Source organism: Podarcis muralis, chromosome 8 (genome assembly GCF_964188315.1).
Source record: "Podarcis muralis chromosome 8, rPodMur119.hap1.1, whole genome shotgun sequence".
Lineage (NCBI taxonomy): Eukaryota > Metazoa > Chordata > Lepidosauria > Squamata > Lacertidae > Podarcis > Podarcis muralis.
In genome coordinates this window covers 27,247,583-27,319,671 of record NC_135662.1, presented here as the reverse complement: position 1 = coordinate 27,319,671, position 72,089 = coordinate 27,247,583, and the positions used below count along the sequence as shown (strand labels likewise).

The 72,089-nt window shown below is 43.8% G+C and overlaps 1 protein-coding gene across 2 annotated transcripts; it reads left to right on the top strand.

The window, feature by feature from the left end:
- Positions 1-39,554: 39,554 nt before the first annotated feature.
- On the top strand, positions 39,555-70,759 carry RIPK2 (receptor interacting serine/threonine kinase 2). Of its 2 annotated transcripts, none has more exons than XM_028736574.2 (11): positions 39,555-41,249; positions 56,191-56,344; positions 57,325-57,480; positions 58,799-58,956; positions 60,101-60,150; positions 60,645-60,806; positions 63,837-63,922; positions 64,092-64,187; positions 65,387-65,468; positions 67,722-67,898; positions 69,308-70,759. In XM_028736574.2, exons 1-11 carry the CDS (start codon positions 41,029-41,031, stop codon positions 69,661-69,663), a joined length of 1,698 nt encoding a protein of 565 aa, XP_028592407.2. In that variant the 5' UTR covers positions 39,555-41,028; the 3' UTR covers positions 69,664-70,759. The 2 variants fall into 2 exon arrangements, with proteins under 2 accessions (XP_028592407.2, XP_077788996.1); XM_077932870.1 differs by having other exon boundaries at positions 39,560-40,633.
- The last annotated feature ends 1,330 nt before the right edge of the window (positions 70,760-72,089 follow it).

Genomic DNA, 72,089 nt, shown 5'->3' with positions numbered 1-72,089 from the left:
TTTAATACTACATCCAGTTAAGCTGGAAGGATTGCAGATTACTTCCGAGTAGACAGGTCTACAGGGTTGCCAGCCCCCTAGGGCTGACCTGAAACCTCCAGATATGCCTGCTTTTCCTCAAGTGGGTGGCAAGGAGAGGGCTTGAATCCCCAGGTGGGCAAAAGCAGCTTAAAATGATGATGGTGATGATGATGATGATGAATGTGCATGCAGCTTGCAAGCTTTCATCCTCTCACAATTAACCACCATCTCTGCAAATTATTGCATAGACTCTCAGGGGCCGCCCCCCCCCCCCAGGAGACCAGCCCTAGTTCTCAAATTAGGGCCCTGAAAACTCAGTGTCTGGGATACACGTGTAGATTGCACATTGGCTCAAACCAATGGGGATTAAAAAAAAAAAAAACCAACAGCCCTGGGAATGGGGAATACTGGGTAAGTCTGCTCACCTCCCACCTTGGCTGGAGCAGCAGAACTTGGGAACTGGCAGTAAGAGTCATACCTCATGTTACGTTTGCTTCATGCTACGTTTTTTCAGGTTGCGTCCCGTGGTGACCCGGAAGTACTGGAAAGGGTTACTTCCGGGTTACTTCCGGGTTTCACTAATTGCCCATGCGCAGAAGCCCTAAACCACGTTTCGCACATGGGCAAAAGCGCCAAATCTCGCCACACACCTGCACAGATATGGTGCTTCAGGTTGTGGGCTTTTCATGTTGACAGCGGTCCTCCAGAACTGATCCTGTTCACAACCAGAGGTACCATTGTATATCTGCCAGTTCACCACACTCTACCCCCAGCCAGTCCTATTCACCTAAACTCATATAACGATTATGTAGTTCTATATAGTTCAGATGAGTGAGACACTCCCTCTTTGTTCCCCACCCTGGTCTCTACTTATTTTGGTCTCCAGCCATGATTTGCCATTGTTACTTTTGCTGATAGGTTTCAAAATGAAATGGGTATCGACAAGCCTTGCATCTCCAAGTGCTCTTACGTCAGCAAAATCTACGCAATATATCTCTACTTCCATTCTGTATATATAGAAAGAGAAGTGTGATAGATGCTTACTCCGTGACATTTATCTTCACACCCATTAAAAAGATAACTCTCGCCACTGTTGTAAAGGAGCTGGGAAGATAAATGCTTCAACAGAGCCATTTTGTTATTAGGTTTTGGGGAAGAATTCTCCCCTCCTGAGAAGCTCCAAGCGGCCTGATGCATTTACTGGGAAAGACATGTCTTGGGAAACATCAGAGGAGTCAACCCCTAGTCAACTCCCCAATAAAATATTTGAGAGGACTGCCCCCCAAAAGTTGATGGGCATTGCTTTTCAAATGGGGGCTTACCTGGCCCCCATATTTTATTCAAGTTGGCACCTCTAGGAAACACTGAAATTGTTTGTGCACAAAGATTGATACAGTACTAATTTTTTAAAAAATGCAAGACAAGCCCACTTAGCTCCTTCATGAAACTATACAGAGGTATGCTGAGGTTATTGTTTATGATGGTGATGAGATAGACACTGTACCCATAATCCCTGTCCACCATTGGTAACATCTCCCAAGCATATTCTTACCAATCTTCCCCATGCAAACCTCACTTTCAAGCATCCCCACCAACTGCACCAACAACACAGCTAATCCTCAGCCAACTGTATGTTGCAAAGGAAGTTCTGGTCTTCAAAGAAAAAAGAGGAAGCAGTATTAAGCATAATTTAAGGTAAAGGTAAAGGTACCCCTGCCCGTCTTGCCAGACTTTAGGGTTGTGCGCCCATCTCACTCAAGAGGCCGGGGGCCAGCGCTGTCCGGAGACACTTCCGGGTCACGTGGCCAGCATGACATCGCTGCTCTGGCGAGCCAGAGCCACACACGGAAATGCCGTTTACCTTCCCGCTTGTAAGCGGTCCCTATTTATCTACTTGCACCCAGGGGTGCTTTCGAACTGCTAGGTTGGCAGGCGCTGGGACCGAACGACGGGAGCGCACCCCGCCGCAGGGATTCGAACCGCCGACCTTTCGATCGGCAAGCCCTAGGCACTGAGGCTTTTACCCACAGCGCCACCTGCGTCCCCAAGCATAATTTACAGGCAGCTCATTCAACCATCTCCATAGGGCAACACAGTACCATACAAACAACAGCGCTGTCAGTCGCCTTCTGTCTTTCAACATGTAATAACCAGAGATGATGGGAACTGCATGGCACCTGGCTGGGAAAGGCTGCTTTAGGTGGACTGCTATAGTCAGTCAACAACAATTAACCAAGAGCACTCCTAATCTCTATTTTGGAAAAATTGCAATGGACAAACACCAGTTGACAAGCAACCATTAGATATTTTGGTAAGGACACAAGACATGGCTGTATACCAGGCTTCCCCAACCTCAGCCCTCCAGATGTTTTGGACCTGTCATCCCTGACCATTGGTTCTTCTAGCTAGGGATCATGGGAGTTGTAGGCCAAAAACATCTGGAGGGGCCGAGGTTGAGGAAGCCTGCTTTATACAGATGTGGAAGTGCGGGATCTGGACTAAGAGTCAAAGGTAAAGGAATGACCAGCAAATGTTTTCTGATATTCTCCAGGTTAGCTTGTCATCCCCCCCACCCCCTTAAGTTTAAAACATTGTACAGATTCTCATCACCCAAGCAACTGTGTCTGATAGATTGCTTGGCATTCAGTACTACATTCCATGATTAAAGTTAACCAGCATCCTGGTGAAAGGCAGAGCTGGAGATTCATTATGCTAATAGAGCAACTGAGAATTTGTTAGCTTTTTCAGTAGGTCTGATATAGGAATAATTATGGGGGCAGCACTGGCAAAACTTGTCGCCTTCATTCTAAGAAAATAGGCGGATTCAATATATCTGAAAGCACAGCCAGTGTTTACCTTGTTAGCTTCACTGAGACTACATATCAGATAGATCTTTTGTATTATTCATACTATAAAAGGACCACAAGAAAAGCCATTCCTTTCTTTCCATCACCTTGTGCAGATGCTAAATGCAGAAAACGTGCAAGGGATTCAAAGATAAAACTACAGTGCAATCCATGTCTACTCATAAGCAAGTCCCATGGAGTTTTGTGAGGCTTGCTCCCAGGTAATTGGGTACCTGATTGCAATCTCAGGGAAATTTTATTTTCTACATCAAAAAATTATGTTAATCTAGGAAAAATATTAGATATATCACAATTTAAATGACAACAAATCAATGATTGTGAAACTGTCAAGTTTGAAGCAAGGAGCCTCCCTGTGCAAATTTCTGAGCCCTTGAAAGTCAAGTTCTAAAATCAGAGGTTCCCCCATGAGTGGAGGAGATTTATTGCTTCATACAGTCACCCCAAAACTCATGCAGAGTGATGAGAACAATGTGAGCAAAGTTAGCACACTTGGAACTAATCTGCACTGGTCAGTTAATATGTTTAAAATGTGTTATAAAAATGTGACACCAGAGGGCGCTGTAGAGCAGCAATCGGTCATCAATGGGAAATTTCATTGAGAGCTATATTATGTGGGTTTTTAAGCGGGGTTTTTTTTCAGATCAGTGTAGATCCAGCCTTGGTCTCACAATGTCTCCCCTCTTGCATGATGGCCTTGCAGTATATGGTCTCAGAATACCTGAAGACATCTTGAATCAGCCACAGGAAATAACATAATGCAACAGAATTAAAAGTTATTCAAGGACCAGAGACAGTTCAAAACCAGTTCAATAAAAGCAAATAAGCAATTTTTTTCAATAAAAGGCTTAGCAATGAATTGTTCCTGCTAATCGTAATCAAGGACTTCTGGTGAGTCACAACAAACCACACAACCTCTCATCAGATATATAGAAAGCCAGACTTCCTGTATCTATCATTTAATTACTGTTGAATGATTTCCCTGCTAGTGACCCAAACCAAATGTAAAGATTTGGAATCTCCAGGGGAGGAGGTGGAATGTAACTTTACAGTAAACACTTTATTAGTCTGCTAATCATAAATGGCTTTTTAGAAATTCTTCAGTGAAGTATGGATGGATAGCTGTAGCGTAAGTGTAAAAATGTGGTCTTTTTTTAAAAAAAAAAGTGCTGACTAGTATAAAACAAGAACATTTATAATGAACAGCATGTTTAATTCCCGATGTTGAATTCTGAGCTGTCGCACAGAAGATGGATTAGATTTGCTCCAGGGTGCAGGATTGGAACCAAAGTATGGAAACTGTAGAGAAACAGATTTCTGCTAAACATTCAGAGAAATGTCCTAACGATACAAGTTGTTTGCCAGTGGAACAATCCGGAGGTGGCAGCAGGCCTGGCACACCCGAGGCAAGGAGAGATGACTGCCTCAGGTGGAAGGATTCGCCAGGGCAGCAGAAACCTGATGTCAATCTTTCTTGTTCCTGGTGTAGATCTTCCCTCACCACTTCTTCCCTGGCACAGATCCGCCTTAGGTGCCAAAATGTCTTGGGGTGCCCCTGGGTAGTGGACTGCCAGTGGCTAGAGGTATTTAAGCAAAGAGCAGATTATTTCAGAGGTCCATTCCAACTCTGTGATTCTCTCTATGTGTTGGCTTTGGCCTTGTTAAACACATACCGTACTTTTCCGTGTATAACACGCCCCCTATTTGAGGGGACTGAAAATTTAGAAAATAGGGGGGACCTTTTTTGGGGAGAGGATTGCCCACAGTTGTTGAGTTGGGGGGAGGCAATAGTTAAGTTTTTTTTAGGGGAAAATGCTCACCCACCAGACCGACACTGCCACTCACGCACGTCGACAAAGCAACCTATCCTCTGTCCCATTGCCGAAAAAAGCAGCAAATCACCCGCCCAATTGCCACAGCGACAGCCAATCAACAACAGCCCTTGCAGCAGCCACTAATAACAGTCTCCAACTCGCACCAACAACCAATCTCATGGTCCCACAGTGCACTACCAATGTATAAGACGACCCCTAATTTTGAACATTATTTTGGAATTAAAAAAACCATAGTCTTATAGATGGAAAAGTACGGTATATGCACAAAGTGTGTAAAAAATCCTTTTGCAGAAGTGATTGCAACATGGTCCCATCTTCACCATACATCAGGTAAGCTGAAAAAGTGTATTTTCCTCCACTGCCAGCAAGGGCATTAAGACTGGCAAACGGAACTTGGTTGTTTTTGCCATGGCCTGATGATTAGCAGTTTGTGTTAACACAGAGGTGGGCTTTTTCAATGGTGGCAGCAGTGCTGTGGAATGCCCCTCACTTCTGAAATATGAGAGGTCCCATCAGTACTAGCATTGGAAAAATGTTTGTTTCTCCTGCAACCAAAGGACTGTGAGAGCTCAAAGGGAGTAGCACCCAGACCAACCCAATCTATCATTATTTTGGTTAGAGAAGCTGACGCCAAGCCTGCCATCTTAGCAGAAGACGAGTACATCTCTCCCCCCCCCCCCCCCAACATGCTGGTATTTTCTAAATTTAAACTCACTCCGTGATTGAAGTGAGTATAGTTTTCCTGAAGGTTGATGGGCACCTAGCAACCAGATAGAGTAATTTATCACTGTTAGGATATAGCAGCTTCCAACCACAGAAACAGTTGTTAGCAAAAGTGTGTTTGTGTATATGTGTTCTCATCATTTGAATTTACTCTAATTTTTTCTTTGAAAACCTCATGTCTTTGAAAACCTCATTTTGAGCATCACTACAAACAGCAGGGGAAAATCTTACAATAATTCAAAAACAGAGTTCAGAACATTGGGTTCTCTGCTTCCTAAAGCATAGTAAATGGCAACATGTACAATTAAACACACCCTTCCTGCTCTGAGCTCATACTAACACCCCATGTATACATCATTCGAAGGCATCTGAGTAAGATTTCCAGTGATCAAATATTTATCCAAATTACAAAAAAGGAAAGGCAGCCTTGTTGACCCATCAGAATAATAGTAAAATCCATATTATGGCCAACTAAAGTATCACAAAAGATCAAACACATACACACATATAATGAATTGCAGGTGTTCCGGATGAATTATGTTAATAGTATAATGTATTCATGTTTATGTTTTTAAATATGTTGCAAGTCGCTTGGAGACCTCTGAGTAACAACTGACTAACAAGTCTAATAAATAGTGTGTAAATGTTTGAGCTCCCCAGAACTCTTCATCAGGCCAGATCATAAACTGAGCAGGGAGGACTTGGCTAATGTTGAAGCCATGGAGTCTGAATGTGGTCACAGACCATCTTGACTGAGATTATGACCAGATGAAGAATCGGTGACTTTTTTTTTTAACGATTCTTGGCCTAATCCACTATTCAAAAAACTCATGTTCAGACTGTGGCCACATTCACACTATACATTAAAAGAACTATGATACCAGTTTAAGCAGTCATGGCTTCCCCAAACAAATTCTGGGAGCTGTAGAGCTACAGAGTTCCCTGTGAAGAGGAATTTATTTTTAAACCACTTTGAGAATTGTAGCTGTCTGGGAGGGAAACAGTGGTCTCCTAACAGCTCTCAGCACCCTTAACAAACTGAAGCTCCCAGAATTCTTGGGGAGAAGCCATTGCTAAAGTGGTATCATAGTGCTTTGAATGCCAAGTGTGGATATGGCTTATGTGCCACTTTTTGAGCACCAACTTCCCCAAGCCCCAATCTCGTGCCCATATCTGCTGAATCGCATGTGTACAGACTGAGGCATAATATGTTGGACCTTGTTGTTGTTTAGTCATTTAGTCGTGCCCGACTCTTCGTGACCTCATGGACCAGAGCACACCAGGCACTCCTGTCTTCCACTGCCTCCCACAGTTTGGTCAAACTCATGTTCATAGCTTCGAGAACACTGTCCAACCATCTTGTCCTCTGTCATCCTCTTCTCCTTGTGCCCGCAATCTTTCCCAACATCAGGGTCTTTTCCAGGGAGTCTTCTCTTCTCATGAGGCGACCAAAGTATTGGAGCCTCAGCTTCAGGATCTGTCCTTCCAGTGAGCACTCAGGGGTGATTTCCCTAAGAATGGATAGGTTTGATCTTCTTGCAGTCCATGGGACCTTATAGTGCAGGAATAACTGTGCTGCAGTTTGTCCTATAAAAAGAAGAACACAGAGAGAGATGCAGGCCAGCCCAGCAGGAGAGGAGGAGTACACAGCCTCCAGCAAACATCCTCACAAGAGGTTCAAAAAGGGCACATCAATGAAGGGGCAAGAGCAAGTAAGGGCAAGTTGGTCTTTGCCAGCTAGACGACCACGACAGCACTGCTTTTCCCAGCAGTAGGGAGAAATAATACATTTAAATGTAATTAAAACACTAGACCTTAACAAAATAAAAGGAGACAGTTGAGCAGCTTAGAAAGAAGATACCAGATGAAGTATCCAGTATGCTATCTATAACCCTTGAACAACCACAATCCACACCGGAATCACAAAAGGAACAAGTTGCTTAAAAATATGCAGGGTGGTAGACACACACACACTTCCCAAACTATGAAATACTGTACTTGGAATTGTGGGTAATAAAAGCAATATCTCAGTGACAATAGCATCCTGGAAAATGGTGCAATCTGGAGCAAACACCACATACAACAAATGTGCATTTATTGTGGGACACACATGCCATGCGCCAACTATGTGAAAATCCTAAGAAGTGTCCATAAATTCCTCATCGTATAGTTTGCATCTTCTGCTTGCAGAACGTGGGGCTTTCAGCACAGCGTCAGTCAGCATTTTACGATGGCAAGAAACCTGGCCAGGCTTGGTGCCCTTGTTAATGTTACAGATGACACAATGGATAGGATCAATATTGTAATGAAAATAATATTAAATCAGAGCTGGGGGAAAGAACATATTTGGGAGGGGGGACAGGGTTTTGCAGTTACCTTTTGCTCATGGAATTGAACCAAGACTTTTTCAATCTATTGAAGCCTGGCTTTCAAGGAGGCTGCAAAAAGAAAATCTGAAGAACACAATAGAAAACTGCTACACTAGCAAGAATAATACAAAAGGGTGAATCAAACTGCATCAACCTTGTATCAATACAAGAGGAGCAAAGCAATAGGGCATTCCATTGAAGAGCTAGCTGAGATAACTGCAGGAGATAGTTCAGCAGATACAGTTGACCTTTGGTGATAATGATAACATTATGGGAGATATTTATTTGTATTTACGAATTTATGGCCTCACCTACACCGCCCTAAGCAGCTCAGCTCAGGACTAGGGAAGCTTATAAAATTATGTCCATCTGAAGTTCTCTCAAGATTTGGATATTCCAAATTATTACTGAGGTTTGCAGAGCTCAGGTTTTCCATGCTTCAGTTCTGATGTACGAACACAGATCAGAGTGTGCTGTTTGTTGCAGTTTTCTCTTCACATCTTTCTCTCTTTCATCCTTACAGATTACAGGTTACAGAAGTGCGCATACACATGGATGAAAACACCATGCGAAGGGAAATTTTGAAATGTCATTTCCTGGGACTTTACCATGTGTGCTGATGAAAACACAGCACCAAAAGGAATCCTGGTATTATTCCTTTTTGAGTAGTGTGTTTAAAATCAGTTGTGCCCATGGCATGCTACAGTAACCTATTGAGTGGGGAGGGAAGACATGTATGGCACACTAAACACACTGTGCCAAATTGTGAAGTTAATTTTAGAAATTCTCTAAACTAAAGTGGAAGACAGGCAAAAACAATAATAGACCGCAGGAGAACACACCTAAAGCATGCCTAACATGCATATATATGAGTGAAAATAACATACAAAAATTAATTACATATGGGGAAATTGTTCGCTAAACATGTGTATTAGGCAAAAAAAAAATGCATACAAACATGTGTATAAGAAGAATTCTCACTAAAATGCTGATGGGTTTCTCATGGGCACCTGTGTAGAATTATAACAATACCAAAGGAATCCATCCCTTACTTGGGTCAACATTTTCAACTGCATATTATTTCATAATCCATATTTTAAGTCTGTCCATATTGTCCATAGTGCTTGTTACATTACAAGTGTTATTAAAACCCTGCTAATGTTTTCATCTGCTTACAGTGGTCTCCTAAATAAATTATGATTCCCCCCCCCCATTCTTTCTTAAAGTTTTTGTCTTCTTGGTTCCTGAGCTTTCTGGTCAGTTTTGCCATTTCAGCATAGTCCATCAGCTTGGTTTGCCATTCCTCTCTGGACGGACTTTATCTTCTTTCCATCTCTGGGCTAGTAACATCCGCGCAGCTGTTGTTGCATACATAAAAAGTCTTTTCTGATCCTTTGGAATATTGGTACCTACAAATCCTAATAAAAAAAGCTTCTGGTTTTTAAATAAAAGTTATTTTAAACATTTATTTTTTCATTTCATTATATATCTTTTCACAGAATGTTTTTGCTACTTTACACGACCACCACATGTGATGAAAGGTGTCTTCATTTCAGGCATTCATTCCCAATCACCACGCAGTCATTGCTGCTCAATGTGCAAAGGTCAGGGGTGGGGTGGGCAGGGCTGGCATGCACCAGGACATTGCGGGGAGACCAGTGTGTTTTCCCCCATGCCCTAATCTCCCTGGTCATGATGGGAATTCTCTGTTCAGGTGAGGTGCTCTTGTTGCCCACCAATCACTAAGGATGCTTCCACAACAGAAAAAGAACAGCTGCACTGAAAGGACTCTCGACAATTTACTAAATGTTCATCTATCAAGGTGATCTGCTTTACACATCCGGAATCAAATACTAAACTTCTTCTGCCCCCCACCCCACCATAAATGCCAGAGTTTTTTACTAGCTCTCTCCTATTTCCTATGAAACAACTGCTACTTAGATAGATGTTCCTTGTTTCAGAAGAGGCCTCTTTCCTGTGGTCTTGTTACATTAGACTACAGAAAGTGAAAGAGTGCTATCGGGTGAACCAATTTACACAGAGGAATTGTTTCTCAACAAGCACAGAAGCAGCTTAACAAGTTGTCAATTTGAAATGTTTCAACAGGAGACAGAATGGAAAATACTCAACTCCACTGCAGTGCTACCGCAGCTGCTGAGATCACTTAGGTTGGGGAAATGGAAGGCTCTTGACAGTAAGAAAAGGAGTACGTGGAACAAGCTCTCATTCCTGAAACCACCACTTCTACAGGAGTAGCACTGGGGGCAGGGAATGAGCAAGGTGGAAAAGAAAGGGTTAAGGAGGTTTTCAAGAGACCAGTTCTCCTGCAAACATGAGCTGTTCGGAGAAGGATGTTCAGGAAACGCATGTACTTGTTCACAGGAACATAGGAATCTGCCTTATATTGAGTCAGACTCAGAGCACTGGTCAATCTAGCTCAATATTGTCCACAAGCAGCCCTCTAGGATGTCAGACAGGGGTCTCTCTCAGCCTTGCTTGGCTCTGCCAAGAATTGAGCCTAGGAACTTCTACATTCAGAGAAGATGCTCAACCATTTTGCTACTGCCCTACCCAAGTCTGTAGGGCAGACAAGTCTGTGTAACGGTTCAGGTGTATGCATGTATGCCAGCAATCTTGGGAGGAGATGAGATTGTACATCATTAGGGGGAGTTGAAGAACTGCCCACTGTTGGCCTCTCCTTGAGTTGCAAGTCTGATAACAAAACGGCCCTGAATATTGAAACACGCCCTGGAGTTGTTGAAAGTCAGGGAGGTGTTGTAGTTAGAATCTGGTTTCAAATCTCCACTCACGAATAAAGCGCAGTGGCACTGCTGCCCAACCAGAACCCCAAAGAGAGCCTCCCCTGCTTTAGGTTAAGAGAAAGTCAAGGGTGAATGAACTGAATCAAGCCAGGAAGTCCCACTCAAAGCACCTGAATTCTGCCGACAAGCACTTGAAACCCTGCTGGAATTTTTACAGCACCCCTAACTGGGTGAGGTCCACATTCACACCATACATTAGGCAAGAGGGGTTTGTTTCTAGCCAATAAGGCAAGATGACTCATCCCGGACACCCAAGAAGAGATTTCTCTCTCAGTAGGAAGATGAAACCTGAGAACTCAGGGTTTCAGGCCGTCAACCATTTCTGTCAACAACAGTAGAAGCTCAGCTCAGCAATCCTGAACAAGCAAAATGCTTGCATGGGATCTCTCTCTGGTAGCAGAGAGAGGAAAGTTGTTTAAAAAAAGACCGGACCACATTGACTGCTGTTAAAGAGCAATGTGTTACTTTATATTTTGTAGCATTTATATGTAACTATTTTAATACTGTTTCCAGTAAAAATGTAATGTTATTGTGGTGGAGAGCAAATTCATTTCTACTCTATACAAGGTTCTGGTCAGAGATCCCACTTGCATCAACAACATATTTTATATCCATTTTGTGTTTATGGAGGATTTTGGATTCATGCCAGTGATGTCATACTGTAGCTGCCACTAGTTCCTCTTGGCTGCATAACCTCCAAGTCACAATAAAACACCACAAATAAGACACAAGTTAGATACTACATAGAATTGGGGGGGGGGGCATGTTCAGCTCAGACAATGTAATCCTTCCTGACAACCCAGCTTACTGGGTGGTGTGAATATAATTGTGATGGCACAGGTAAAACCTGCATTGTAAGAAAGGAGGGAAGCAAGCAAAGCAGTCACACTAGCCCCTCCACTTTCTTAGAGTAACCACTGTCTCCAAGTGGATATTTATTTTTCTCTGACAGCACACTAAGCAGCCTTTTCACCTTTTGGACTTTGGCCCAACTTACTCCAAATACTAGGTAGGGTGGTATGACAATTAGACATAATGTGACTATAAGGCCACAGACCAGTTCTTCCCCAAAGAAATTATGCTTTTAAGAATGTAGACTGCAAACATGCCCCCACTCATGCACAAATAAAATTACTTCTGAGTAGACATGGTTAAGATTGTAGTCTTAGTAAGGTGACAAGTTAAACAGTTTGAAAAAATGAATTACCATATTTTAAAAGTTAATTTTACAGGAGGAAGCTTTTGTTTAAAAGAGACAAATGCATCCAGTTATACCTATACTAGACCATTATTATAACCCCCCCCCCTCAGTCTTTGAAAAAAGGTTGTGCATAAATTAAAAGGGGAAGTAACTATTTATAAAAATCAGACTAAATGATATGAAAACTGTTCCTCTTCACCTCTCTCCCCACCTAGATGTCATCAATCCAAAGGGACTAATTGAGGTTTCAAGGCCGTTTAATCTCAATAGTCTGATTCCAGTGGCATTCATAATCATGTCTGCCTAAGTAAAGCTTATTGCACTCTGACTTTGGACAGTGTATTGTAAAGGTTACTTACTGCAGCTTGTTTGATGGCTTTTCATCCGTAATGGCTTCAAGGCCAAACTCTTGGGCACTGGGCTTATAGCGGTGTATAGATAATTACTTGAAAGTCTGCACCTTCTGGCTCCCTGCTGTTTGAGTGCAATTGCTGTCACTTGGAAACTTAAGCTTTTTTGCATGCCACTACAAACACACACACACACACACACACACACACACACACAGCAACTTGCAGTTTCAGTGGCAGTCCAAAAGCTAAATCCTAATAATTGCAGTAGTCAGGAACGGCTGTCTGGCTTTGAACAAGGGATGCTCTGCAAGCTACCATGGACCCAACTGCCACATGAGTCAGCCTTGGATCAGGACCACTGTCTTATTCTTAGAATGAAGGCCTCCATAAATGTGTGTGTGTGTGTGTGTGTGTGTGTGTGTGTGTGTGTGTGCATACTCACAACAGCTTTACCATATCTAAATTGTGATCCTTGGTGTGTGTGTGTGTGTTTTTGAACTACAGAATTCCTTCCAAACTATACTATTAGACTTCAGGAAGATGGATGTGTTGTTAGCCTGAGCTTGAACAAGGGCAAAGTTTAATGTCAGAAGTAATTTGAAAAAGAATGAAAACCATTTCAGCTTTGGGGGATGCTTTTTTAGCGCTCTCTCTCTCTCTCTCTCTCTGCCAGACATGCCAACGATTCTTTTATGTTCCTATTAGGGAAGGTTACAGAAGGAAGCCAGCTGAGTCTGCTGAACTTCGCATGTACCTCGCGTGTCCATAGCTCCTATTCCCTCTGTCATCTGAGCATGCAATCTAGAGAGGAACAAAAGCAGAATATAATGAGCGCTGCAACCGGAGTTTCGACTTTAAAGACCTCCTTGCAGTCTGTTATTTGAAATAAGACTCCATCGTGTTAAGTGGTGCAGAAATGGATACTGGCACCCTTCAGCCACAAAGCAGATGATCAACCAGTTGCCCATATTCAAAGCTGAATGAGCAGCTGCCTGAATCTTTTTGCCACCTCGTTGGCCCGCCTTCCCCATGTGCCGCCTATGGCAGTGGTTTCCTATAGAATCGTAGAGTTGGAAGGGACCCCAAGGGTCATCTAGCCCAACCCCTTGTAGTGCAACCATGCCCAACCTGATGACCTCCAGATGTTGCTGGACTGCAACTCCCATGCTGATTGCAGCATCAAGGCTTGACAAGGCATGTGACCCTCACCTGTTCCAAGCCTGCTGCAGCTGAGGAATCACACAGCTTCTCCCAGAGCTAGCGAGCCTCACCTGGCCAGCTAGGCTGTGGGCTCTTGCCTTCCTCAACCTCCTAGAGCAGCCCTCTCTCTGCTCCCTACACCTCAGAGCCCACCATATTCGAGGGGACAGGGGCCACTCTGGTGATGGGTTCTGCTGCTTTGATTCCTGTGTATTGACTTCCACCCCTTTGCCATCCTCCATCACCCTTTAGGTACTTCCTTCTCCATCCCCAGTTTCCCCGGTGTGTCCCAGTCTCAGCTACACCCTTCACCGGGATCCTCTTTCTCCTCTCTGTCGTTCTGCCAGGATCAGGTGATGGATAAGTCCTGTTTGAGACACACCTGGAAATCTGCTGCCATTCAGAGTTGGTAGCACTGGGATAAGTTCCTGATTCGTGTTCGCCCTAAATTGACCTTGTGAGCCGAGGGGTTGTCATGCTCCTGCAAACATGATAAAAGCCACCGCAGATTGAATCCAAATGCACTCGTCTTGAAGTGGGTCATGGAACTTCCCCCCTTCCTACTCTAGGCCATCAACACTGGAAGCTGGAGCTAAGTGCTGGAAGACATTTGTCTCCGAGATGCACTGACCCTAATAGGAATGCTTGTTGTCTGCCTTCTGACTCACCCCTCTGTATTATAGACTCTAGGCCCTCTCTTTCCCAAGCATCGGTATAAATGTCACTTATTTTGTTTTGAGGCATAATACACTTTAGTCGAGGATTCGTTGCTTTGTGGGGTTGTGCCTATATGCATTGAATTAAGGAAAGCAGCCTCTAATCATAAAACTATTTGCAGCCCTAAACAATGCAGATAACAATGTCAGTATTGTAGAACAGACAATATTTGCAGCACAAAACTAACAAACATATACATTCCTCATGGCCTCTGAAAACCCTCCTGCCCTGATCTGAGGACTTCTAATGCATGGAAATGGAGGCAGTCCAGTATGTTTCACCACTGATTATTTCTAATCATTAATACCATTTTCAACTGGCTGAAGGTTTTGAATCTAATTTTAACAAGCATATTTGGATTGTTTAGGGGAAAATTCAGCCCAGTTCATTTTGATAATTATATGAGATGAGATGATTTCAGCAAAAGTTATTTGTTAGATGGTGTTCCACTTTATTACTTTCTTGCAGTTATTAAATAAATCAATATTTTTTTTTAAATAAAAAAAACAGAGTTGGAAACCAAATTAGAGACTCGGATTTGCCTTGTTTCACATGGGAAATGTGTGTGGAGGCGGGGAAATGACTAGACACCTAAACCATACAACAACAAGACATGTGCATTAGTAACATGATCCTTCTTCCCTAAATGCCACCTTTCCACAAATTGTCAATATATTTCAAAGGCATCTTGCCTGCAGTGACAGATTCTGAATCCTCAAGAGACAACTCCTTCTATCTGACTGGTGTGGAGAAAGAAAAAAATTCCATGGGTCCCTGGGCAATCATGTTAAATTGTTGGTGTGGTGCTCAGCTAAGTTTTACTCAGAACAAGCCCATTGAAATTGATGGACCTAACCTAGCTAGCTGAGTATCCCCTTTGTTTTTAACCACACTGCTCTGTTTTCTTCTCTTGCATGTTTCTTGTTGACTACAGTGACATCTACTGCTGTCAGGCAGATTTTAGGAAACAGCACAAAAAAGATACATACTATGGTGAGGACTCATGAGATTGATATTTGAACCACAGCAGCAACAGCAACCAATGCAATTTCCAGAATAGAATGGAGCCAGGATTCAGTGTATATATTCTTAGCACACTTAGGGCTAATTTGGATGTCCACTTAACACTGGCTCCTTAAGATCTGGGTCAACATGACTTTTTAATGGGTAGGTGTGTGTCAGTTCCATAATGCCAATGCATGCAACATTATCCTATTGTCATGGGCTGGTTGGGCACAGAGGAGTGGTGGAAGGTACCACCTGGGGAACCCCTAAGGGACGAAGGCTCAAAACCTGGGGATTGGTGGTGGGACAACAATGAGTGGTCAGAAGGAGAAGACAGAGAAGATTGGGAGGAGGTATTGGAAGCTGAAGAGGTAACAGGGTTTAGTGAGCAGGGGGAGTCTGTGACAGAGAGAAGCCCAGAAGCAGAAGCAGGAGAGGGAGACCAAGAGGAAGAGATAAGTCAGGTCAGTGAAGAAGCAAGAGTGTCTCCCCCTCCTGCTGTGACAAGTTTCACTCCTCCGCCTCTGGTCTCTCAGAACCAGAAGAGGTATGAAGAGGGAGGAATAGAGTCAGTCATGACGGCAGAGTCTCAGATTGCTTGGGAAGGACCCAGGGGAGGAGGAGACTTAGGCTGCTGTAGGAAGGCGGGGACCTTCAATCCTCACAACTGCCTCATAGGGGCAAGATCTACTGGGAAGAATTACTGTGCTCAATTAGGCCTAGCACTACTGAGCAGCCTTGTTTCTTCTAATAAAGAGTTAACTTCACTTACTCTGTGTGATCTATTGCTGACCCATTCCTGACACATACAACCTTTCTGAAACAACAGAAACCTCTTCTGAACAGGTGATCACAAGAGGAAAAGCTGTCTGAGGTGTGATTTGGAGTGGGGGTGGGGTGGACACGAAAGCAGTTAAATAATCATATCACTTTGTGCTTCTCAAATCCCCAATGATACTCCAGAACTGATGGATTCTGTTTAAAAGAAGCTGCCAGGGTAATGTTTCATATGCCCTTGTATAATCTCTAGTTTGACCCTGAGAGTAAACTATGGGAATAACATTACTCTAGCAATCCCTTTTTAATAGAGATGAAATAGCGAAAGATGGTCTCTGCTTCTTAACAGAGCTTGAACCAACAGTGATTTGGCATTGGCCTAGATGAGATGACAAAAATCTTACATTAGGACTCCAGTTTGTTTCCTTCTTTTTTATTCTGCACAAGAAGCAAAAGTTTTAGTCAGCTTTTAGCTTTGTACAGCTTGCTTGGCAAAATGTACAATTAGCAAGGTTTATCAAAATGAAGTCTCTGAACAGACCACTGCACAGACATTGCAGGTTAATGGTGTATGAAGCATTAGTAAAATCAGAACTGAATGTGCTGATGTCTCAAAGCCTTGGCGGCTGCTATGAGGGGAACGACAGCAAGGGATGTTTTTGGAGGTGAGCCCCAGGGCACAGGAGGAGGAGAAATCGCAGGTTGCATCTGCAGGATTAATTTCGTACCATTGTAGCAAGATGCATGGCTCCTTCTCCCTTTCCCTCATTCAACCAGGCAGAAGTACACCTAAAAATCAGCACCTGTAGCAAGGAATCCTAATGCATCCCATGAGGACACGGGTTTAGAACCTGAGGAACCTGAGTCCAACCACAAGTTCCCCATCCCCAGTGGCGTAGCGTGGGTTGTCAGCACCCGGGGCAAGGCAAGTAATTTGTGCCCCCTAACCCATGGATTTGCACCCCCTAACCTGTGGATTTGCGCCCCCTAACCCATGGATTTGCCCTAACCCCAGATGTTGCGCCCGGTGCGGCCGGCCCCCCTGCACCCCCCACGCTACGCCACTGCCCATCCCCTAATCTAAAAAGGAAAACTATTGGCAAACCAATAACAATGTACACCTGGTTGGCAGAGCAATCCTAACTATAGAAAGCTTGGGATTTATCCTAGCATAAATTACCCCTGTTCCAAACTCAATTCAGGAGAAACTTGGAGGAACTTTGATCGCCCTTTTGCCAGCCTTTTTCTTTTGGGTTGCTAGGGCATGTGATCAATGTAAAGGGGGGTTGGAATAGGTGTGAGTCTTTCTTTGCCCTGTCCTACCCCTGCAATGCCCCTTTTGGAGGATTTTCACTGGTGTAAATTATACCAATTTAAATTATGCTGGATGAGCCTTGGATGAGTCCACTGAGCCAGAGTGAGGGACTTATGCTGGCCCCAGCTCAGCCAGGAAAGCCCAGGATCTGATGAATCCAAACTCTCTCATCCTGAGGCAAGGAAGAAGGGCTACCCCTATGCTATCCATATAATCAGTTATCAGAAACCAATATATTCAATATATATCCATATATGCTTACACAAATCAAGCATTACAGTACTTTATAATCCATTTTGAATCAAAAGGGAAGCTGTGCCTTAGCTAACTGCAAACTGCTTGAAACAGCAAAGTTAGGAACCGACCTTTCCCCTAAAACATCTGTGTACCCCGGACAAAGGGGAAAGACATGAATCAGAGATTCTGGTACAAATTTCCCTCAGATACAGGCTAAATTAATCCACAGAACAGGAAGAGCAAAACCACAAAATGTCCAAGCTCCCTGTCCTGTCATAACTAGGGGAAAGGTTAGACAGAGCGTCACTGCAAGCATCGGAAAGCAGAACTAGAATCCGGTGCTTGACCAGGGTCGGATAGCGTGACAACAGCTTGCTGATTAGCTGATTCTCGCTGACAATATTGTAAGTCCCTCATGATTGTCTTATGATCTATGATTCGCTGTGATTTACTCAGGTATAAAGACCTCTGGATTTCTGTCAATTGGGGTCCCAGTTCTTTGGAAGATATTCCAACTGGGTCCTTATTGCCTGGCAATAAACCTCACCTTCTTATTCTCCAATTGCTGTCTCTGGCTGATCCTTATTTTAAACTCTTGGCGAGTACCCACTTGCTTCATTCCCACTGGATTTTGGGTTTGGATTTTGCTATGAGTTTCTCATGGCCCATAGATGCCATTGGAATGCTACCTGGAAGCGGTGTCACCAGTAGGTAGCCCATCAGAAGCAATATAGCAAACCTACACAAGCTCTGTCCTTTAGTCACCCATGCTGTAACATTATCACTAGATCATCAACCACACCGTCTAGACTTCATTTACCAGCACATCTGCTAATGTTGTGCATGTCATTCTGCTGCAATGCCCTTTGTTAGATTAAATCAGAGAACTGGTTTAACCCTTATGTAAAATAATTAATGGACACTTGTGAGATGCTAGAAATTGGTGTATGTATAATGCAGTGGTGTGGCATTTCAGTCTCCCTGTATACTATTTTTTTCAACTTGCTTAAGAGTCAGCAAAATTTTATATATATCAATATTATCTCATTAAATGCTAATAGCAAACCAAACCACCTTCTAGCAGCTGGAAGGTAAAGGGTCACAAAGATGAGGCCCCTTTAGTTGTGGGGGCAAGGTCCCATCAGTATAAGCTTTGAAATTCTATTATTTAAAATTATATCTGTCAAGCTAATCATTTGGCATGCACAATCACTTTAATGAAGTCTAAGAATGTGCCAAATTCCAAATCAAGCTAAACCAAATTTCCACAGGTAGAGCAAGTTAAAAAGTGCTGAAATTTGTTCACATTGACCCTTTTTGCATTGCACATGATCTGTTAAGTATAATAGGTTCAATTCACTCTGAAATGGGAATGGCTGTGTATTGGTGAAAAGGTTTAACATGGGAAGAGTCCACTGGAGCTAAATTAAAAGCAAGAATTGTCTCTGAGCTCCTAAATAGGTTGATAATTAACTTTTGTTGTTTTCTGCTAGCTAACGTGAGTGTTTAACCTTAGATCACATGGGAGGCTATTAAATTGCAAATTGCCATTTTGAAGGGAGTTGCCTTTAGACTTTGTTCCCAGGCTCTTTGAGAGTGAGGATGTAAATGAAGCTCTCCAGGAAAACAGCTCCAAGCAAAATGGATACTGTAAGGAGAGAGGCCTTTGCTTATAGATCTATTTGGATTATTTCATATTTTGTAAGATACTGAGTGTATTCCTTGGACTGGCATATGTCTTATGGAACTGTCTGGATGTATCATTTGATGTTTTTGTTCTGTTTCTGCAGAAAATCATGCAAGTAAAGTTTTAATTAAAATTATGGGCCTTGACAATGTTTTATTTCCAAAAAGTACTCAGTTTTCATGCAGCCAGTCACTTCAAACTGCACAATATTAATATTTGCAGAGACTGTGCCAGGCATCAGGCTCAGAGTAAGTGCATAACTTGCTGTTTGCTTTCTCTCTACTTATTAAAGGGAGCTCAGTAGTGGAGCATCGGCTTTGAATGCAGAAGATCCTAGGTTCATTCCCTGGCAACAGCATTCCCTGGATGTCCGAAATCCCAGAGATCTGCTGCCAATCAGTGTAGACAGTAATATGGTGATCTGACTCCGGATAAGGCAGTTTCCCATGACACTGATCAAACAGCATCCTCCAACCAATGAAGCAAAATTAGCCTGAACCAGAGAACAGTACTGCATAATGCACTGAACAAATTTGCTTCCTTGTGCTTACCAGTTAAAATAAGACAGCATACATTCATTAGATGACCATGTGTTCGCTTCCCAAACCTAGCAAAACTCTGCAGGGACAGATCCTGCAGTCATTTGCAGATGAATGAGGAGCCAAATGAGGCATGAGTCATAGCAATGCACAAAGAAGTGTCACAAATGTTGACATTAAATACAAAGAGAAATGAGAAATGGTTCTGAGCAAGAGCAGCTGAACAAACAACAGCCAGTAAAGTCCAACAAATACTGGGAAGGGAGATAATGAAAAAGGGGCAAATATTTGTGAGGAGGCACAAAAGAGAACAGTAAAAAACAATGCAGAAATAATAGATGAATGTCTGTAGAAAAAATAGAAGTGACATATCAGAACTTTAGGTTTTGCACAATTAAAGCGGATTATCGTGCTTTGTTGCTGTGTTTGGTTAAAAAAGCAATTTTTTAACAAAAGCAAAAAAAAACTTTTGGAATTAGGAAAGTGAAAGGAAAATGGACTGAAACATGTGGGGTGAGCAAATGATTCATGGGAAGACGTGTAAACATCCTGCAAGCGATTAGGATGAATGCAAGATGAATGCTCACTGTCGTATGACTTCCCTGTAAACAAACCAGAATTAATGTTCACTAAAGGCCAAACATAAAGACCACCTTCTCACCTTTGTGCAAATGAGGATGAGCGCTGAATAAAGGAGGAGCCTCCTGTTGGCAGAACTAGGTTTTTGTACTGTTGCAAACAGTCATGGGATGTGCAGAACGACAAGCAGGAGGAAGGTTAAGCATTTTGCACTGTGCTCTTTGACCACATCCCCAAAGCATCATCCCTCTGAAGTGGATATATTCTCCAGTTTTTTTAAAAAAAATCCAAACTTGCGTCTCCTCACACCAGGGGTACCAACTTGAATAAAATATTTGGGGGGCAGGTAAGCCCCACCCCACTTAACTGATTGCGTGACCCAGTGCATGCACACCATTTGAATGGCAACGCCCATCAACTTTGTGGGGGGCTGTCAAATATTTTATTGTGGAGGCCGAAATCCCCTCGCCCCTAGGAGTTGGCTCCTGTGCCTCACACTGGTGCAATACTGCAACTGCGAATCATACGTCTACAGTGGTACCTCGGGGAAAGTACTTAATTCGTTCCGGAGGTCCGTTCTTAACCTGAAACTGTTCTTAACCTGAAGCACCACTTTAGCTAATGGGGCCTCCTGCTGCCGCCGGGCCGCCAGAGCACGATTTCTGTTCTCATCCTGAAGCAAAGTTCTTAACCTGAAGCACTATTTCTGGGTTAGCGGAGTCTGTAACCTGAAGCATATGTAACCTGAAGCATATGTAACCCAAGGTACCACTGTACCGCCATTGGCATTAAAGTGACCACTGCCAGTGCCTAAATCCAAGGACCAAGACCCCTGCTATCATAATAAATTGAGCTTGGAAGGGGGGCTTATTTACCATTGGAGTTGAGCCTTTGATACATTCCGGAGAGCAAGAAGGATCCTGCTCCACTAGCCCCTTTTGCAAATTGGGCAATTCAGCCTCCAGAAATAGAGCTGTGGGCCTTGTCATTATTTATGAGCTAGTCCATATCTCCCTCAGGGTTAACTAGGCTTGGCCCCTTCAGAGGATTCAAGCAACCTCATCCCGGCACCTTCCCTCTCTTAGCCACATTGCTGCTTCACTTCAGATGCGAGCGAGCTGCACATACACCTGAACCGGGAGGGTCGATGCACATCGCTGGAGCTGACCCATGTCAGATGAAATGTTGTAGCTGCAAACGAAAACTGCACCTTTGACAGAATAAGGAACCAACGGATTTAAAACGCAAGCACAAAAACGTGAAAGGGGCACAGAAATTATGGAAGCGAGGGGGACTTCCTCCCATAAATTTTGCTAGACTTCCAAGAAACAATGGCAAGAGACAAGTCCAAAGTAATAAGACAAAGCTACATCCACTGGTCATAAATCAGAGGTGCTTTATAGTGCCATAATATCTTTTTTATACCTCTAATACATTGTAGCACTTCCAGAGCTGAAGTGGATCTACAAGGGCTAATGCAGCAATGGTGCAGGCCCTCTTGGCTGTGAGTCCTGAAAGACCTGCTCCCTGCCTTGAAGACCTTTTCCCACCTGGCCCGGACTGACTCCAGCTGCAAAAGCTGAGGCTGCTGAACATAATATTGGGCTGGGGTGTTATTTGGAGGGTTTTGTTGGGGGACGTAGTTGTTGCTGTTTTTTTAAAAAAAATCTTGTTGTGATTTATGTGGAAATGATTCAGTTTGGTTATGTAATTTTTTAATGTTTTATTTATTGTTTATGCTATGCTATGTTGTAGTTATGTATTTCTTTCATGTTGTAAGCCGCCTTGAGCATGGTTCAAACTGTGGAAAGTCATCATACAAATAAAATTGTGTATGTGTGTATGAAGTACAGTGGTACCTCGGGTTAAGAACTTAATTCGTTCTGGAGGTCCATTCTTAACCTGAAACTGTTCTTAACCTGAAGCACCACTTTAGCTAATGGGGCCTCCTGCTGCTGTGCCGTTGCTGCGCAATTTCTGTTCTCATCCTGAAGCAAAGTTCTTAACCCGAGGTAATATTTCTGGGTTAGCGGAGTCTGTAACCTGAAGCATATGTAACCCAAGGTACCACTGTACATATCCATACTATCCAAAGCCAGTGGCGGAGCTTCATGTTCCGGCACTGGGGGGCGGAGTGCAGGAGGGGGCGGGGGGTATGGTGCGCCACCCGTAGGGGTGTGGCACGCTGCCTGGGGGCATGGCATCCAGCACAGGTGGAGGGGCAGCCACAATGGCACCCCACCGGGATCACACTGCCAGGGGCGGAACGCTTCCCCCGCACTCCTCTTCCTCCGCACTCCTCTTCCTCCGCCACTGTCCAAAGCTCAAATTAATTACAATCCATAAAGCCAGAGGCGAAGACATTGAAAGCGGGATACAAAATACTTCATCTCAAACTCTGGAACAATATGTGCATTGCCAACCTTAGTCAATATTTTATGTCAATACAGAGGATGTTAGTATTGTAAATCACAGAGCAAGGAAATGTAATTTTTGAAAAGTACAATGAAAATCTGACAAAAGACTCAATGAGTCCTGTTTTCTCCAAACAGTCTTGTTTCTCAAAGGAATAAAGTGGCCCTAATGTAGAGATATGATCCTGTAGTACAGGCTTCCTATGTTATACAGAGACTTCCTCAGCTACAATATACATTTATATGATGAATTCACCACATTATGAATTTGGTAACAGAACCATCGTAATATATTCTAATTTCAACTCAATCCTTTGAGTGCTGCTGCATAGCTAGCCAAAACGCCAGCAGCTATACATCAGAGGGAGGGATCAGCAGGCTCAGGATAATATCCCAGCAAAAAAAGTTTTTTTTAAAAAAAAACTATAAGAAAACCTAAGTCCCTCCCCCAGCCCCCAAAAATAGTCCAGTCAAATACTGAATGTGCTTGGTGGCTATGGAAACTATGGGGAATGGAGTGGAGTGGTTGAAGAAGAAGTAAGGAAAGTAGTATAGAAAACCACCTTGTCTGTTTTATATATATTTTTACTATATTGCAAATCATAAAATCAATATCATAGAATTATAGAGTTGGAAGGGACCCTGAGGATCATCTAGTCCAACCCCCTGCAATGCAGGAATATGCAGCTGTCCCATACAGGGATTGTTACCAGGACCACACTTTAGCCAACTGGGCCATCCAGGCATTAATCACTTCAGGATGCCTCATGGAAAGTGATTAATAATAGTAATTAATATTATAATAATAGCCACAGTCAGAAAACATAGCAGCTTAGGAAATGCTGTTCTCAGATGCTTTTTTCTTTCTTTCAAACATAGCAGCTCTATTTGGTGTGATTGATTTCATTAAGAAAAGGAAACGTGCCGCCAATTATAAATTTAGAACAGTAAGAGCAAACGCAGCAATGTGTCAGAGGTTTTCCCGTTCTACTGAGAGCTTGGATAAAGAAGGGAAGTAAAATCCCACAAATCTTGACTAAAATATGGCTTCTAAGCAGAAAGATTCTGGTGCTCAGAGAGTGATCCTGTTATATAATTTAAAATGAATTTTAAAACTTACATAAAATATCTATCTCACAGTCACAAATGTAATGCTGTAATAAATCATACAGGGAATCTGACTTGCACAAAGTTGGTTGCATGAGAATTATGGCTGTAAGTAAGCTGATGCTCACCTGCCGAGAAGGTGTGGAGTTTTGTGCATGGGATTCTAAAACAGGCTTCACTAACCTGGTACTCTCCATATAGGACCCCTGGAAGGTTAAGTCCAGTCAAAGGCAACTATGGGGTCGTGGTGCTCATCTTGCTTTCAGGCCAAGGAAGCTGGCGTTTGTCCACAAATAGCTTTCCGGGTCATGTGGCCAGCATGACAAAACCACTTCTGGCACAATGGAACACCGTGACGGAAACGACAGCACACGGAAACGCCGTTTACCTTCCCGCCACAGTGGTACCTATTTATCTACTTGCACTGGTGGGCTTTCCAACTGCTAGGTTGGCAGGAGCTGGGACAGAGCAACGGGAGCTCACTCCATCACGGGGATTCAAACCACCGACCTTCTGATCAACAAGCCCAAGAGGCTCAGTGGTTTAGACCACAGTGCTGGCTACATCTCATGGTAGTCCAAGAACTTCTGGAGGTGTCAGGCTGGTGAAGACTGTACCAGAGCAACAAAAAGCCAGTGGTGAAATCCTAAGCCAGCTGCCATTTGCACTGACACTCTAATTCCCATCAGCCCAGCCAGCATGGCCAATGGTAAGCAGTGATGGAAGTTCCTCTACCCATGTGTCCACTGGAGGATTGCCTAGAAAAGGCTAGAAAAAGCTCCCCCAGCCTGAGTCTCAACATACATCTCAATATTGCAATGACTGGAGGTAGTCCATTTAATTTCATCTTCAATCTTCACATTAAGCCAATATGAAATTGATACATGCATCACCTAACCATTCCAAAGTGGCATTAACTTGGATTAGCACAAATCTTGCAGCGCTAACTGTAAAAAGAAACTTCTGAACAGCTCCAAGACTCTGAGCACTTTAAGAGCCGCCACAATAATTGCTGATTGAAAAAACAGTTAAGGAAGATCAATGAATTAAAAACAGCAACAGAGAAGTCTGAGGTTCGACAAGCACTTGAACCGTTTTCAAAAGTAAAAATGCGTTGAGCATTGCTTTAAACGGGGCCAATTTATTCTTAAAACGGTTACGAAGAGAGATAAGACCAACTGAAGATGTTGCATTCAAGTTCCTATTAATACAGTGTCATCATAAATGAGAGATAAATCTGGTTTAAAACAGGGTCAGAGAATTTGTGACTACAGTGACACCATGTGGCTAGATGGAGTGCCGACAACAGTTCTCCGTTGATCCTCAAAAGTTTGCCCAGGCACCCAGTAACACATGCATCATCTGAGCCTCTGCAGGAGTGCTCTTCAAATTATATTTCAAAGACAACAACATAACATTCATTCTACACAAAATGCAGCAACAGTGTGAGGGGGGGGGGAATCACTTTGTCGCGAGGACATAAAAAAGTAAGGATAGCCATGATGGATCAGACCAAAGACCCATCAAGTTCAGGATTCAGCCAACCAGATATCTGAGTGCAACAGCCCTCTCTTTCACTTGTGATTCTCAGCAACTGATAGCCAGAGGCAAGTGGTCCTGGAAGTATCACATAGTTGTCATGAGAAGGCGTAGCTGCTGGTAGCCTTATCCTCCATGAATTTGTCTAATCCTTTTTAACAGCCATCAAAATTGGTGACCATCAAGTTGTAGGAGCAAATTCCATGGTTTAACTGTGCAGCATGTGAAGACAGACCTCCTTTTGTCTATAGAGAATCTCCCAACATTCAGTTTCGCTGGATGGCTCTGGGTTCCAGTATTATGAGAGAAGAAAAACTTCTATCCACTTTCTGTACACCTATGCCCTACTATGTCTCTATCATACATCGACTTACTATTTCATATCTCTAAGCTCAAAAGACCTATAACCTTAGAGGGGAAGTTGCTTCATCACCCTGATAGTTCAGGTTGCCCTTTTCTGATCCTTTTCCAGCAATCTTTTTTAAGGTGAGGCACACAGAATGGTACACAGAATTCCAAGTGTGCTTGCACCAGATATTTGTATGATAGCATTATTAGTAGTCTTAAGGACACAGGTGGCACTGTGGTCTAAACCACTGAGCCTCTTGGGCTTGTTGATCAGAAGGTCGGTGGTTTGAATCCCCGTGACGGAGTGAGCTCCTGTTGCTCTGCCCCAGCTCCTGCCAACCTAGCAGTTCAAAAACATGCCAGTGCAAGTAGATAAATAGGTACCACTGCGGTGGAAAAGTAAACAGCGTTTCCATGCTCTCTGGCTTCAGTCACGGTGTCCCGTTGCACCAGAAGTGACTTAGTCATGCTGGCCACATGATCCAGAAAGCTGTCTGTGGACAAACGCTGGCTCCCTCGACCTAAAAGTGAGATGAGCGCTGCAACCCCATAGTCGCCTTTGATTGGACTTAACTGTCCAGGGGTCCTTTACCTTTACCTTTTTATTGGCAGTCTTGCTTTCAGTCTCTTTCCTCATGATCCCTGACATGGAATTTGAGTGGGGGGTGGGAGGGGGTTGAGACATATGAACACCCAGATCTTTAAAACATTAGGTGAGATGTGCAGTTATGAAAAGAAAGGCAGATCTTTTGAAAAACTAAAAGGTAAAGGTAAAGGTACCCCTGCCTGTACGGGCCAGTCGTGTCCGACTCTAGGGTTGTGCGCCCATCTCACTTAAGAGGCCGGGGGCCAGCACTGTCTGCAGACACTTCCGGGTCATGTGGCCAGCGTGACAAGCTGCATCTGGCAAGCCAGCGCAGCACACGGAAACGCCGTTTACCTTCCCGCTAGTAAGCGGTCCCTATTTATCTACTTGCACTTTGACGTGCTTTCGAACTGCTAGGTTGGCAGGCGCTGGGACTGAGCAACGGGAGCGCACCCCGCCATGGGGATTCAAACCGCCGACCTGACGATCAGCAAGTCCTAGGCGCTGAGGTTTTACCCACAGCGCCACCCACGTTAACTACCGGTAACTAAAAAGTAGGTGCCACATTCTAAAGCCCTGATTTGGACCTCATGCGGGATGGACCTCCTGAAAAGATGGGGATCTGAAGAATGCCCTTTCTTGGAGAACAAGGTGATCAACTGAGAATATAGGGGTTAAGATTATCTTTTGGGTATAGCTGTATAGGACTTTGTACACCAGAACCAGCACATCAAACATATTCTGGAATTTCCTGCTCAAACTTGTAACTTTGCATACCACAGGTGATCAAGGAGTTGGGGGGGGGTTGTCCCACTATAATTGCACTATAGTGCTTCAGACAGCAATAATGTGGTGGTACTAGGGAAGCACAGAATAACTAATAAAGCAGACTAAATCTACCACATGTGTCAGGAGCATGTTTCAGAATGCATCTGCGACAAAACACCAGTCTAAAGGGGCTCATCGCTCACTGTACCAGAGAATCATGGAATCATAAAGTTGGAAGGGACCATGAGAATAATATGCTGTAACCCCCTGCCATGCTGGAATCCTTCACTCAATGTGGAACTCAAACCCACAGCCCTGAGATTAAGAGTCTCATGATCTACTGATTGAGTTTAAGAGTTATATCAATTACTCTGTCCACCTGTGCATCTGCTCCACCTCTGGCATGCAGCTTCCGAAAGTTCCCCACGAGCAAATTTTGTCCCTAGGCTGAAATATGTTCTCTTTCTTGACTATAATGTTTCTTCAAAGTTCTCATTACTAGTTGTTATGGGAACTTTAAAAATAAATATATGCCAGCTTGTTTGTTCACCCCCCCCCCAAATCATTTTACACTCACCTCGCTTGTTGCCAGAACAGCTACTTCATCTGAACTTGGCGTAAGCTCTAACCACAGGGCTAAGCAACTTCTAATGCAACCTTTTAAAACATGCAACATGTTTAAGCATTCTCCCCCCCAAAAAAAAAAAAAAAATCCTGATTCCCATTTCTTTGGTTAGCTGGACTGGGATGGCCAACCTTACACTTTTTCAAAAGAAATGAAAGTCATGCTGGCATTTTACCACAAGGTGGCAACCAAAACATACAAAAATCTATTGCGAGGAACACAAACCTCCTCCTCATTGATATATACTTTTCTGACAACTGTGTTCCTGGGTTAAAGGCAGAATCTTGCACACAACAGAATGTTTTTTACGCTTCCTGTACACACACACAAACAAATGTACCAGTGGATTTTAAAATGGCTTTCTTCTCTCTTTCTCCTTCACTATTATCATTTGCAGATATAGGTAGAAAGGAAATTGGAAGTCTGCTGCAGGAGGCTGTTTGCCAAAGTGGGGGAGAAGCACTGATTCCCTGCAGCGAACGGCTGCCTGCCTGCCTGCCTGCTGTTCACATCCTGATTCTTTGACTAAATAATGCCACTTGTCTCCGTTCGGAAATCCTCCTGAGCCACTTCTATTTGGCTTACGAAGACACACTTCCGATTTAACCTGAACCCTTATTTAACCACTGTAGAGCTCAATATCTCTTTCTTTTTTTTTACAATAAGTTTTTATTGATTTTCCATTGAACATACATACATACATACATACATTATACAAATAAATCACATATTTATCTTAAGCTCTGCCGAGCCTCGGACTTCCCTCCATTCCTTCGGTAAGTATCATATAGTTTTTAACATCTCTTATTTTGTGTATTTTGCTTTATCTACCATACGCTGTTAGAGTTATTCTAACCCTGCCAGTGTCTTTAAAGTTTTACAGTTGTCTCTTATATACATCAAATATTTACTTCAACTTTCTTGAAACTTCTGTTCATCCTGGTCTCTTAATTTTCCTGATATTCTGGCCTGTAGAGCTCAATATCTCTGTGCATAGATGCAGTCCTTTAGCATCAAGGATGGAGAACATGGCCCTCCAATCCTCTCTACCAGGCCCTCAAGACTCTCCCCAGGCCACTCCCCACACAAGCTTTCCTCTGCTCCCTTCTCAAGTGCTTTTGCCCGGCTGAAATGTGTCTCTGGACTTGGATAATGCCATGTTCTTGTCTGGGTGGAGAATGGAGAGTGTGTGTTTTCATGTCTGTATGTGGGAATCTCTGACATGCACCCAAAATGCTGCCTACTCTTATGAAGAGTAGAGTCATGTCCACTAGTCCACCCACTTTTGACTCTGGTCTCACCCACCACCTGGCATGTGGCCTTCAGAAAGTCCCCCATGAAGGAATGTGACTCTTCAGCTGGTACAGTTTCCTCACACTGGTCTTACATCATGGAACCCTCCTTTATAAAAGATTTCCTTGTAACCAAGTGACAAAGGAGAATAGCAGATGCTCCACATGCCCCAATTTTCCAGGGACAGCCCTGGAATGTCCCATTTTTCCTTAAGACGTCCCTATTTTCATCAGAGAAATGTTGGGTGGTATGGAGCTATGAAGACATCTGAAGGCAGCCCTGCATTGGGAAGTTTTTTTTAATGTTTAATGTTTTGTTATGTTTTTATACATGTTGGAAGCAGCCCAGAGTGGCTGGGGCAACCCAATCAGATGGGCAGGGTATAAATAATAAAATTATTGGTATTATTAGTATGGAATAGGATGTCTCTATTTTCATCGAAGAAATATCAGAGGGTATGGGAAATTGGGGAATTGAAGCCCATTGTCAGGAGCCCAGGCTGTCATCTTGATAACACAGCACGCAAGTTGTAATTAGCTTGAAGATATATTGCAATACAAACAATTAGCCTCGGACATATAACCAAACGTCAGTGGCTTATGAATCAGTTGACCCTTCTGAAGAATGCTTTCTGGTTTTGCAGAATATCCTGAACCTATGACCCTTACGTTTCTGGGTTTGTTTCCTGTCTAATACCTTTCCCATACGACGACTCCTTGGGCTCAGATGATTAATTGCCTCCTCTTCCAATGAGGAAATGCTATTTTGCCTGCTTTTTAAGTCTGACTGTGCTTCTTGCATGAGTTGACTTCTCACCCTCCCATTCTCTGCCAACTCCTTATCAACATTCCATTCTGTGTCAGAGAGAGGGGGAGAAGACTGCTTACTGACTCATGCTGTGTTTATCTACTTGGGGCAGATGTGTTCATGACACCCATTTTGCCCCCTCCCCAGCACAATCTTCATTCCAGAACGTTTGCTTGAAAACATGACACAAGTTAAGGAAGTCCATTTGTATTATCAGAAGTAAAACAGTGTCTGGAGGCAGTTGGAGGATGGATGGCAGCTAACAAATTGAGGTTGAATCCTGACAAGACAGAAGTACTGTTATGGGGGGAGAGGAGGCAGGCAGGTGTAGAAGACTCCCTGGTCCTGAAGGGGGTAACTGTGCCCCTGAAGGACCAGGTGTGCAGCCTAGGAGTCATTTTGGACTTGCAGCTGTCCATGGAGGCACAGGTCAATTCTGTGTCCAGGGCAACTGTTTACCAACTCCATCTGGTATGCAGGCTGAGACCCTACCTGCCCACAGACTGTCTCACCAGAGTGGTGCATGCTCTAGTTATCTCCCGCTCGGACTACTGCAAAGCGCTCTATGTGGGGCTACCTTTGAAGGTGACCCGGAAACTACAACTAATCCAGAATGTGGCAGCTAGACTGGTGACTGGGAACGGCCGCTGAGACCACATACCAGTCTTGAAAGACCTACATTGGCTCCCAGTACGTTTCCGAGCACAATTCAAAGTGTTGGTGCTGACCTTTAAGCCCTAAATGGCCTCAGTCCAGTATACCTGAAGGAGCATCTCCACCCCCATCGTTCTGCCTGGACACTGAGGTCCAGCGAAGAGGGCCTTCTGGCGGTTCCCTCACTATGAGAAGTGAAGTTACAAGAAACCAGACAGAGGGCCTTCTCGGTCGTGGCACCCACCCTGTGGAACGCCCTCCCACCAGATGTCAAAGGAAAAAACAACTACCAGACTTTTAGAAGACATCTGAAGGCAGCCCTGTATAGGGAAGCTTTTAATATCTGAAGGACTATTGTATTTCAATATTTTGTTGGAAGCCACACAGAGTGGCTGGGGAAACCCAGCTAGATGGGTGGGGTATAAATAATATATTATTATTATTATTATTATTATTATTATTATTATTATTATTATTATTATTATTAGAAAACAAGCAACATTGGAGCTCACACTGTGGCCCTCAAGAACTAAGCAGATGACTCTTGCAATTAGCTCACATTCGTCATCCAAGGAGCAGTATTGTCAGCATCACAGATAAAAGCTTAGCAGGAAAAAGGAAACGTGCTAAAAAGCAAGATCTAATACTCGCATTAGAAACAGACTTTTGTGAAATTATGAAATCCAGTTTGGCAATGGTTCTGCTTGTCACGTTTATGACATTTTTGCTAAGGAAGTCTAATACCATGCATTCTTCCTTTATTACCCTGGGCCTCCATCTTCCCCTTTCTCAAAGACTGTAAACTCCTGTAACCTCTGCCCTGAGGCTTCTCAGATCTCACTGGGAAGGGGATTCGATAGCTGTGGTGCCACCACAGACAAGGCCCTATCTCAGGTATCCACCAAGTGAATATCCACTAAGGGCAGGCCAGAGAACATCTAGTCACAGCTTGGGACCATTTTATTTGTGAGATCACCTTACCCAATATATATACACTAGACCATTTTGATTTGGAGAACTGGCACTTTAGTTAGCCTAACCTTGGGGATCCCCCAGGAATATTGATACCCTCCCTCCTTGTGTGTGGATGGAGCTGTTTGGGTAACACATGGACCAAACTTGCAGAATCACACAGAGAATCAACTTGCTGTTGGCATATACCAACTGGGGCAGTGGTTCCCAATTAGCTAAGCACTGGGGAACTCCTGTTTTTCAAAAGCCAAGCCATGGGCCCCCCAATTTTGAAAATGTTGATATCTCTGTGGTAGATTTTGTTATGTGAATGGTGCCACGGATCCCCTGGGTGGGGGGTCTGCAGACTACCAATTGGGAACCACTGGTCTAGGGTATGTCTTCACTGGAGGACAAACAAGGTGCAGCATTGCAGAGTGTAAATCACTTCTGTCTACACAGTGTATAACTGAAACTTGGGACACGGGTGGTGCTGTGGTCTAAACCACCGAGCCTCTTAGGCATGCTGATCAGAAGGTTGGCGGTTCAAATCCGTGCAATAGAGTGAGCTCCCGTTGTTCTGTCCCAGCTCCTGCCAACCTAGCAGTTGGAAAGCACACCAGTGCAAGTAGATAAATAGGTACCACTGCATTGGGAAGGTAAACGGTGTTTCCGTGTGCTCTGGCTTCTGTCACAGTGTCCTGTTGTGGCAGAAGCAGTTTAGTCATGCTGGCCACATGATCCGGAAAGCTGTCTGTGGACAAACGCTGGCTCCCTCGGCCTGAAAACAAGATGAGCGCCACAACCCCATGGTCGCTTTTGGACTTAACTGTCCAGGGGTCCTTTACCTTTACCTATAATTGAAACTATCACTAACTGTAAGCGGCTCCATCGTGCAAAGGGTACTTCTCCCCCCCCCCATCCAAAGCTGTTAAGTTTGTAGAATCTCATATAATTCATGCAGTGTTTCCTTAAAAGTTCCAACGGTTACAGAACTGTTTCCTCCTTTCCGTTGAAAACCTGCTCAGCTGGAGGGGTGGGGGAGCGAGGGGATTTCCCAAGACTGCCCAGTTTGAAATATGTGCATGGTCACAGAATCCTCTAACCATGGAAACTTCATTCAGCTTATAAGCCTCAAACAGCAACACTTTAAGAAGGAGCCATTGCTCCTCTTCCTATACATGGTATTCTTTGTTCCTCTCACTCAGGGCTTTTCCAGACAATCTGTGGAACACACATTCTGCTTTGTTTGCAGGAAAGCGTTGGATGACACTGTTTCAAAGCAAGTATTTTATCTCCTACACTTTCCAGTACATTTCCCCCTTTGTTCTCCTTATTGCAAAAACATCGATCTTTTGGGGAAGTGGGTTTGTTGCACATGACCTCCTACTCAACTGTAACTGGGTAACCTGAATTTGCCAGTATGTGGTGTGGAATCTCACCCCCCCCCCCAGCAGCAAAAGTCTGGAAGCCTCCTTCAGTTGCTGCTTGCTGTTGATATGCTGCTCTGCACCAGAGCCTAAGACAAGCCTGCTGGAGTGTGAGGTGAAGCTGAGAAACAGTGGCTGGTCAAAGGTCACCCAGGGAGCTTCATCAGTGCATGGGGATTTGAACCCTGGTCTCTCAGATTCTAAACTGACTCTATTCTGCTTTGGTCAGACCACACCTGGAATATTGTAAAAAAAAATAATAATAAAGGTAAAGGACCCCCTGGATGGTTAAGTCCAGTCAAAGGCGACTATGGGGTGCAGTGCTCATCTCGCTTTCAGGCCGAGGGAGCCGGTGTTTGTCCACAGACAGCTTTCCGGGTCATGTGGCCAGCATGACTAAACCGCTTCTGGCACAATGGAACACCATGACAGAAGCCAAAGCTCAGAGAAACACCTTTTACCTTCCCGCCGCAGTGGTACGTATTTATCTACTTGCACTTTGAGGTGCTTTCGAACTGCTAGGTTGGCAGGAGCTGGGATAGAGCAATGGGAGCTCACCCTGTTGCGGGGATTTGAACCACCAACCTTCTGATCGGCAAGCCCAAGAGGCTCAGTGGTTTAGACTACAGCACCACCCGTGTCCCAGTTACTGTGCCCAGTATTGTGCCCAGTTCTGGGCACCACAGGATATTGACAAGCTGGAATGTGTGCAGAGGAGAGTGACCAAGATGATCAAGGGTCTGAAAACCAAGCCTTATGAGGAATGGTTGAAGGAGCTGGGTACGTTTACCCTGGAAAAGAAGAGTCTGAGAGGAGATATGATAGCTATCTTCAAATATCTTAAGGGTGAAGATGAAGCAAGCTTGTTTTCTCCTGCTCTGGAGGGTAGGACTTGAACCAATGGCTTCAAGTTGCAAGAAAGCAGATTCTGACTAAACATCAGGAAACACCTTCTGGCAGTAAGAGCTGTTTGACTGTGGAATGGACTCCCTCGGGAGGTTGGTGACGCTCCTTCCTTGTAAGTATTTAAGCAGAGGTCGGATGGTCATCTGTCCTGGATGCTTTAGTTGAGATTCCTACATTGCAGGGGATGGAACCGGATGACCCTCGGAGTCCCTTCCAGGTCTACAATTCTATGACTCCAACTACTACACCACACTGGTGTCATAACTAACAGTAGCACCATGAACTTGGCCTGGTAGCAGATCAGCAATCAGCACAAGTCTCTGAGCAGATGTGTTAAATGCTGACCAAGTTACCACTTCTGTAAGCAACCATGCTGCAGCACTCCATGCTAACTAAAGCTTCTGGATCAAGTGCAAGACAAGCCTTGCAGAGAGTGCAATGTGTGGCCAAGCTCACCTGGTCCAGGATTAGCCATAGCTGCTGTAGTAGTCAAAGATGGTAGAAGGTGCTTCTGACTGTTGAGGCCACCTGGGCCTCCAAGGACAAGGCTGTATCCAGCAGCAACCCCTTTATGAGGAATGCAACCCCTTCCAGGGTAAGCAATTGACCAATTTATCAGACATGGGAACTCCTCACCCAGAGTGTCTTTGTCTTGCCAGGGCTCAAGCTTTGCTGGTTTTTCTTCGTCCGCCACACTGCTGAATTCAGGCACCAGTCCAAGGGACGTGGGTGGTGTTGTGGTCTAAACCACTGAGCCTCTTGGGCTTGCCAATCAGAAAATCAATGGTTCAAATCCCCACAGCGGAGTGAGCTCCCATTGCTCTGTCCCAGCTCCTGCCAACCTAGCAGTTCAAAAGCATGCCAGTGCAAGTAGATAAATGGGTACCACTCCGGTGGGAAGGTAAATGGTGTTTCCATGCATTCTGATTTACATCACAGTGTTCTGTTGCGCCAGAAGCAGTTTAGTCATGCTGGCCACATGACCCAGAAAAACTGTCTGCGGACAAACACCAGCTCCCTCAGCCTGTAAAGCGAGATGAGCGCCGTGACCCCAGAGTCATCTGTGACGGGACATAACCGTCCAGGGGTCCTTTACCTTTACCAAGGCCTACACAGCCCCTCCTGAGTCCAATGTTATGGATAAATGGAGCTTTGGGGCATCAGCATACCCAAGCAGTAAGCTACCTTCTAGAGGAGTGAGACAGCTAAAGCAAAGAACAGAGACCAAACATCTAATCCTCCACCCAAGATAGTGGTCTGCCACTCCATTCCAACTGTACCTTCCCCTGCCCAATACCAGTGGAACTGGAGCATCATCATTGTGAACTCCTGCTTCCTACCCACCAGACACATTTTAGCTCCCCATCACCATATACGGCTGGGAGATGAGGGTCACAGATGAGAAACTAAGGTCCAACCTCACACTGACAGGAGGAAGATGGTAAGTCCCATTTGACAAATTAATGGAACATTGAAATGTCATAAGAATGAAATGAGAAGGGGGTGGCAGAGGACTTTGCTTTCACTTTCCAGTTCTTTTCAATGTGTGGACATACCGACAAAAATTGCATAATTTTTTTTCTTAGACAGCTGTTTATGCCAACAGCTCGTAACCAAGGTCAGCAGTATCCAGGCTGCCTTCCAAATTACTTAAGATGCCAAGCCACAAAGTAACCACAGTGGGGACTTTCCCAATTTATCTTTGGGAATTGCTCAGAGGTTACCCTGTGCAAATTATACTAGTTTGCTGGGAATTTCCACTTTTTTCTATCCCCCCCCCCCCATTTTCAGCAGTGTGTTTGTCTGTTACATCAAAGTACCCAGAGATATAAATGACAGAAATTAGGTAAGCTTGCAGTCCTAACCCCCTTATCTGGGAGAAAAACCCCTGAAAAGGATTTTTTCAGTAGACACTGGTAAAAGGTAAAGGTAAAGGTACCCCTGTCCGTACGGGCCAGTCTTGCCAGACTCTAGGGTTGTGCGCCCATCTCACTCAAGAGGCCGGGGGCCAGCGCTGTCCGGAGACACTTCCGGGTCACGTGGCCAGCGTGACATCGCTGCTCTGGCAAGCCAGAGCCGCACACGGAAACGCCGTTTACCTTCCCGCTTGTAAGCGGTCCCTATTTATCTACTTGCACCCGGGGGTGCTTTCGAAATGCTAGGTTGGCAGGCGCTGGGACCGAACGACGGGAGCGCACCCCGCCGCAGGGATTCGAACCGCCGACCTTTCGATCGGCAAGCCCTAGGCACTGAGGCTTTTACCCACAGCGCCACCTGCGTCCCCCGACACTGGACCATGCTGTAAAATTGCATTTTTAAAAAATATCATATACAGTATACTAATAGCAAAACTACAGTATTCTAGTGTGGATCCAAGCTTTGCAGAAGTATAGAACTGTTTTTAGAAAAGAGGGGAAACCCTACTGATGGTAGGGAAACCACGAACAGCTAAATGAAGACCAAGTGTACTCTGTTGTCATAAATCACTTTTTGCATAGGGGGCGGGCAGTGGAAACAGAAAACCAGGGAGAAGCAAAATGAAATGGACCATTTGGGAAGAAGGCATTGATGGCTGGCTGACACCCTGAACAGGATCACTCCACACACTTCAACACTTTGTTGCAGGTCCCACTTGTTTTAACTAAATGGAAAAGTTACCATGCTTTTGATTGCCGTTCTGCATCAAACATAGAAATTCCTGGGTTCAGCCTATGCAAACTAGCCTGGCGGTGCTGGTTGAATGCAAGGCATTATGAAACAATGGCCAGACATCTAGACATTAAAAAAAGGAACCTTGGGTCTGTGCAAAACAGGGGTTGCCAAGGATAGGAGAGGGGAAGGTGTGATGTCACACAGGAAAAATGTGCCCTTTTAAAACAAGGCTTGGAATAGGAGACAGAAGGGGAGGAGTTGCTTGGGCTGCTTCTGGGAACAGGAAAGGAAGCTGGCAAAACTCCCTGCAAGGGCTGAAGGGCAGAACCATCTTAGGGAGCTGGCTGAAGGCAGGCTGAGACAAAGGCATAGAGATGTCTTGGAATGTGATGCTGCACTGCTGTGGCGAACAAGCCCCTCTTAAGATGTGAACCCTGCACTCCCTCCATCTACACCCAGGTGTAAAATAAACCCTGTTTCTTAAAGACATGCTCCCCCAACCCTTTCAAGTACAGTTCTCTCCCGACCCTACCTGGAGTTGCCAGGAATTGAATCTGGGGCCTTCTGCATCCAAGAGCAGAGGCTCTGCCATGGAGCAAAGGCCCTATATCTGCTTGTTTCACTATAAAGCAGGGAGTGAACATTTCTTATGGAAATGATCACGCGGGAGAAGAGGAAGTGAAACCTCCAATGCCCCTCACCTTGTCACATGTAGTTGCATCAAGCCGTTCCCCTCCAGCCTGGCTCACCTCCAGTGTTGGTGCTGAGCTGGGGGAAATGGCTTAGAGCAGTGGTCTTCAGCTGGTGGGTTGGGACCCACAAGTGGGGAGCATGGCCTGATCCAAGGGGGACTCTAAGTGCAGGACAACCGCCATGCAAATAGATGGTAAAAGGTTAAGAAATGCAGAAAGAGGGCCCTGGGTCTGAAAAGGTTGACAATACAAATTTAATAAGTAAGTAAGTAAGATACCAGGCTTAAAAGCATCTGTCCATAGCAAGGCGATGCTGAAGCTTATAGAAAAGCTCTATCTCTGCCCCATTTTATAGCTGAACATAGAAATGCATAGTGTTGTCTCTCTCTCTCTCTCTGTCTCTCTCTCTTACACACACACAAACACGTTTATGGGATGCTTCACACAAAGCATAACCACTTGTTTTTTTTATTGTGACAGCTTTATTGTCTTTATAATTGTGTATTGCATTGCAATGCTCACAGGCAGCACTGATTACAATAAGCATGGTTCCAGGCTTGCGTGCTGAGCATGCTGCTTTAAGGAAGTGAGTCGTGGGCAACTTACAAAAGCCAGAGAAACACCTCAATGCTTTCCACATGTGCTGCAATCAGGAAGGTTTTGGGCCTACATGGCAGGGCAGAGTCTCAAACAAAGATGCGCTCTCCCAAGCCAGCACCTCTCAGGTGGGCTCCATCACCATTATAAGAGAACCAGGTGAGTTTCAGCATCTCTTTTTCTAGAAAAATAGCACTGCTTGTAGCATTTTACGCAGAAATAAGTTTCACTGTGATCAATATGCAGTTACATCAAAAGTCATAAAGAGAGAGGATTAAGACTGGTGAATAGGTTAGCACTCACACAGATATTAAAAAATTAAAAGCAGGTTAACTGTGGTGAAGCAGGAAGTCCACCTAACAGAGGATGTTTGCCCAGATAAACATCGCTACTGCAAAAAGCCAGATGGGTGCCAATTTTTCCCCATTATAATTTTGGAATGTGGCCTCAGACATGACAGGACATAATTAAGTCTTACTAGTATTACTTAGTAGAGACATCACCTTGCCAACAAAGGTCCGTATAGTTAAAGCTATGGTTTTCCCAGTAGTGATGTATGGAAGTGAGAGCTGGACCATAAAGAAGGCTGATTGCCGAAGAATTGATGCTTTTGAATTATGGTGCTGGAGGAGACTCTTGAGAGTCCCATGGACTGCAAGAAGATCAAACCTATCCATCCTTAAGGAAATCAGCCCTGAGTGCTCACTGGAAGGACAGATCCTGAAGCTGAGGCTCCAATACTTTGGCCACCTCATGAGAAGAGAAGACTCCCTGACAAAGACCCTGATGTTGGGAAAGATGGAGGGCACAAGGAGAAGGGGACGACAGAGGGCGAGATGGTTGGACAGTGTTCTCGAAGCTACCAGCATGAGTTTGACCAAACTGCGGGAGGCAGTGGAAGACAGGAGTGCCTGGCGTGCTCTGGTCCATGGGGTCACGAAGAGTCGGACACGACTAAACGACTAAACAACAACAAGTATTACTTATTGGAAACTTTAAAAAATACTTGCTTATTGGCTTGAGGCAGGTTGATTTCATTTTTATTTTAAAGTCTACTCTCTCCACCTTCTTTAGAAGACAAAGCACATTGCTACTTCCCACTGAATGCTAGGTCTGAACCAAGTGTTTTTTCCCGGAACCTGCTCCTCCCAAGCTTGGTATGTGCATGTGATCAAAACCAAGCCCAGAGAGGGAACAAGAACTTCATTCATCTGTTTCCAAGATGCTCCGCTGATTGTTTCTAATTCGGGATAAAAATATTGAGCGGTCTCAGCAGGAATGCTTTATAAAAAATACTGAAAAGAAGAAGATTTAAAATCAAACTCTGATCCCCCCCCAAAAAAGCAGGGACGGCCAGCTGTTAACCTGCTTGTGAAAATCATCAGAGATCGCAAAGAAAGGAATATATGATGATAACAACAAGAAGAGAAAAGAAGTAACAAAGGACTTTCCGGATCAAACTGGAGAGAACTGTCTAATTAATGCAGTAAGATAAGTGATGCTGTTTTGGACTCGAGCTGAGCTTGATGTATGGGTACCCCCAACAAAATTTAAAATTTGGCTGTATAATTTGGAATCAATGTGATAATGTGATGTGATTGGCCTGTTAATAAAAAATATTTTTAAAAAAACAACAAAAAAAGCAGGGACACTCTTTCCCTTAACTACGGTAAAAGTTAGAAAGCAATCCTATGCAGATTTGCCTTGCCGAAAGTCCTATTGACTTCAGTGGGGCTACGATTGCGGGGAGCCCCATGTCTACTTAGAAGAAGTGTTACATGGGGCTTACTGCACAGTAAGCATGGAATACACTTGACTGCCGCAATCCTAAAACACAAGTACCTGGTTGGGGACACGCCCCATTGGCCTCAAACTTGACTCTTACTTCCGAGTAAACACGCGTTGATTGCCCTGTGGAAACTCTTACCATCCTCAGGGAACTAACTTGCAGGTGGAGCGACTCGGAGGAATAATAGAACTCTGGAGCTGGAAAATTTACTCGAGAGTCGTCTAGCCCAACCCCGAAATGAAAGTTATTGTTGCCGAAACCCGGGATGGAACCAGGGAGCTTTGAATCTTCCAGTTGAACGATCTCCTAACTAAGCTACTTCAGCCACACCGACTGTGTTACGCTTACTCTTTGAAAGCGCGCGTGGGATGGGATCGCAGTCTGCAAGGAGTGCCCAAAAAGTGAGTGGATTCTTTTTGGAAGCGCGCTCGTGAGTTCTCCCCAGAATCGGTGCTCGACAACAGAGAAAAATAGGAGTTATTTTGAACGAGGTAAGGGGGAGCGTCCTGAAGCGTCCGGCAGCTGTGTCGTGGGGACGCCCAGCTCTCGGTTTCAAACAGCGCCAAGGGAGACAAGGCGAGTGGGATGTTCACCTTCTCCCTGCGTGGCCGCACGCAACGTTGAACTCACATCACAGGACGAGCCAGACTTTCCGGATGGCGAGGCTGTTGTTTTCCCAGTGTGGGTGGGCGGAGTCTTCTGGCCCGGAGCCTTCGCCTCCTCCCTTGCTCTCTTCTGGAAAGGCTGGGCGAGGAGGTTGTTGTTGCGCGCGTCGAGGCGGGGCTCTCCAGTCGCCATTGACGCGTGGTTGGTGCAGCCGGAGAACGGACCGAGGTCCCACTCGTGTTTTATTTTTGCCCCGCTCATCGTCTTGAATTCCTCCGCCCTCATAGGCAGATTGGAGGATTCCCAAGATGGGAGAAGCAGTAACGCATCTGATGTGGCTTCCTTGTGCCAGGGGATTATCGTCAGTGCATCTGGAAATCTGAGGGGAAAAAGGTTTATACACACACACACCCCAAAAAGTTGCAACGTTTCTTTGGATCTTAAGCCCTTTCAAACGAAAGATCGGGAAAGGAAGGGATCTGGAACTTTTTACGACTGTCCGAACTTTTGTTCGAGGGGAAGGGAAGCGCAAGAGAGACGCGTCCGGCGGAAACTTTATTTCCATCGGAAGGTGGGGTTTGAAGAGGCCAGGCTGATGGTTGTGAATGTGGGGCAAAGAGCAAAGGTGAGCGGCGTTTGGGTGCGATGGCGAGAGAATTTGGCAAGGGTGACAATTGGGCGTTAAAGCGCAGGGACGGGTGCGAGCTGTAGAATTTGGCAGGCTCGCCGCGGGTACGTGGAGATACCGGTGCTCTCTCTAGAGAGAAACGGGTGAGTCAGGGCCGCTTGGACAGCAGGATGTGAGGCGGAGAAATTGTGCAGCCCGGCGCAGAAGAACTTGTGGAAATCTCGGTGGATGTTAGAGGCTCTGGGTTCCAGAGAGGACCACCTTCTTTCTTGGAGACGCGGCGCGCGTTTGGCCCCCTTTGGCTACTGTAGTAGAAGAGGCTCCGCGGCTCCTGGGCGGCCCCGGGGATTGGCGAGCGCGCACTTGGCATAGGCCAGAGCCGGCCTGACTTGATGGCTGCTGACGCCGGCATGAGGACGAACGGCGGTGGCAGGAGCGACGGCAGCTGCGCGTCCTGCGACATCAGCTACACGCTCCCCACGATCTCCTCCAACAAGCTCCCGGACTTGCGCTTCATCAGCCGCGGCGCGTATGGCACGGTGTCCTCTGCGCGCCACGCAGACTGGCGGATCCCAGTGGCTGTCAAGTGCCTGCAGGGACCCCTGCTAGAGAGGTAACGGTTGCGGGTGGGTGGGGTGGTTTGGTTGCCTCAACCCCATCTGCAGCTGTGAAATCGAGAAACTTTAATATTTTTTTATCTGATGTAAAAGGTCCCTGATTCAAACCCTGGCATTTCCTGCAAGAGAGCCACTGCCCGTCAGTGTGGGCTATACTGACCTAGATGGGATTTTGGTTCCTTTGGATAAGGCAGGTTCATGTGTTCCTAACATCTCCTCCTTTCTACAAAGGGTAGAAAACATGGTCCTCCCCTCTCCCTTTTATTCTCAGGACAATGGTTTGAAATAATGGCTACACTGGGATTTGGCCCTAAGATTCTCCAGTCCAAGTCAGTACTGAGTGTAAGCCATTACTCAGAATTGGCATTCTCTGCTGGGACCAGAGTATTGTCAACTATTTTGCCCTTAGCCCTTGCCTCACTCCTTTGGTTTAAAGAACCACACCCCCTCTTCCTGCTGCAAGCCTCGTCAATACAGTATTGTCTCTGCCCAGGATGAAAAGATCTGCAGGGCTTCCTCTGTTTGGAAGGGCCATGGCATGCAGAAGGTCCCAGGTTTAATCACTAGGCAGGGCTGGGAAAGACCCTTGCCTGAAACACTGAGGGGGGGGGGGAACCTGCCAGTCAATCTGGACAACATTGAACTGATTGGACCTATGTGCCTGACAGTATAAAGGCAACTTCCTGTGGTTAGTCTTCTTGTTTTTATTTTAGATTGGATTTTAAACGCTGTGTTCAGAGATTCTAGTGGTTCCTCTCTGCCCCTTCTCCCAAGAGCTCTTTATTTAGAAGAGATTAGAAGTCTACATTGTGCAACACCCAAAGCAGTTCTCTCTGTGTTTACTCAGACATCCTTGTTCTTCACCCAAGTCTACACCTATATGTTTGCAGTTTGAATGGGTGTCCTATTGAAGCCAGTAAAACTTCATTCTGGGAATACATAGAGGATTGGACCCTAACCCTAAACACACTTACCTGAAAATCAGTGTTAGAAATTGAGATATAAAAGCTAGGAACAAAATGGCACCTTAAACCTAAGTTATGGGAGCAACAACGGAATGTCTAGGCACACTTTTTTATAACAAGAATACAAAGCTGAAATTGAATGAACTGCAGCTAAAATGTCGTGTTCATTTTTCACATGGTCTAGTCCAGGCATGTCCAGCTTTCAAAAGACTGAGATCTACTCCCGCTATAAAAAAACTGGCAGTAATCTACCAAAGTTGTTGAGCTTTGTTAAGGCAGCCAAAGTTAAGTTGTTGAGCTTTTTTGGGGGGGGAGGGGCCAGCGATCTACCACGGACACCACAAAATCTACTAGTAGATCACAATCTACCTTTTGGACATCCCTGGTCTAGTCCTTCCCCTGCCCATCCACCCACCCCCTGATATTCTTAAGAGGGTCTCTTCTCCAGTCTTCAGAGAGTGGGGAGGCAGAAAAAGGTCCTCCTTTCCTTCCACTGTGCAGTTTTAATCTGAAATCTTAGGCGCCCAGAACTCAGTAACTGCTTGCGCTAATGAAATCCCCTGTCGCAAAATGCGCCTAGAACAATGGGAGTTTCAAACACTTCTGAAGATGGATCCCACTGAACTCAGTGGGCCTATTTCTGAGCAAACCTACTTAAGGCGGGCCTACAATGCATACTTAAGCAGGCACTCTATTCTGAGTACTCAACCTTCTTATCCATGTCTGCTTAGAAGTAAGTCCCACTCAGTCCAGTGGTGGCTACTCACAGGTAAGCAGGTTTGAATTGCAGCTGTATTAGCATTGCTTTGGGCATTTTTGGAACTTCTAAGCTTTATCTTCTTAACTCGACCAGGGAGTTGTCTTGCTTCCTCGGTTCAAAACACAAATCTTGCATTTAGCACTCTAGAACTCATGCATTTGGAACTCTACCTTTGAATCTGTTCTGATGATAGCTGTTTCTTACAGCTTGGTAGCCTTGCGTACAAAATCTTCCCTCAAGGGACTGATTAGTCTAGGCAAGGGGTGGTAAACGTTTTTGAGATTGAGGGTCGTATTCCCTTTTGGGCCACCCTCAAAGAGCCACATGCAAATGGTGGGAGGGACCAGCAGCAAAGAGTGGGCGGGGTAATATGTGAATTTTACCTTTATACAGTAGGCGGCTTCCTATATCTCATGCCCCTTTCCGTATGAATCTCGGAGAAAATGTCCTAGGTGATCCCAGCAAGATGCTGTTTAACTGCAGTCAGATTGAACAAAATTCATCCAAGGCTTTATGACTAGTACTGTCATTGCTAAGGCACTCAAAACCAGCTTATTCCCTATTGTGTGGGACTGGGTGGTTAAGCAACTCTGGGATTCCCTTGCTGACCCACGTGACAGCAACAGCACTGACCTGATCCTCTCTGATATGCCAGCCTGCTGGTTCCTCAAAGACTTGTTTCCCCACCCTCGGCTTCTCCACATGCACTCCACCAGCAGCCCTGGCCAATACAAGCGCAAGGGTTGTGGACATGATTCCTGACTGCATGGCCACTGCCAGGAGCCTGAAGCACTAGCCTAGGATCCACAGGTGGCAGAGAATTGCATGCCCTCAAGTGAGTGGGTTAGCAAAGAAGAGATGGGGTTTTTCCCATCCCTTCTGAATACCCAGCATAGAAATGCAGCAATTGCATGCCTCCTCTGGCAGCCCCCAGCAATCTAAAAATACTTTATTTTTTGTAGACTATTAACATTGTTTGGATTACCTATAAGGTGTTTTGGGGGGAAACCGTGAAGCAAGTATAGTGGTATCTCAGTTTACGAACAGTCCTGTTTACGAACGATTCGGTTTACAAACTCCACAAAACTGGAAGTAGTGTCCCAGTTTGCGAACTTTACCTCGGTCCAGGAACGGAATCTGAACTGTGGAAGGGCACCAGAAGCGGGAGGCCTCATTAGGGAAAGCGTGCCTTGGTTTAAGAACGTTTTCGGTTTAAGAGCGGATTTCCGGAATGGATTAAGTTCGTAAGCCGAGGTACCGCTGTTGTTGTTAAGTCTGTTTGGGCTTGAGGTGGGAATATTATTGTTTATCTGGTTCTTTTGCTATGGTTGCTTTGCTAAAGTTATTGCATTCTCTGCACTGCTTATATTGGACGTTTTAAATAAATTTTATTGTAAGTCACCTGGAGACTTTGGCATGGGGCAACTCATACATTTAATGACTACTAATAAACAAGGCTCCTTCATGGAGAGTCCCATGGACTGCAAGTAGTCCCATGGACTGCAAGTAGTCCCATGGACTGCAAGTAGTCCCATGAGAGTCCCATGGACTGCAAGAAGATCAAACGCATCCATTCTTAAGGAAATCAGACCTGAGTGCTCACTGGAAGGACAGATCGTGAAGTTGAGGCTCCAATACTTTGGCCACCTCATGAGAAGAGAAGACTCCCTGGAAAAGACCCTGATGTTGGGAAAGATGGAGGGCACAAGGAGAAGGGGACGACAGAGGATGAGATGGTTGGATAGTGTTCTCGAAGCTACAAACATGAGCCTGACCAAACTGCGCGAGGCGGTGGAAGACAGGAGTGCCTGGCGTGCTCTGGTCCATGGGGTCACGAAGAGTCGGACACGACTAAACGACTAAACAACAACAACAACAACAATAAACTAGGAGGAATCTAAATAGCTGATCCTGGATGGGATGGTAATTTAATAGAAGCTACCTTGTAGCTTTTTGCGGAGAAGGTATGTACAAAAGTACGCTGTATATTAATTGACCCTCCTTGATGACTGTGAGAAACCGCAGAACAACACTCATCTAATTAAATGGTTCCTACCTGACTCACCTCTGATGAGTCAGTTCAGCTTAATGTGCCTAGTCAGTCACACACATTTCACTGTGATGTAGTGATTAGAGTGTTTGATCATATCGCCACCATACATTTAAGCCACATGGCTTCCCCATAGAATTCTGAGAACTGTAGTTTAAGGGTGCAAATAATGGTAGCTGTTTGAGAGGTAAACAAAACTGCCCAGGATTCTATGGGGGAAGCCATGTGTGTTGAATGCATCATGCAAATGTGACCTTAGCCTAGATCTTTGGAGACCAGGGTTCAGATCCCCACTGAGCCATAAATCTCGCTGTGGTGACCTTTGGTCATTCACTGTCTCTTGACCTAACCTACTTTATAGGGTTGTAGTGAAGATAAAATGGGGATGGGGAAAAACAACATATGCCACGTTGAGCTCCTTGGAGGAAAGATGGGATATCAATGTAATAAACAAATAAAGACAGTATGTGAGAATAAATCAAATATGTACCTACTGTATTTATGCTTTTGAGGTGCAGAGTATTTAATATTCTTTTTAAATTAATCTAGATTATGGGTAGCTGGAGTCATATGAGGATGAAATGAATACTCTGAATTATCAGGCGCTTGCCTTTTTAGATCTAAGCAAACCACAGTCTGATTAAAGACATTTTGATTGAGCTATGATATGATAAACGTAGTTTTTGAATTTGCGTGTAGGGGTAATATTTCTGGAGAGGTATATACTGAATAATCCTGGGCATATTTTTAGTACATTTTCTTTGGTAATCAGTTCAGTGTTGTAGCTCTATTAATATCAGGGTGCAAAAAATTGTACCCTCCCTATTGCAAGACATCCGGTCCCCATCTAGATGGAGTATTTCTTAAATTGTTGTCATATACTGTGTTGTGCATACTCTTTAGAAACCACAAACCAAGGTCTTTAGGACTTCTGCAAAACACATGGTGAAATTAAAACCGTACTTTGGGGAAGTGTCTAATTTGACTGCATTTTTAAATTCACTTCTGGCTTGTATGACCAGATGCTGAGGAAGGCGGAACTCCTGCACCTTCCTTAGCTGGAAGGGGGAAGGAATTCTTCTTATGCAATGATGAAAAGAGGTTGCCCTGTCCTTCTCTCGGACACCATAGTTATGGCCCAGATTTCTGTATCACTGTCAGAATACATCATCCAAAGCTCTATATTGTGTATAACCAAGAACACACCCACACTGCAAATTTAAACTGGTTCAAAAATCAATCCCTCTTCCCAAGAAACTCTGGGAATTGTATTTCTACGAGGGGGATAAAAGTCTCACAAGAATTCCCAGAACTCTTAGCAAGCTATAGTTCCCAGGATCCTTGGTGTGAAACTATTGTTCTGTTGAAGTGATATAAAATTGATGTTAAAGTATAGTGTGACTGAGCAGCATTCAAAATTTACTGGGCACCAGGTGTATATTGGTCACTTGTGACCATGTGAAGACCATGGGCACCAGGATGTCTCCTGACATCTCCACCATCTGGAGGTGCATGCCTGGGGATCGTTGGAGCTTGCCTGCTCTCACACACTAGCAACACATCCTGTAGAATTCTATCCCTTGTATTTTATCTGCACAATGTGTTTTATTGTTCTTGTTACAGTCTTGAGAAGATGGCCACAGTCTGGCAATCCAGCAGGTGAAGACATCTATCTCTAGGCCAGCCAAGAGAGTGAGCTAAGGTTTTGGATTGCTAGTGAGCCTGTGGTTCTGGGTTGCAGCATACAAAACTGGATAAGTTGGGACAGGCCCGCAATACAGTAGGGATGAGGAAACTGTGGTCCTTCAGATTAGCCACACTGGCTGGGAATGGTGGGCACTGGAGTCCAGCATCTCCAGCCCTTCCATAAAGGAAGAGGAGCAGAAATTTACCAGACAGGAACTTTAGAAAGAATTATCCACTCCCGTGCAGCTTGAATGTTCTGTGTAGTTAGACAAACTAGGTAGAACTCATTGATCTTAATGGAATATATGAGATACCACTATAGGTAGTATGAGTGTCCTGTGCTGTTAGTTATGCCCCTTAGTATGCATCGTTCTTTAGGAAATATATAAGATAACACCACAGGCCAAATTCTCCCTCCAGACCTGTCCTTAGCACCACTGACAGTGCAAAATTCTGCCGGATCTCAGTTAGAATGGGTAGCTCTCTTATCAGCAGCTGTGTGTCTTGGATTAGTTGGTCATTGGGAAACCACAGGATTCTCTATGAAAGGTTGGTTGGCCAAAATTTGGGCTGTGGGTCTTTGGAACATTTAGCTTATCAAAATTGGAGGATAAGAGGAATTTCTAACAAGGAAAAAATTGACATATTTGGACTCCTTTTTTAATCTATGTGAATAAAGATGGAAATGTATAACCTCCTCTACCTAATCAGATAATTATATGGAGGGGATTTGTTTGCCAAAAGATGCTTCAGGTATTTGGAAGGGGCAAGACTCAGCCTGTATAGATTGTGGATATTGTATGCCCATGTTTGGTTTTTTTGTAGCTATTGCATTTAAACATTTGCGTATATTGTTTTCTTTTAGGTCAATTTTTAAAAATCTCAGTAAGCAAATATAATTATCCAAGAAATGTTTGCAGAGGTTGTCTTGAGTTCAGATAAAAGTATAAAATGTATGTGGGACAGGAAAGAGTGTGTGGCTTTGAGATTTTGGTGGGAATTTTTTTTTTTTAATTGCCCAAGTAGACTAGCCTCTGCTAACCAGGGAGAAACTTGATCTAAATCAAATCTTTTCCATCTAAATTCACTCTGAGTAAATAATTCACCCAGAGGATGATAGGCTGATTGTTTAGCCTGACAACTCTGTTGTGGCCTTTTGCCATCAAGAATGTTATATTCTTCTTTTACTTTGAATGGGAACGGAGCCAAATTCTACAAAGATGTACTTGCTAGTGGTTGCCAAGCAGTGGAAGGAAAGCAGGGAAGATTTGCAGGCACGTGTGATGGAGAAGGAGTGGCTGTTTGTGCTTTGAGGTAGCTCAATGAAGGAAGAATGGTATAGCACAATTCAGAATATTAGGTTCATCTGGTTTCTGAATTTTCAGCATTTATTGATCCCTTTTACCATAGCTGCAGGGGAGGGTGCTGTAGGCAGTGTAAGTTGAGCCTCTCATGTAATGAATGATTTGGAAAAAAATATAAAAACTCAAAACGCAATGAAAGTGGCAGCTGTGAAAGTTAGGTCAAGTCTGAAGAGATGCCTAAAAAACTTAGGGCAGTATCCAGCATTGGATTTAGGTCGGAGAATAGGGCGCTGAACTGAGGGGGCACAAAATTGAGAAGGTTAACAACTGAGAAAATCCATTTGGGGGTGCCAAATTTTGGGCTTGCTCATAGTACTAAAGATGACCAAAGTCTGCCCCTGGCAGTATCCTACTGAACAAGTCTGCAAGTGCAAAGGGGTTTTAGCTACACAGTGGCACTTTCGTGTCCTCTCTTTTCCCTACACGTCCCATAAATTTGCTCTATAAGGTATGGGGAACTTCTGCACTTCTGTAACGTGTTGGAGGGGACCTTGGGACATTTTCCTTTCAGTGTGATGTGTGAGTAGTCTTTCAGTTCCACATAATATGGGTGCAGCTAATTGACTGTCCCTCAAGGGAGAAGCACCAATCCTTCTTCAGACATGGTGTTGAAATGTGAACAGTGGATGTGCAAGTCAATTACATGTCTACCTGCAGCATCCTAGTAAGCAGAAAGTAGATTGTAATTACTAATGGGTCTAATTACATAGCATTGTAATTGTGTGCCTTGCAACCACATCAGAAGGTTTTGTTTTGTTTTGTTTTTTCATCTTAGGAGCAGGACAGTTTCTATCAAGAGTGCAATGTGTGACGTTTAACCCTTTCCCCTCCAGGAATTATTGCAATAGAAATTGTCTCCCTGCCCCCCCCCCAATCATCCCACACAGTTAGCAATTATAGAGGGATTATAAATGGTAAGGAAATGGTTAAACTACCCAACACACACACACACACACACACACACACACACACACACACACTGCAGTCCTGCTGGAAATTTTAGAAAAATCTATTAATTGCAAACAATGCAATTAATGCAGCACGTAGCGAAGCCATTCCAACATGGGTGATGTTGCTAAGGGCTCACTTGAAAGCTAAGCTTGCCCACAAACACAATGGGCAGCTTTGATTAAGTCATTTCTTTCTACTGAATGTACTATGTGCGGTATGATGACAATCATAGCCTGCATTGCAGCACTGTTGTAAGAATTAGGTAATTCCGAGAAATAATTTCATGCACTTAATGACATCGTTTCTCAAAAATGAGTCCAACGACAGCTGGGGACCCAAGCTCAAGAAGCATAATGAGAAGCATTGAGCATAATTAATTTTTTTAGACCAACCTAAATCAGAAGAGGGAGAGATTATCTCTCTCTAATAATAGCCAGTTCAGTACCCCTGTGGCAATAGGATTGGAGCCCAAGGAGGGAGAGTGAGAAAAATGTAGAATGTAAGCTAGAACAAGTAGAACATAGAATTGGGGAAGTAGATAAGAAGTTGGACGAAACAGTCAATGAACTGAAGAGCCAACTCAAAGAGGTATTCAGGAGGACACAGACAGTGGAGGAAGGTTTGAAAAAGACAAAAGTAGAATTAAAAGAAGTAAGACGTGAGGAAGAAAAAATCAAAGCTGAGATACTGGATTTGAATAAGAGTCAAGAGGATATGAAAGATTGGATTGCTTTGAACGAACTTAGACAGAGGGAGGCCAACCTTAGGATGAGAGGTATACCTGAAGTTCAGGGAGAAAAAATAAAAGAGAAATTAACAACAGAATTAGCCCTTTGGTTGGAAATATCACCAGAAGAGGTAGAAAGGGCAGTGCAATCGGCTTTTAGACTAAAAACTAAGCCTCAAGGGAACAAAAAATTTGTAGGAGATTGCCTGATTATATTCAAAGACAGGGAAATAAGAAACAGGATTCTCTCCAAAAACAGAGAGAAAAGGCTAAATATTGAAGGAAATAACATAATAATTTTTAAAGACATTCCTGTCAGGCTTCTAAAACGTAGAGATTCCTACAAAGAACTGGTACAGATACTCAAAAGAAATAACATTGAGTTCAAATGGGAGTTTCCTGAAGGCATTTCCTTTACATATAGGAGCAAGAGACAAAAATTGACAAATCCAGGAGAAACAGAGAAATTTCTAAGGAAATATAAAGAACTAAAACCGCAAAAGGAAAGGGGTAGAGGCGGGGCAACAGGATCGGAGGGAGTTTTGGAGGGAGAGACGGGAAGTTCGGGAGGGGAGGAGGGGGAGGGGGGAGGGACAGGGGGGGAAGCGTAAGGAGAGGGTCGAAAGGAGGGTTAAAAGGAAATCACAACTGTCTTTTTTTGCGTTTTTTTTTTCTTTCTACAAATTAAATTACAATGGGGTTAAAGGTATTTAGTTGGAATGTTAATGGGATGAACGACAAGGGAAAGAGGAATCGAATTGAGCATATCCTGAAGAAAAAAAGTCTGGACGTTATCTGTCTCCAAGAGACACACATTGCGAGAAAGCATAAAAGAATTCTGATCAACCAAAGATTGGGGAATGAGTTTGTATCCTCAGACCAGAAGAAAAAAAGAGGGGTGGTGATTTATATAAATAAACAAATCGAAGCGAAACAGCTATTTAAAGACGACGAAGGAAGGATAATAGCAGTAAAAATAAACTGGCAGGGAGAAAAGATAATAATAGTGGGAATATATGCGCCTAATGACAAAAAATCAGAGTTCTATGGGAGTTTGGAAGAAAAGTTACATGATTACGCTGATGAGAAAATTATACTACTGGGAGATATGAATGGAGTGGTGTCGTTAGAAATGGATAGACAGAGGGATGTAAAAGGCAGAGAAGGGAAACTACCAAAAACGTTTTTCTCCCTGATACAAAATTACAATTTGGTAGACATCTGGAGATTCAATCACCCTACAGAAAAGCAATATACCTTCCATTCGGAACCCAACGATTCATCATCAAGATTAGATCAGATGTGGATCTCGAAAGAGTTAACTATTAGAGCAGAACGGGCGGAGATCCAGGTCAGAACAATTTCAGATCACAACCCAGTAATTATGGAACTGAAAGGGCAGGAAAGTAGATCAAATAGGTGGAAATTGAAAGATTACCTATTGGATGACCAAGAGGTAGTAGAAAAGGCCCAAAACAGACTAAAAGAATATTTTGAGGATAATTTAGGTAATAATACAAAATTGAAGGTGGTATGGGACGCAGGCAAGGCGGTGATGCGGGGCTTCTTCATTCAGCAGAGCGCAATTAAGAATAAAAAGAGGGAAAAAGGGAAAAAAGAAATCCTACAACAATTAGCAGAGAATGAGCAGAAATTAACCCAAAACCCTAAAAACAAGAAAATAAAAGAGAACATAAAAATCTTACAAACACAATATACAATGCTGATAAACAGAGAGATAGAATGGAAAATCAAAAGACTGAGACAGAGGAACTTCGAACATGCCAATAAAACGGGGAAGCTACTAGCCTGGCAATTGAAAAAAAGAAAGGAACAGAATACGATAAACAGGATAGTGGCGGAAGGAGAAGAGATAAATAAACCTAAAGAGATAAGGAGAGCCTTTGTGGATTTCTATGGAAATCTCTTTAGAAACACAGGAAAGAATAAGATGAGAAAAATAGAGAGATACTTAACGTCCAGGAACATCAATAAGATCCCCACAGTAGACAAAGAGAAATTAAATGCCCCAATTGAGATAGAGGAAATCAAAACAATAATAACAGACTTAAAAAATGGGAAAGCCCCAGGCCCAGATGGGTTTACTAGCAGATATTATAAAGAAATGGCACCGGCCCTGCTGACCCCATTACAAGAAGTAATGAACAACATTCTCAATGAAAGAGAAATACCGGAGACGTGGAAGGAGGCGCTGATTACATTAATCCCAAAGCAAGATTCAGATACAGAACAAATTAAAAATTACAGACCTATTTCCTTATTAAATATAGACTATAAGATCTTTGCGGGAGTCCTTGCAAGAAGATATAAGGCCATCTTAGTAAAAAATATTCACAGAGATCAAGCCGGCTTTTTGCCGGGTAGGCAAATGAAAGATAATATAAGGAATATTATCAATATAATAGAATATTTAACAGAAAGATGTGACAAACAAGGTATATTGTTATTTGTGGATGCTGAGAAGGCGTTTGATAATGTAAATTGGGAATTTTTGCTGAGACAACTGGAACACATGGAAGTAGGTACTGAATTTTATAATGGGATAAAAGCAATTTACACGGAACAAAGGGCAAAACTGTTGATAAATAATGTGGAGACGGAGGAAATAATAGTAACTAAGGGAACAAGACAGGGATGCCCACTGTCCCCACTGTTATTTATAACGATATTAGAAGTATTACTAAAATCCATCAGAGATAATAAAGAAATAAAAGGAATCAGGGTCGGCCAACACGAACACAAAACTAAAGCCTTTGCAGACGACCTGGTCGTAACAATGGAAGACCCATTGGATTCAATAAAAGAGGTACTCAGAGAATTCGACCAATTTGGGGAAGTAGCGGGCTTCAAACTAAATAAAAGGAAAACAAAAATAATAGCTAAGAACATGCAATCAGACAAACTGGAAGAATTACAGAGAGAAGCAGAAATAGAAGTGACAAAAAAGCTGAAATACTTAGGGGTATGGATAACACCAAAAAATATAGATTTATTTAAAAACAACTATGAAACGGTTTGGAAAGGGGTCAAAAAGGATATAGAAACGTGGGGTCGGCTCAAATTGCTATTCTGGGGTAGAATAGCCACAATTAAAATGTCGGTACTACCAAGAATCCTATTTCTTTTCCAAAATATCCCGATCATTAAAGGTATAAAGATATTTAAAACCTGGCATAGAGAAATTTCTAGATTCATCTGGGAGGGGAGGAAGCCGAGAGTAAAATTCAAATTACTAACGGATACAAAAGAGAGGGGAGGCTTCGCCCTCCCAGATTTAAAACTATATTATGAGGCATCATGCCTATGCTGGGTTAAAACATGGATAAAACTGGAAGATAGGGAAATACTAGACTTAGAGGGCCACGATAACCGGGCAGGGTGGCATGCCTACTTGTGGCATGGGAGGAAGAAAGGACATAAAGGATGGAGGTCTGGGAAAGATATAAGGATGTGTTAGAACCAAAAACACCCCAATGGCTGTCTCCTCTAGAGGTTATGACCGTTAAAAAGATTAACATGAGAGCCAACTGGGCAACGTATGAACAACTCCTAACGAAGGCGGAAGGAAAGTGGAAAATGAGGCCGTTTGAGCAGGTTAAAGCCCAAGTATATGACTGGCTACACTATCATCAGATAAATGATATGTTCAAGAAAGATGTTAAAGATAAAGGTTATGCCGATAAAAAGTCCAGATTCCAATCTGAGATTTTGGAGAACAATATAAAGACTCTATCTAAAATGTATAAACTACTATTAGATTGGAACTTAGGTGATGAGGAGGTCAAAGCGGTGATGACACACTGGGCTAAAGACCTTGGTCGTAACATTTATTTCGAAGAGTGGGAAAAACTTTGGAAACAACACCTTAACTTCACGGCCTGTGTGTCACTTAAAGAGAACTTAATGAAAATGTTCTACCGCTGGTATTTGACCCCGGTAAAACTAGCCAGAATGTACGGATCTTGCAACAAATGTTGGAAGTGCAAGGAAAGCGAGGGGACTTTCTACCACATGTGGTGGGAATGCAAAAAGGTCAAAGAGTTTTGGGAAGGCATATATAATGAAATAAAGAAAATGTTAAGATATACCTTTGCTAAAAGACCTGAGGCGTTCTTGCTAGGTTTGGTAGGAACGGAGATAAAAAAGAAGGACTACAGACTGTTCCAATACGCAATAACGGCAGCAAGGGTGCTAATAGCTAAAAATTGGAAACAAGAGAGTCTGCCGAAAATAGAGGAATGGAGAGCCAAATTACTAGACTATGTGGAGATGGACAAGCTGTCAGGAAAAGTTAGATATAAAAAAGATCAGAGGTTCGTAAAGGATTGGGAAAGTTTTACGGAATATCTGGAAAGTTTATCCGATGAACAGATAACACTAGTGGGCTTTAAAGACGCTCTGTAAGTAGTAAAGGGTAATACCAAAAGAAAATGGAAGGATGAGAACGACTTACGGCATTACATACAAAGGAACGCGGATTTATTTTACTGTAACTATGGATGATCTGTGGAATGGCAGAAGGAAGTCTTTTTTCTTTTATATGTAAAACAACAAGAGTATTGATATAGTTTGATTTGTATTTTGATTTTTGTAAATCAATAAAAATTATGCATGAAAAAAAAAAAAAGGATTGGAGCCCAAGGGGGCAACTGATAAATAAGAGGGAAGCATCTGAATGCCCAGGTGCATCCTCAGGTGTGGAAAAGTAAAAAAAACAAACAAACAAAACATTTAAATCAAAAGAGAACAACGTCCCACCCCAAAAAGCACGTTTGGTGGGCTCTAAAAGCTGTGAAATAATGAGTGTTGACTTGGAAAGTAAAACAGAAATTGGGGAGTGGGGAGTGGAAGAGAGGAATTTCCTGCTTGGGGCCCTTATAGTATTCTGAAGGGGAGCTTGGCTGACTGGCTGGAACTCGAACAGCAAATATTCGCTAGCGGTGGGGAATGTACCACAACTTGTTCATGAAAATGTTCTGCCTGGCTTTTCTTTAAAATAGTGCTTCTTGAAGGCACATAAGGTCACTGTCTTGCTGAAGGAGGTCTGGGGCTGGTCAGTGGCTGAATAGGAGACTGCCCTTCTGAGGGTCACCACACTTAAAGGTAAAGGTACCCCTGCCCGTACGGGCCAGTCGTGTCCGACTCTAGGGTTGTGCGCCCATCTCACTTAAGAGGCCGGGGGCCAGCGCTGTCCGCAGACACTTCCGGGTCACGTGGCCAGCGTGACGAAGCTGCTCTGGCGGGCCAGCACCAGCGCAGCACACGGAAACGCCGTTTACCTTCCCGCTATAAAGCAGTACCTATTTATCTACTTGCACTTAGGGGTGCTTTCGAACTGCTAGGTGGGCAGGAGCTGGGACCGAAAGACGGGAGCTCACCCCGCCGCGGGGATTCGAACCGCCGACCATACGATCGGCAAGTCCTAGGCACTGAGCCACCCGCGTCCCCTCACCACACTTACTCTGCCTTAAATTCCTGTGAAGGAAGGAAGGTGCATGGAAATATAAATTTGTAGTTTTAGCTACCATTAATTGATACCAGGGAGATGCAATTGAAAAGTGTGCTTTTAGTCATGTGAATCTGCAATGTGGCTTTTGGTTAATGGGTGGTTTAGGGGATTTTCACTACCTCATTCTTGCAGGACTGGGCAGTGCTGGAAAGAATTACTCAGTGCTGTGTTTTCTGTTTTCTTTTCCCTTTAACCCATAACTCTGCTCAATGCAAACCTCTCAAGGATGCCAAAAGGTGAAGAAGAAGACTAGATCTCGCTGTATTTGTGGGTGATCCTTTCCCTCTTCTTCTTCTTCTTCTGTTTGTCAGTCACTTTATACTAAACAAAAAGTCCCAAAAGTGACTTAATAAGATAAACTGCTTTCATTTGTTGTATTTCAAATCCCTAAAATGCCAGTCCAGTAGCAAGACAAGTCCTAACCACTTCTCTGTGCCACAGCTAGTCTCTGCAACTAGAGAGGTGGTTTGCATGTAGCACTAAGCCAAACCTCTGCCAGAATGCTTGAGCGTTTTGTCTGAGGCCTGGTGCCTCCTTCTCAAAGCCCTATGAAAAATTTCACCACACGCCACTGGTGCACCATGAAGTCTGTATATAATCTAGCCCGTGTGAATTTTGTGCAAGCAGATTAGGACACATACTCAATAACTGGGTTGCTGGAGGCGCCCTTGTTCAACTTCATTGATTGCAGACCACCTTGAATGTGATTTCGTACAGAAAAGCCGTTAATGCATTTTTATTAGTATTAATTTTCTGTTTTCCCCTAGCCATTACTTCCCTCTCACAGTGTGTGGTTTTCAGCACACTACTGAAAGAACTCCTTCTGGAGCTTTAACCTACAGCTGCATATTTCAAGCTTCAAATGCGGTAAAACTGGTTTGTCCTTCTCTTCCTGTGCCTGCAGTGAGAGAGACAATCTCCTGAAAGAAGCTGAAATTTTACACCAGGCGAGGTTCAGTTACATTCTGCCAATTCTGGGGATTTGCAACGAACCTGAATTTCTGGGCATCGTGACGGAATATATGCCAAGTGGGTCACTGAACCAACTTTTACACAGCGTAAGTATATTGAGCCCACGGCTTTTTTTTTCCCTGAGGGAGTGGGGGAATTTAAGAGACAGTGCTCTTCAGTTGAACCCAACTCTCTGAACACCTGGGTAGGGCGTAAGACCCTTTCTGCTGGTCAAACACATATAGCGTTAGTCTGAAAGGAGGGCCTGCTCTCAGATGAAACTTGTTGTGGGCAGGAGGTTCCACTCCCCCCTTGAAAATGTGGGCTAACCTATCACCCTCCAGATGTTGCAGGAAACCAACTCAGCCTGGCCACTGGTCAGGGGTGAGCTGGAGCCAGGCTAAATGTGAAGGGTAACAGGTTCCCCAGCCCTGCTCCAAAGGGCTATTGAATCTGTGGTTTAAAGGAGTATTTTGTAGTTTGAAGTACATTTTTAAATATTTTTTATTGAGGTTTATTAAAATGCATAATAGCAGATACATAACATAGCATCCTCCCATACCAGGTATCAGGGTTGCATATTGACATGAATGATGTTTCTTATTCCATACATATTATCCAGTATTTAATGTCCCAGGACAACCATCACAGATAGAATATAGCTCAAGCCGTACTGTTCAGGATAGCCATATCGGCAAAGATGCTTCAGAGAGTTTTTCCTTACGACCAGTTCATTTGCATATTGAAGAAACGGCCGCCACATTGCATAACGTTTTTCTGGTTCTTCTGTTGCTTTTATCACTTTTAAGTTATGAGTTATTTCCCCTTTCAGTGTCATTTTAGTTTTGTGATACGCAGTGGCATAGCGTGGGTTGTCAGCACCCGGGGCAAGGCAAGTAATTTGCGCCCCCTAACCCGTGGATTTTAGAGCTGTGAGTGCGAGCGCGCGCCCCCAGATGTTGTGCCCAGTGCGGCCGGCCCCCCCTGCACCCCCCACGCTACGCCACTGGTGATACGGAATCATTTTAATTGTGTGGCCTTACTCCTAAATTTGTGTTTCACCATTCTCTCTCTCTCTCTCAAATAGAAAAATGTATATCCTGACATTGCTTGGTCATTGAGGTTTCGCATTCTTTATGAAATTGCCTTGGGAGTAAATTATCTTCACAACATGAGTCCTCCTCTCTTGCATCATGATTTGAAGACGCATAATATTTTGCTTGACAGTGACTTTCATGTTAAGGTATGAGCGTGTTTCTCTCTCTAGGACCTGTGCTTCTTTACAGCAAGGGAGGGCACATTTTGGATTTTGGGGCTCTATGTTGTGTTTCACAAGATCTGTCAAATGGAGCCCTGTGAAGAAGACACTGAGGCTGAGTTCACACCATACACTTAAAGCATATGGCTTCTCCCAGAGAATTGTGGGAGCTGTAGTTTACCTCTCCCAGGACTACAATTCACAGCACCCTTAGCAGCTACAATTCCCAGGATTCTTTGGGGGAGTCATGTTTTTCAATGTACGGTATGTACATAGCCTTAGAATTAAAGAGCAAGATCCCTCTGAACAGCTGCTGAGCACAGAGATTTGTGAAAAATACCAGAACTGAACTGAGCTCACAGTTCTTCCACACACAAATCCATTCTTGGTTCCCCTAGCTTTCTTCATTTCAGTAGTGTCTCTGTGTGTTGTCTGTTGTTGGTGTTGTGAAATGGTTGGGCGTCAGGAATTCTTGATGTACCACAAATCACTTAGAGATCTACCTGGAGATCGTAATCTGCTTTTTGCCGCACCTACTCGACAGTATATAGAAAGTAGCTGAACAGTTGAGGGTGGGATTTTGTAGAGAAGGAGATTACTCAAAATTACAAATTTAAGGCGGCACAAAGATATGAAGAATGACTCTTTCTCTCTCATCACTATAAGGTATTGCAGAACCCTAAAAGCCTGAGACTTCACCAGACAGTGCCTACATGCTTATGAACCAATACTTGTCACTCATGATTAGAAACTTGGTTTTTGGAGGGGTTTTGTCATTAAAAAAATGAACTGTGGTCACAAAATTGTCTCAGTGAAAAAGAAATTTGCACATGATTTCTTTTCCAAATTGGTGCTTTCTGGGTGAGGAATAGAAGTACAAAATACATTTGCCTTTAATGGTTTAAGAATTTGGGAGGCTTATTTGGTCTGGCTATTCATTAAGCAGAAATCTATAATGCAACTATGTTTTCTTAAGGGGGAAAAAGAACGGTTTCCATTGTGTTGGTTTGGACATTAGTGGGTGGAGTTCAGTCTTGCGACTCATGCACTAAATATATCCTTGAAAAGTGAAGTAATAAAGTTGTGTAAGGATTTGGGTGGTCATGCAAGGGTGTTGCACCAATTGCTGAGTAAGATTTTTTTAGAATGTTTACGGTAAATGGAACACCATAGTTGTAGTTCAGCAACACCTGGGGGGCCAGAGGTTCCCCATACCTGATTGGCATCCACCCCAGTGTATCTGACAGGCACACTGGGCTCTATATTTGTGGATTGTCCCGAGTTCCTGTTTCTCTCCTTCCAGATTGCAGATTTTGGTTTGTCAAAGTGGCGCTTGGTATCTATGTCACTGTCACGCGGTGAGAAATCAATGCCTGAGGGAGGGACAATTATCTACATGCCACCTGAAGATTATGATTTCAGTCAGAAAACGCGTGCAACTATAAAGCATGATATATACAGGTATTTATATTTTATTACAGAGTTAAGAAAAGATGCACACTGTTGTTTATGTTCTTTTAAAATCCTTGCATGTTTGGGCGTATTGGGTGTATCATAGGGTGTGTTAAATTTTTCAGCTTTCGAATTCAAAAAATGAGGGGTGCTAAAAGGTTGTAACATGACTTTGGAATTCAAAATATATTTTGTTTAAATTAATATCATCCAGTTTTGGTTGGTAAATGAAATGTGTGTAAAATTGCATAGAAATGATTGCCAAGTACTTTGCAGTTATAATATATATTAATATTATTATGCTTTATTATTATTATTATTATTATTATTATTATTATTATTAGTTAGGGTTAGTTAGAAGGTAGAATTAACATTCTTTGGCTTTCTTAAAGCAGTTTATGTGCATCTTCATCAATTGTAAATTTACCAAGCGAAATGTTTTCCAGTCACAAAAATAATAGCAATTTGAATTCCTCACACCCCAAAAATATAATTTTATGACTGAAGAAATTTGCCAAAATTAACGCCCTAGACATGGTGAAATTTTAAATCTCCTATTACTTCAGGGTTGCAATTGCATCTGAAATCACATTAGACTCATTTCTGAAGGTTTAAGCCAGCATGACACAGTAGTATACAAATATTTTTATAGATAAATGGGTGTCAACAAATTTAATAAATAATAGTTTTGCATCTCACCTATTCAATCTGCAGCATTACCAGTTGATTTCCAGTGGCAGGACTGCACCAAATGTTTAGAATGGCTGCAGAGTCCCTGGAAGGATGAGTTCACACATGTATGTTTCTTAGCAGATGGCTGTAGCATCCAGTCATGTAGGCTTGTGTGAGTGAGGCTACCAAGCATGCATGTCTGAATCAGCTCTTCCCACTTTCTTTTGTACGTACTTTTGCACAGGATTATTCACCCTTGAGTTGCACATATATGCAGGAAGGCACACCTCAGGTTGCAGCTGTGGAGGGCAACAGCTACTGAGTACATAATGCTTGTGTTCTCCAACTGCCTTCAGGATTCCCCTTGTAGCCTGGTCCCCTCAGTTACTACATTTGTAAGCCTACCAGGGGGCGGAGTATATTTTGTCCCGGACTGATTTACATTTATGTTGTACTTTTCTCTTTTTTTACTTTTGAACAGCTATGCCATTATTATGTGGGAAGTGCTGTCAAGAAAGCAGCCGTTTGAAGGTCAGACTACTTTCTTTAGTTTCGTTGCATAACTTCTGTTTAGAATCAGCAAGATTGGGTTTAACATGCAGCAATCAGGGGGAACCTGCCCCTTGAAATAACACAGTGCTAGCCCTACTCAGCGGAGACCCATTGAACCTAATGCAGTCATCTTCATTCATTGTGATGGGTCTGCTCTGAATAGGGCCATATAGAATGGGTCTTCTCTGAATAGCGTTAGATACAACCCTAATTATTACTGCTTTTTGTAATGACCATTCTTTCTTGTAATGTAATGTACAAAGTCTTGTAATGACTTTGTTTTTCCCCTTTGGTTAAATAAATGACACTGTGAAGACTTGGAAAGGAAGTGAGGATTGGTAGCAATATCTTACAATTTAAGAGGGTCAACGTTGTCTCTGTGTTCACAGGATGTGTGTGTTGTTGTTGTTGTTTTGCCACGGCGTGAGAAGTACACATATTTCTAATAAGTGCGCAATATCTACTTTTGACAGATGTTATAAACCCCTTGCAGATTATGTATAGCGTGTCGCAAGGAAAACGTCCGGACACTGGGGACGACTATCTTCCGCTAGACATTCCTCACCGGGCCTTGATGCTGTCGTTAATGGAATCCGGCTGGGGGCAAAATCCAGACGAAAGGCCTTCTTTCTCAAGTGAGCTTCACCTTTTGCATAGCAGGGTAGGGAGCTTGGCAGGCAGCACTAAACTCTCCTGCTGCTGCATCATCTGTGTTAATTTCATTGAAGCATAACTATTGCCCTCCACATAAGCCCCTCTTGGCAGTGAGTGGAAGCTGTGTGCTGGCTGTGTGATTAGGAGATTGCTCAATTTAGGCTGTGTGCTCAACATGCATTTAAAGCACATGGCTTCCCCCAAAGAACCAGTGTGAGAAAGTTGGACATATAAGCTAGGCACCAAATGCCACCTTAAACCTTGGTTACGGTCGGCACAGCAGAATGTCTATTTGTCAGGGGGATGGATTAGATGACACTTGGGGTTCGAATCTCCACAAAGGAGTGAGCTCCCGTTGCTCTGTCCCAGCTTCTGCCAACCTAGCAGTTCAAAAGCACACCAGTGCAAGTAGATAAATAGGTACTGCTGCGGCGGGAAGGTAAACAGCATTTCCATGCGCTCTGGCTTCTGTCACAGTCCTCCATGCGCCAGAAGTGGTTTAGTCATGCTGGCCATGTGACCCGGAAAGCTGTCTGTGAACATACACCAGCTCCCTCGGCCTGAAAGTGAGATGAGCGCCGCAACCCCATATTTGCCTTTGACTGGAATTAACCGTCCAGGGGTCCTTTACCTTTTTACAGTTCTATGATTCTATGATCTCACTTTGCTTGACTGTAGCTTGCTCTTACCATTCACTTGTCCCAGTATGCGAGAAGGAGAAACACACACAGTGGAAATGGAAATGGTTGTAACTGCGGACTAAGGTAGAGGTTTTTAAACTGGCTGGCTGGAGATGTCTGACGCCAGCATGGCACCCAGAAATCTCCACACTTGGACCTGCACCAGAAGCAAAATGTGCCTGCCACCCAGGGAATTTCTAACACTGCTGAGAACTGCGGTTTGTTAAGGTGCTGGGAATCATAGCTCTGGAACAAGTTAAGATACAGTTCCTGTGATTCTTTGGGTTATCTAAATGTATGGTGTTTATACAGCCAGAACAGTTCTGGAAGCATGCCAAGTGTCTGTGACCCCCACCCAAATTTACCCCCACCCTATTACAGTTACAGTGTATGATTTGCATGAGTTATGTGAATGCCAGAGCTTCATTTATGGTACAGATGCAACTTATAGAAGACATCTGAAGGCAGCCCTATATCGGGTTTTTAATATTTAATGTTTTATTATGTTTTTATATGTGTTGTAAGCTGCCCAGAGTGAAAAAGCTAATCTTTCAGATTTCTCACTATAGGAGCTTTCAGGTGACTGCCGCTTCTGTTTTATTTTTTAGTTTTCTGCCTGTAAGATTTAACTGGGCTATACACCTTTTTATCTTGCCAAGAACCATCTTTTAAATCTTGCTTTCCCCCATTTTTTTTTAAATAAACTTCTCTGCAGATGCTAGCAAAAGCTTTGTCTGGTGTCAGATCTTGAAATGTTGAAATAACCAGATTCTCCTACTTCCCTTCATTTTGCAATAATCAGGGCAAAAGTCAGAAAGTTAAAATTCGTGAATAATGTGGTCTTGCCTTGAGTCATTTGCAGACTGTTCTCTGACAGTTTGTTTTTCCAGATATGCAGCTGTACCATAAATGAAGCTCTGGCTTCATAATTCCGGAGTTTGTTTGATCCTTTCGGATGCCTTTTTGCCAATCAATTCTATGGAGAGCCTACTGTTTTCCCACCTCTCTCTTCAGTCAATCCCTCTTCCCAGAGAACTCTGGGAACTGTGGTTGTGGGAGGGGAATGGAGGTCTCTCAGCACCCTTAAAAAACTGCACTTCCCATAATTCTTTGGAGGAAGTCATGACGGTTAAAGTGGTATAAAAAAAAGGTAAAGGGACCCCTGACCATTAGGTCCAGTCGTGGCCGACTCTGGGGTTGTGGCGCTCATCTCGCTTTATTGGCCAAGGGAGCCGGTGTACAGCTTCCGGGTCATGTGGCCAGCATGACTGAGCCTCTTCTGGGGAACCAGAGCAGCGCACGGAAATGCCGTTTACCTTCCCGCCGGAGCAGTACCTATTTATCTACTTGCACTTTGACGTGCTTTCGAACTGCTAGGTTGGCAGGAGCAGGGACCGAGCAACGGGAGCTCACCCCGTCGCGGGGATTCGAACCTCCGACCTTCTGATTGGCAAGTCCTAGGCTCTGAATGAGGCCCTGGTAAAAAATAAAAGGAGGCTGGCCAGTTACTAGCTGCCACCTTCTAGATCAGGGATCTTGAAATCAGTGGCTTGAGGTAGATTTACTCCAGCTGTAGTGGCAGAAATCCTGTTGATCTTTGTGTGGCCACTTGAGCATTGAGCATGCAAGTTTCCAAGCCTCCCTCCTATTTGCTAGGGCTTGGCTAGCTGCACGAGGAGGAAGGAAGCACATCATCATGGCTGAGTTTGTGTTTCCTTAATGCTAAGTCGTAAAAAGTTGTTAGAGCAGAAAGCATTTTGTGTGGAATGTAGACACAACGTTGAAAGCAAATAGCTTGCAGTGCCTCGCTAGATGCAAAGAGTCCTGCTTGCTATGAATTCCCCCCCTCCTCTCTTAGTTAACTAATAATATATAATTCAAAGGACTACATTCTCAGGTCCATTGTTTATTTCCTTCCAGTCCGTATCAAAAAATAAATTTATCCATAGTAATCTGGGTATTTTCCAACCCAAAGAGCAGTGCAAACAGAAAGCCAAGGTAACATTGACATGCTGGTCTCCCCAGTTGTAGGAGGCCTGAAAGCTGTTACTTTTACATCCCAATGGCCTGCCTATATAAATAAATCTGTTAGTAACCCTTCTTGATGCATGGCTGTTGAATATCCCAGATCTGTGTGTGCGTAGTGATTTTTAAGCCTGCAATTTGCTTCTGCAGGGGGTTGGGGTTGGCATCCTTTCAGTGTGTTTTATGGTGTGTGCCCTTAAGTCGACCCCCCCCCCATAAATGTGATTTCAAAAGTTCAGTAATTTACTGTTATAAGAGCTAATAGTATAGGACTGAATGTGGTTTTTCTCCCTTTTTCTTGCTTAGGGTGCTTAATAGAGCTTGAACCCTTGCTGAGAACCTTTGATGAGATACCTATGCTTCAAGCAGTGATACAGTTAAAGAAAGCCAAAGTAAGTCTACGTTGTAACCCAAAGTGAAACTACACAAAGTGAAAGTTATTTGTCCATGCAAAGAAACAGGATGGCCGTGTTACTGAAGCTTGAAACTGTATACCTAGAATGTATCCTCTTTTCACAGTTCCAAAGGTGACTGATACAAGCCTCCTAATGTCTCTTTCAGGCTGAATACGAGTGGCGATGTGTTCATAAGCCTAGCAAGAAGACCGATGGTGAATCAATATCTCTAAATATACCTTTAAATCCCAGTACGCAAGAGGTAAAGCAACCTTTTCTTTTATTATTGCCTTAGTATTTCTGTAACGCAGAGAATTGTAGCGTTGGAAGGGACCATGTAATATACTCTAAAGCACTTTGCATGTATTAAATCATTTTCCTTTTGTGCATTAAGTCTATTTTGTGGGCCTTCTTTGCTCCTGTATTGAGTGAAGGGCATGGCTGCACTAAGTACACCAAGGGTCAGCGACCTAAGGCCCATGGGCCGGTAGTAGCCCACGGGGCTCGTGTATCCGGCCCATGGCGACCCCTGCCACCCCCCACCGCTGGCTCTTACCAGTGCAGTGTGTGGACCAACTTCCAGGTTGATGGCGCCTGTGCGTATGCGCACGGGCGCTCTTCCAACCCGGGTGCATCCTCCAATGGACGGAGCATGGACCAGCCCATTGTTTGGTAAGCTTGCTGACCCCTGAAGTAGACTGACTGTGTGATGCAAACATCTGTAGCAAGCGGGTCTCTGATGAGGAAGCCATTTAGCCTGCGAGGCTGTTTGGCTAAGCCATGCCCACCTGCGCTACACCTGACATATCAGCTGTGGGACATGTAAAGACACGTCTGGCCCAAATATGGTTGTGCATTTGGCTGACATAGGTCCTTGCATAGATCCTTGCAAGCTCTGACAACCAGCTGATTGCCCACATGGGGTAAAATGTCATTCACCTACCTGTGAAACATAGCTCACAGGGTAGGGGGAGGTGATAAGGAAGGAGCCAGCCAGATCCAGTTCTCCACCTCTGCCTGCAAGGGCATAGTGTGAAGGCACATTATACATACAGTATTGTGGCTAAACTCAAAGCAGGCCCAACTCTGGTCTACATCTACCTGGGAGACAATAGGAAACTCTGAGCAGTATTCAACAAAGTTTTGCACTTTGAAATTAATGGACAGGACTTAATAATAATAATAATGGTTTATATCCATTGATTGTCCTACTCAGGGTAGACCCACTGAAGTTAATGAACAGGACTACCTCAGGCTCGTTAATTTCAGTGGGTCTGCTCTGATTAAAATGCAGTTGAATACCACCCTCTAGGTATACATCAAGTTGTGTTTATGTGCTGTGTATTAAAATGGGATAGTAATAATCCCTTCATAGGGCTTCAGGTGGGAGATTTTGCAGGGGAGGAATGCAATGTAAATACCATTATCGAATTTTTGCTCCATATGTTGTGATCATTCCAGGACTCTTCATCGCAATGTGATAGCTACCTTTCACGAAACACTGTCCGGGATACATCGAAACAGTGCAATCTCCTCTCGGAAGGTAAGCCCTCTTGACCTAGCACAACTTTATATTAAATACGTTTCTCTGCATTTTCCACCCATTGGTTCTTGTCCGACATTCTGGGACAACAGACAACAAGGGTGCCATCAGACATGGGGATTGTCATATTAGTTTTCTGGGTTATAATGCTGTTCTGGTTTCTAATGCTCATTTTATACTATGTTACCTTTTGGACAATATACTGTGATGACGTACAGAGTTTCATTCACACCAGTGGGTGTGGCGTAACACAACAGTGGACATCTTTTGACATGTCATAGAATCATAGAGTTGGAAGGGAACGTGAGGACCATCTAGTCCAACCCCTAACAGAGCAGGGATATGCAGCTGTCCCAAATAAGGATTTTCACCCTTCATGGCCATACATGCTTTTGCTCTCCCCCGCTCCCCCTTCCCATGATTCACCCACAACAATGAAGAATGAATCTCATCACATGGCATGAAACTGTAGGGACTAACATTACACACACACACACACACACACACACACACACACACACACAAATCCCATTATTTTCCATGTTAACAGGGTTCCAGACAATTTTTTTTCTCAAAGCAACATGGAAACAAGTTGCTAAACTTTTGCAAGATTTCCAGAAGTGGCGTTTATGTCATGTGACAGATTACATATAATCAGATAAAGGAAATGTCAGAAAAGCAAAGTTAAAGCGCTTCCTGAATACAGCCTCCGTCTGCTCTGTTAAGGGATCCGTGGAATACTAATTCGTTGAAGAAGTAGTAGAAATATGAAGGAAAGCTTGGGGGTCATGAAGCTACAACAGGTTTGTCCTGACTGTTCGTATCTGGACAAGCTGATTGGGTGTTCATTCTCGCTGCTACGTTACATTGTCATCATACTGCACTGAGTGAAAAAGATTGGAGTCAGCCCAGCCACACAAAACTTCAGACCACACTATTTCAGGGGTCAGCAACCTAAGCCCCATGGGCTGGAAGCAGCCCGCGGAGGTCATTTGACTGGCCCATGAGCTGCCCGCTTGCGCACTGCGCTAAATCGGCGCAGCGCGGCACAGGGACTCACCCCTGCAGCGCCGGAAATCGCATCTGTGCACACGCAGATGCTAGAAATCACGGCCCATGGAGGGATCTCCGCGGGACTGATCAGGCCCAGGCAAGATAAAACTTGCTGACCCCTGCACTATTTCTTGAGGTACCAGTGATATAGCATGTAACGCATTAAGTGTCCCTCCCCAAACTCCCTCAGTGTTGCAAAGGCTCATGGGATGCAGATTCCAGATCTTGCACAGCTACAGCAAACTATTCTAGAATCAGCCTCCTGCGTGACATAAAAGGGATTTGGAGCCACATCTCTCTAATTGTCCAGCACTGCAGCTTGGAGGAGCACCACACCTTGGGCCAGTCCTGGCAAGCTCCTCCATTTATGGGCTGCGGCCTCACGTTTGTGGACCGTGGTCAAAGCAAAGGGGCACATCTACACTGATGTGACTCCATGACTCAGATAGTACAAGGGTAAAGTAAAGGTAAAGGGACCCCTGACCATTAGGTCCGGTCATGGCCGACTCTGGGGTTGCGGCGCTCATCTTGCTTTATTGGCTGAGGGAGCTGGCGTACAGCTTCTGGGTCATGTGGCCAGCATGACTAAGCTACTTCTGGCGAACCAGAGCAGTGCACGGAAACGCCGTTTATCTTCCCACCGGAGCAGTACCTATTTATCTACTTGCACTTTGACATGCTTTTGAACTGCTAGGTTGGCAGGAGCAGGGACCGAGCAACAGGAGCTCACCCCGTCGCGAGGATTCGAACCGCCAACCTTCTGATCGGCAGGCCCTAGGCTCTGTGGTTTTACCCACAGCGCCACCTGCGTCCCTAGTACAAGGGTAGACGAGTCTAAAAAGCCCAGGACTCAAATTTTCATGGCCTTCTAGTGGCTATGGTGGCTGATAATAATACGTTTGGCTTTAACTCTAGAGGTGTATACTCGATTCTGACCAAACTAAGCCTTCTAGAGCAAAATATAAATCCTGGTAAATGAGGCACCATAGCTGCTAGAATGGCCGTGAAGATGTGTGGTCCCAGGCATTTTAGACTCGTCTACCCATGTGCACATCTGCATTGCTTGCCAGATGTGAAAATTTTTCAGCTCTCCTATCTGGGCTGCAGAACACTGGATGCAAAATGACTTCTGGCTTTGTTTTTGGTGTGATTCGAATTTAAAATTGAAAAAACATACAAACCACTCTGTCTTCATTACAGGTAAATATGACTCTTTGGATGAACCTCACTCGTTGATTAGCTTGAAGCAAAATCGCTCGCTGCCGTCAACTATTCCGTCTTATGCATCTCAACAAAACTCCTGCTCGTCCACCACAGATAGTTCTGATTCCTCAAATTCCACGCCATACCCACGTCAGCCACCAAGAAGTAACTCAGGTACAAAAGCGGAAACCTTCATTTTCCTTGTCTCCATCTCACTTTATCACTTTGAGTATCGAGTAATATTGCCATGAAGCATGGTGTGTAGTACAGCTAAATCAGGTCTCTGAACACGAAAGCATTGATGCAGCTTATGCAAATTCACCCGCATTTCCCTCGTTTGCCTCTTTGATTATGTTTCTGAGGACAGTTTTTCTGACCAGAAAATTTTACTCTGCAACTGTTCCCTTTCAAAGCTTCCTTGTGAACGTACCACAAATGACTTGTACTTAACCACATTCTGATCTAAATAGTCCTTCGGACTGTAAGTTGGGGATGGACTGTTTATTACTTTGTGGCCGCTGTTTCTGCAAACTGGGGGGTAAATTGCATTAAACACCGTGGGGGGTAAATTGCATTAAACACCTCTTTCTGAATAAATGCAGGGAGGACTGGGCAGCATATGTCTGCAAAATAACTGGTTTGTGCATCTCTTTAAACCATTATTATTAGTGTTCTGATAACTTGATTCACATCATTAAATACATTGCAAATTCAAGGGAATATAAAACAAAAAGAGGTTTAAAAGAGAAACTGTTACAGGTGGGAAAGAATTGCAGTGCAGGAAGGAGTTCGAATGTACTTGTAAATGCGTGTATTTCTTTTGAGAATATGACTGTTAAGCAATGGTTAGTTATCAAGATTGGAATCCTAGTCATCTAAACATAAAACTCTACAAGAGTCTTATCTGATTTATTTGAATGAAGCTGTAAATTGATTCAGTTGACTAATATAATACTAATTATAAACATTAGGCAGACTCCTTTGCACTCTCATTATCAGTTCCTGCTTAAGATTTAGGCAGGCCTACCCAGATATGCAGCTTTATTAACCATATTTGGTTTGGTTTAATGCTGGAGGTTTTCATATTTTGATAAATTTTATGTCTACAGTTGTACCTTTGTTTTCAAACAGCTTAGTTCTCGAATGTTTTGGCTCCTGAATGCCGCAAACCTGGAAGTGACGGTTCCGGTTTGCGAACTATTTTTGGAAGCCGAGCATCCGACGGGGCTTCTGTGGCTTCTGATTCGCTGCAGGAGCTTCCTGCAGCCAATCAGAAGCCGTGCTTTGGTTTCCGAATGTTTTGGAAGTTGAACGGACTTCTGGAATGGATTCCATTCAACTTCCAAGGTACAACTGTACTTGGTTTTCAGATTTGGGGTATTTTTTTATTATGAATATTTTGCACTGCTTTATGCAAGCTGCTTAGAGTTTTTTGTTGATTTGGCACTGTTGAAATGACACAGATAAATAATTCTGGTATTTTGAAATGCAGGCAATTCTCTCCCAAATAGTTCTGCTGCATTTTGATGCTCTTTGTATGCGTTCACACCTTTGACATCTTTCTCGCCTCTGCCCTTTGTTAGATTTTATGCTGCAGACTCTGCAGACTCTGCAGCGGCAGGAGCAGCAAGATGAAACTGTGGCTCACCAGTGGATCCAAACCAGAAGAGAAGACATTGTCAACCAGATGACGGAGGCTTGCCTTAACCAGTCCTTGGATGCCCTCCTTTCAAGGGATTTAATCATGAAAGAGGATTATGAACTTATCAGCACAAAACCTACAAGGACCTCAAAAGTCAGGCAGCTGCTCGACACGACTGACAGCCAAGGAGAGGAAGTTGCTCGAGTCATAGTGCAAAAACTGAAAGACAACAAGCAGCTGGGACTTCAGCCGTATCCAAATATATCTGCTCCCTGCAGGTCCACATCTTTGAATTGATAAACATCCGTATAAAGATCTTGCAGTGTTTCCCTAAAAGTTGGGATTCCTGTTTCTGAAATGTCACTGCTCCGTGACTCTAGACTGAAGTTCGGAGTGGGTGGGTCAGTCAGGGGGAAGCCTGGCAAGTGAAAGTATTACATGACACCCTTGTTGTTTTTTTAAGTTCTAAAAACTGCTTTTACACTGCATCTCAGTGGAGACTTCTGTATTTTGTGGATCTATAAAAATACATAAATATTAAAAAAAAAATGGGGAAAGTGCACACAGCTTTACTATCTTTATACACATTCTCTCATCTGTCAAAACTACCTTTGTGAAAGAAGAACAAGATTACTGATTTCGTAAGTTGGCAGAATTGCTCTAAAGAAGTTGTTTTCAAGCCCTCTTAATGAAGGGTGAAGCCTTTCTGCCTTGACTCGTCTGCTGTGGGACCTACTCCCTAACTGCTCCACTGCTGCTGTGCATTGTGGGAGATTATAGGGCATATTCTGAGGTTCCTGGTCAGTTTTCAGAGACCTTGACCAGACTTCTTGGGCCATATCCCCATAAGCAAGAGCACTCTCCCTGGAGAACACCCACTGCTGCGGCTGTGTAATGTAGGAAAAGATCAGGAACCGTAGACAAGCTTGTGTACTGAGAATGATCTTTCCCTTGAAAAACATGGTAAGTTTTCAAGAAAGGCTTGGGACTGTAAATGGCTTGGGCCCCAAATACTTGATGACACTGGTGCAAGGGGCAGTGGTGGTTGGGCCTTTTCTATGGTGGCAACTTGTGCATGGAATTTACTTTTGAGGAAATTGGGTTGTCTCCCTGCCTTTTAAAATGCCAAGAAGATTCAAGCCTTTGGTCCATAATCTGAGGACTAGTTGCTGCCATTTACCATTTTATGCTGTGATGGCTGTTTGAGTTGGATGGTTTTATTGTGATTGTGGATGGATGGAGAGACATTTGTATTTATATATTTTACATACTGCCCTGGGGAGGATGGGGTTTAAGAAAAACCTCTAACAATAAATAACCCCCAGGGTTGCCCAGAGCATCATTTGAAAACCATAAATCTAAAAAAAGAAAAATTAAAACATTGTGGAAGTGACTCGTGTTTATTCTAGGCTTACTTCTTCCTTATTTCTTGGGGAAATCCACTGTGTGTTCTTTTTCCGGAGGTACTCAACGCCCCACTGACTTCAGTTAAAAGACGTTAGTGAATCATAGCTTGCTAAATGTTCTGGCTGAGAAACATAGGTGCGTTGTAACTACCCAGCCTCCAACACAAATGCTTCATCAAAGCAGTAAAAAAACCCAAAAGCCAACACTGTAATACTAACATTAACAACCAAGCATTTCAAACTGGATGACAATTTACGAGTAAGGTCTTTTCCACACTTCTTTCTGCTTGTCTTACGTTTTCTAGGCATGAGTCTATGCAGTTTTGCCTTTGATCCACCACTTTCCCCCAAAAAACCCTGGTCTTTAGCACTAACTCAGAGCAAACACCAATCCAGAGAAAACCCGATAGATGTTTGCTCCAATTCAGAAGTGAAGTGTGGGTTTTCATGGGGTAAGTAGGTGTGTGTGAGAGCCAGTGTGGTGTAGTGGTTAAGAGCGGTAGTCTCGTAATCTGGGGAACCGGGTTCGCGTCTCCGCTCCTCCACATGCAGCTGCTGGGTGACCTTGGGCCAGTCACACTTCTTTGAAGTCTCTCAGCCCCACTCACCTCACAGAGTGTTTGTTGTGGGGGAGGAAGGTAAAGGAGAATGTTAGCCGCTTTGAGACTCCTTTGGGTAGTGATAAAGCGGGATATCAAATCCAAACTCTTCTTCTTCTTCTTAACTGACGCATGGATGATGGAGCAGGAGTATAATCACTGTTATGAAACATTCTTACTGCAGCTTCTAGTTGGTTCAAGAGAATTGTTTCACAGTTATGAGGCTGTTTTCCACCAAAAGAAGAAGGCAACTCCTTTAAACAGCAGAGCTTTAAACTCATCTTCCTGTTGCTCACCGACCATGCTCTTTGTGGAAAGAATGTGTCATAGGACTGCTGTACATATTTACTGTCCTCTTGAGTTGTCTAACTGGCAATCCCTCCCCTCTTCCCAGGGAATTCTGGGAATTGTAGTTCTGCGCAGGGGGGAGTCATCTAACAACTCTCAGCCTGCTTAAACTACACTTCCCAGGATTCTTTGGGGGTGAGGCCATGACTTCTAAAAGTGATATGATGCTGCTTTAAATGTATTGATGGGACCAATTATTAGCACTTTGTGTCAGATTGAAAGTTTGGGAGGGGCACAACTCAGTCAGGGGTGACACAGGGTTCATATGCGGAAGATCTACACTTCAATCCTTGCCATCTCCTATTTAAAAAGGATCAGAATGTCACCCTTGAGAAAGATCCTTTTCTGCCTGAGACCGTAGAGAACCTCC

Excerpts from the sequence above, each read along its gene's own strand:
- RIPK2 (XM_028736574.2), top strand. The coding sequence starts at position 41,029 with ATGGCTGCTGACGCCGGCATGAGGACGAACGGCGGTGGCAGGAGCGAC. Across the intron at positions 58,957-60,100 it reads ATAAAGCATGATATATACAG|CTATGCCATTATTATGTGGG; the intron begins GTATTTATATTT and ends ACTTTTGAACAG. Across the intron at positions 67,899-69,307 it reads GCCACCAAGAAGTAACTCAG|ATTTTATGCTGCAGACTCTG; the intron begins GTACAAAAGCGG and ends GCCCTTTGTTAG.